General features: G+C 42.2%; 2 protein-coding genes across 2 annotated transcripts; one reads left to right on the plus strand and one right to left on the minus strand.

The window, feature by feature from the left end:
* Window positions 1–24,703: 24,703 nt before the first annotated feature.
* On the plus strand, window positions 24,704–38,923 carry SPDYA (speedy/RINGO cell cycle regulator family member A). The gene is made up of 6 exons (XM_032774850.2): window positions 24,704–25,151; window positions 26,355–26,413; window positions 26,709–26,794; window positions 32,050–32,221; window positions 34,984–35,284; window positions 38,677–38,923. The coding sequence occupies exons 1-6, from the start codon at window positions 24,923–24,925 to the stop codon at window positions 38,763–38,765; spliced, it is 936 nt and encodes a 311-aa protein (XP_032630741.1). The 5' UTR covers window positions 24,704–24,922; the 3' UTR covers window positions 38,766–38,923.
* A 52-nt stretch (window positions 38,924–38,975) lies between these two features.
* Window positions 38,976–49,250, minus strand: TRMT61B (tRNA methyltransferase 61B). Its single transcript, XM_032774847.2, has 7 exons — window positions 48,254–49,250; window positions 47,222–47,324; window positions 43,067–43,257; window positions 41,564–41,655; window positions 40,895–41,133; window positions 39,291–39,374; window positions 38,976–39,097 (listed from the first exon to the last, which is right to left on the minus strand). Exons 1-7 carry the CDS (start codon window positions 49,142–49,144, stop codon window positions 39,030–39,032), a joined length of 1,668 nt encoding a protein of 555 aa, XP_032630738.1. The 5' UTR covers window positions 49,145–49,250; the 3' UTR covers window positions 38,976–39,029.
* Window positions 49,251–51,451: the final 2,201 nt, after the last annotated feature.

Raw genomic sequence — 51,451 nt, forward strand, 5'->3', positions numbered from 1 at the left:
CTGAGCTTATCCCTTCAGCCTCCTCATGTCTTTGCTCCATCATCCACTCGAACCCCCTTCTAAACTCTACCAGAATTTCCACCTGCATCTCCAGTCCTCGGATCTTTTCTTTGATCAGCTTTATCAGGCGGCACTTCATGCAGACAAAACTCTTTTCAGATACCCCCTCCAGGATGATGTACATGCCGCAGCTTCCACATCCAGTCATCCTCATTGTGTCTTGCACTGCTGCCTCTGTATCTGTCGTAGCCTTCCCACTTAAATCCTGTTAGTCCAGGAAACACAAACCCCCAACAGCCACCAGAACACCGGCAGACCACCACCCACTCCCTTCACTAGGCTGTCAGTTCCTCCGCTTAGGTCTCTACATCTCCCCCGCAACCTCCCCCTGTAAACTCCCACTGAAACTCCCCTGTTTACAACTCTGTTTGCTGGCTCCTGTGCCGCTTCAGCTGTCTATATGGTTCATAATGTTACAGAATTGTAACAAGACAGCTATATGATACTTTTCTGAGTTTATCAATGCTGTCTGTATCAGTTCAAGTTTGGAAAGGCTGGATTTCTAATGGCCAAGCACTGGTCTCCAAAATTCCTCCCTCCCCCCTCCAATATCAAGTACAGGCAAGTCTCATCTTACACAGAGGTTCCGTTCTGCAGTTAGCGCATAAAGCGAAAACCGCGTATAGTCAAAATTACATTGAGTTGAATTGCGGGCGGAATTGCCATCACTACAGAAACAGTATTTAAAATTTTTTTTGCTGACCACGTAAAGCTGAAATCGCGCATGTTAAATGTGCGTAAGATGCGACAGACCTGTAGTAAGGTTAATACTTTCAAAATCGAAGCAAAATTTGGAAATGCCTTTTGTATTGTAAAATACCAAGGTCTAGAGTTGGATAGTATAGTACATTATGTGTATAATGCGCTCACTTGTGTTGCAAATGTTTCCTCTGGGTGATCTTCAGAAGAGAATTCAAACGTCTTCAGAGAGGGGCTCTTAATGTGGTTTTTTTTGTTTTTTTTTTTAATTCCTATTTCCTTTTATAATAGAAATTGAGGTAATGTTTCTCCTGGAGAACTAACATCATACACCGGTGATACCATACAAGTGAAATCTGACTGAGAGCAAGTGATTTTTAGACAGGGTAGGGGGATGGACTTAACACCTGTAACTAAAATGCTAGAATAAATTGTCTGTTAGACTGAATATCCCTGCCTCATCCAGGGCTGACAGCTCCTGTTCCACATCTAAAACATTCAGCAAAACAAGGAGAAACCAGTATTGACATTCTTGATACTTTGAGGGCAAACACAAACATAACTTTAAAAGAAGTTAAAACTAATGCCTGTATTCATCAAACAAGGAATTAATATCGTAGTGAATTCTACAATGATGCAGTTATATGCTTAGCAATGTTGAATACTACTTACCAGTCTTTTTTTATCTTGACATGAATGAGAAGTGATGTGTAACAAATGAAATTTATCATAGATGTCCGCCCCCCCCATGCAGAAAGTAATAGTGAAAACAGAACTCTTAACCTTTAACTGCATTGAAGGGCAAAACTAACTGAAGCAAAAGAGCTTTCAGATTTACTCCATACATCAATGGCTTTCATAATTTCACTTGCTTAAAAATGCATCAGGTGGTTTTCAGGTGTGAAGAAGGAGTGGGATCCCAATTTTCTTGGAAGATCTGAAGATATACGGTACCATAAAAGCATTGTCCTGACTTATGGTAAGATTTGAGGGAATTAAAGTTTCTACATTAGGGGGCTTCTAAACATCGCTATAATGAATTAACATTTGCGTTAACCTACTAAATATTGAATTTGAGGAGTTTATTATGGTTGAGACCATAGCTCACTTTGAGATCTGCAAATATACAGATATAAAAAGCATTTTACAAAGGAATGGAAATCTCCATTTTACAGATGAGCAGACTGAGGCACAGAATTCTCAAAATCTAAAAAAAAAAAAAAAATGGAGAAAGTGGAAAGATTTAGTTTTAAATGTCATTGAGAAATAAGTCACTAAAGCAGTGTCCACTACAGAAATTTGGCACACCACCATGGTGGTTCTAGCACATTTCTAATGTATATTTTGTTCTCACAAGTGCTTGTAATGCTATAATAAACTTTTAAGTTAGTCTTGCTTCAAGCAAGACTATTCCACACTGTGGTCCACCATTGTCGGTGTCCACTGATGCAGTGTTGGTATGGACAGATTGCTGGTGTAATTGGCCTATAGTGTGCCATGCAGTGCTTAGGTGGCTAGTCTGGTCTACTTTCCGCATTTCACTTCCCAGGCATCAAGTTAGCAACAGCCTCCAACTATACAAAAAATACTCACTGTGGAGCAAACCTGTGTGAAGCTTGTGCTGGGAAAACTGCAGTGATTAATTTGATTCAGGTCACCTGCATGTCTCCAAAGAGGTGCTCTCAAGCATTTGTTCAGTTGGCCAAAGGCAGACATGTGGACACTGGTAGCTGAAGAGAGGTGATTTAGGGTCAATTGAATTCTGCTCTGCAATATTTTAGTGCAGTGACAGTCAGCTAAAAGGCCAATCATACATTGGGGGAGATACTTTTGGCCTGCTCTGCTCCATTTGTCCCATTCAGGTAATACAGAAGAAGCAGAAACCATCCCCAAATTCTCCTCTGGGATTTCCATCAGTGTGAATGAGGTGTTGGCAGCATATTCAGCACCTTTTATCTTCCTCCCCATAGTCTTTGGTGCAGGGATCACGTTTGGGGCAGGAACGGTGAGTGGCTAATGTGTGCTATCTTCTGGTTATCAACAGCTGGTGTATGGTTCTTGGTAACCATTTCCAGCTGGGCAGAGAATCAGTCAGTCATAACTGTTTTTTTTTGCCTACAGTTTTGTCCCTCTTGAGTGCAGGGAGGAGGGGAAGCTGCCCATTGCTAGGGGCTCCCCTGAACTCAGGCAGAGCCACTCAAGCATCTGCCCTTCTCTCCTGGGCTTCTTACAGCTTTGCAGGTGATGGAGCAGCCAAAACCATCTTCTCCTCCCTCCCCAGCAAAGCAGCAGGAGAGCTGCTGATCAACTGCAGCAAGCAAGAGAGCAGCTTCTCCATCCTCCTTGCTTGCATCTGATAGTGCAGAGAAAGGAGTAAGAGGCAATGTCCCCTCTGTCTCCTTGTGGTCATAGGGCTGATAGACACTTCAACTGAATTACTGGGTGCAATTCCAGAAGCACATTTTTCAATTCATAATAATGACAAATTTTCTTAAGTTATCCTGAAGGGCCACAAGTTTGGAAGCTGCTACTTTGACGCATTGATTCTCAAACTTGTCCAAAGAGAATGTGCTAGTGGCTTGTAGAGAGCTGGCTTATCATATAAAACAGCTAGAAATACTTATTACGTAGGTGGCACGTGGATATTAGCAATTGCGAATGAAGCAAGGTGGTTCGCAAATTAATCTTAAAATACAGCCTACACTAGAAAAGATTTTTAGATGCTCTTTTCATGTATAGATAGGCTCCATTTGGAGTGTCAAGCAGTAAAGCAAGAAGATAGAGATGGGTCTTGTATAGTAAGCCCTGGAACAATAAACTAGTCTGATTTACAGGGGAAAATTCACCCCTTTTGCAAAGAGCTGGCCTGAGTTCTCAGGACTTGCATTTCTATCTAGCCCAAAGTGCTTTTGGATTGTGTTGGTGAGGGACAAGGAGGTTATAGATATGAACAGGAGAGGCAGACCTTCCAGTATCTGCAAGAGGTAGGTGAGATTCCTCCACAGTAAAGACTACACACTCATTCAGGATTGGATTGTGGCCATTTCTGATTTGTTGGTAGATTGCTATATACCACATGCCATCTCTACCATCTTTCTCCTAGTGTGACAAGATGATGGGTGAGGTAATATCTTTTATTGGACTGTCTTCTGTTAGTGAGAGGGAAGCTTTTGAGCTCTAGGACACCAATTCAAGTTCAGCTCCAAGTCAGTAGTGAGTGGAAGTTCTTGCTATCGGATGGCCACCTGATTGTCTTCATGGACTGATTTTATTGGTCTAATTCACTTTCCAGTGGACAGGTGTTTATATCACTTTTAGCTTCGCTGCTGGTAATTTCATTAAGGAGGGTTAAAACTGAAGGCTGGTATACACTAGACCAGGGGTTCTCAAACTTCATTGCACCGTGACCCCCTTCTGACAACAAAAATTGCTACACCACTCCAGGAGGGGGGACTGAAGTCTGAGCCTGCCCAAGCCATGCCACCCTGGACAGGGGAGCCAAAGCCAGAGCCCCACTTCCCCCAGTTGGGGTGGGGGAGGCTATAACCTGAGACCTTCCACCTCGGGCAGTGGGGCTTGGGCTTCAGCTTAGGTCCTTGGCCCCAGCAAGTGTAACGCCAGCCCTGGTGGCCCCATTAAAATGGGGTGATGACCCACTTTGGGGTCTCAACCCACAGTTTCAGAACTGCTGCACTAGAAAACTAGATTGACCCACTGCATTGCTCAAGAGTCATGACAAATCCACAATCCTGAGTAACTTGAAAAGCTGCGACTCCTTAAGTGTAGACCTGCCCTTAGACTAGACTGCTTTTTACCTCCCAGTTTCCTCTCCTCATTTGTCCCAGATTCTCTTTGAGTCTTAATTTTGCACATTTTCACTGTAGTGAGTTAATGTGATAGTTCTGTGCAAGGATCCATTGTCGTCTTGTTTTGTTTTGTTTTGGGTTTGTTCTTCCAGTGAGTTGTAATTTTCAATTAGCATGGGATTGGTTGTACCACTGATCAGGAAGATAAGGTTGCTGAGCCCATGGAGTGATGATATATATGTGAATCATAATTTGTTTGGATTTAGTTTTTGATTTTTCTAGTACTTGCTGTTTAACATATATCATAGTAACACCTAAACACTTCAACCACGGTGGCCCTATTGTGCTAGGTATATAAATGATGGTCTCTGACCTAAAGACTTGCGGTGTTGGGAATGTTTGTGGCTTTGGCTGAGATCCCCTCAGAAGTTGGTCATTTTGTTGATTAGCCAGAGGAATCAGCCTCGTTCTGCTCTTCAGCTGTTGCTGCTTGTGTGTGTCGATGATTTGTTTGCAGTATTGCAGATGCAAGGAATTCTGTTGGGGTTTTATCCCAATAGTGCAGTCAGTTGTTAAATTTTGACCCCAGCTTTCACACTCCTATATTAGAATGGCTTGGACTATGCTGGGTTGAATAGTTCTAGCAGAAGCTTACACAACCCAGTAGGTATCTCTAGTGATTTTATTTTATGGCATCTGGTTATACCCCCCCAAAATGTGGGGACCCGCCTGAAAGACCCCCTAAGATTATCTTATACCAGTTTAGATTAAAACTTTTCCAGGGCACAGTTTTCTGCCTTGGACAGATACTGCTGCCTCTACCAAGTGATTTTTTTCACAAATATTCTGGGAAGGGTCACTTGGAATCCCTATCCCCTCCTCCCTCCCCCAAAATATTCCCCCAGGCTTCTTCACCCTCTTTCCTGGGGAGGCTTGAGAATAAAATATCAACCAGTTGCCTTAGCAATGTGAGCACGGACCAACCCCTTGTCTAAGGACTTTGGAATCAAAGGATTCTTTTAAAAAAAAAAAAAGAAACAAATCTGAAAACTTGGGTTTTAGGGATTAAACACCAAAAATAGCTTTCTTGGGGTTCAGCTTACAGGTTACAAGCAAAACAGAAGCACCTGGGGTTAGCACAGAGGAATCCACAAACCAAAACAACTGAAAAGGTTCCTAATTGCATCTGTCTTAACTTTTCCTTGGTTACTTACATATCTGGGGTTCCAAATGAGGAGTTTCTAGGTATGATGCTGCTGATTTCCCATACCTGGCTTTAAGTTTACAGCTTGTTGCTCCCCTCCCCTTTCTCCGGCCTTAGAGACAAAGACTAAACCCCCAAACCCAGCAATTTTTCCAGTTTGAAAAGGTACAGACTCCTTATTGGTTCCCCTGGTCAGGTGCCAACTCAGGTTAAGCTTCTCTTAACCCTTTACAGTTAAGGCAATTAGGGTACAGCTGCTACGGAGGATTCTATAGCTACTGATTGGCTGTGTGTCCATAAAAAGGAGCTACCCACCCCTCATTTATCACATATGGTGTGGAAATTCTGTAAAAGTTTTGATTTGTAATTGATTTAATAACTGATCTGAAACTCTGTGGTGCATGTTTTGTGAGAACTAGGTGTCTATAATTTTAGGGTGTGTTCAGGCTCCATGTCTTTAATACAATTTTGGTTTGGGTTGTTCTGAGGTTTTCTGATTCTTTCCCCCTTGCCCCTAGTTGACCTTTAAAGTCCACGTACTGCAGTAGGTTTTTGGAAGATGTATATTTCTCTGGAGACCATCCTGCATGGGTGATCATATGCCTGTAATCTGTGTACAGCAGGTGTTTTAATTGAAGTCATTTAGTGGGAGTCCTGGGCTTGAGGATTGCTGCCGTAGGGGTGGTAGTACACTGGCACACAGGTTAAACAAGATCAAGTAGAGATTACCATCCCTTTTTTACACTTTTGTTCTCAAATATTCTTTCTATCCTCTCTTTGCATATGATATTCATTTTTTTAACTTGATAGATTCCAAGTCCAGAAGGGATCATTCTGATCATCTAGTCTGACTTATGGTATGACAAAGGCCATAGAACTTCCCCAAAATAGTTCCTAGAGTATAGCTTTTAGAAAAACATCAAATTTTATTTTAAAAGTTGTTGGTAATGGAGAATCCACCACAGCCCTGGGTAAATTGCTCCAGTGATTGATTACTCCCTTTTTTTAAACAATATGCCTTATTACAAGTCTGAATTTGCCTAGCTTCAACTTCCAGCCTTTGAATTATTATATGTCTCTCTGCTAGATTGAAGAGCCCAGTATTAAATATTTGTTCTCCATGTAGACACTTAGTATGTAATCAAGTCACCTTTTTCTTAAGCTAAATAGACTTAGAGCTCAGTTACTGTTAAGCATGTTTTCCAGTCCTTTTATAATCCTCTTGGCTCTTCTTTGAACCCTCTCCAACTTATCAAGATCCTTTTTGAATGGTGTACACCAGAAATGGACACCGTATTCCAGCAGCGGCCTCACCAGTGCCGAATACAAAGATAAAATAAGCTTTCTACTTCTACTTGAGATTCCCCTATTTATACATCACAGGATCACGTTGACCCTTTTGACTACAGTGCCACACTGGGAGCTCATGTTCAGCTGATTATCCAACACAACCCCCAGATCTTTCTCAGGAGCACTGTATCAGAGGGGCAGCTGTGTTAGTCTGGACCTGTAAAAGCAGCAAACAGTCCTGTGGCACCTTATAAACTAACAGACATGTTGGAGCATGAGCTTTCGTGGGTGAATACCCACTTCGTCTACAGTGGGTACAGGAGTAGTAGTCATCCATCCTGTAAGTATGACCTGCATTTTTTGTTCCTCAATGTATACTTTTATATTTAGCTATATTAAAACACATGGTTTGCTTGGACCCAGTTTACCAAGAAATCCAAATCAATGACTTGTCTTTTGTTGTTTATCACTCTCCCAATATTTGTCATCTGCAGACTTTATCAGTGATGATTTTGTTTTCATGCAGGTCATTGATAAAAATATTAAATGGTGTAGGGGCAAGAACCGATCTCTGTGGAACTCTTCTGGAAACACTCCTGCTCAATGACAATTCCCTGTTTACAATTACATTTGAGCCAGTTTTTAATCCATTTCTTGTCATATTAATTTTATAGAGACAAGGTGGGTGAACTAATATCTTTTAGTCAGTGGATCAACTTCTGTTGGTCAGAGACAAACATTCGAGCTTCCACAGAGTTCTTTGTCAAGACCTGAAGCTCGAAAGCTTGTCTGTCACCAACAGAAGTTGGTCCACTAAAAGATAATACCTCACCCACCTTGTCTCTCTAATATCCTGGGATCAACACAGCTACAGCGACACTACATACATTATTTTATATCATTCTAATTTTTTAGTCAAAACTTACGGTACCAAGTCAAATGCTTTAGAGAAGTCTAAGTATATAACATCAACATTTACTTTTATCAACCAAACCTGTAATCTCATAAAGAAAAAAAGTTGGAATTCATGCAAATCAACATGGATTTATGGAAAATAGTCAAACTAACATTACCCTCCTTTAATTCTTTATTAATCAAGTTCCTGTATCAGCTGCTCCATTAACTTGACTGGGAGTGATGTCATGCTGACAGGCCTATAATTACCAAAGCTTTTATCCAATTTTTGATTGGTTGATGGGTTTATTAAGGTCATAATGTCTTCGGATCAGTTCTATTTAGCAGCAATTTAAGGTTCAAAATGGGTGCCTTTAAAGTCTATGAAGCTGCTCTTCATCTGTTGTGTGTATATAGATGAATCTGTATTCTAGGTTTTGTGTAATCAGGGAATGATTTCATTAACAATGGTAAAAATGGGTAGGCAGGGTTACCCAGAATCAGTGTGATACACTTAATGTCAATATTGAGTTAGGTTTGCAACTTGACCACAGCATGAACATACAGGCAGAAAGCAACTTGGTCATCAGTCAGCTGCCCTTTCCCTCTTGGTACTATTCTACCCTTTATCATCTGCTCACATACCTTGTAGGTTGAGCAAAGCAATGATATTAGTAACTTTTTGCAGAGTTAGGGTCTTTATGTGGTTTAATAGTGCAACTGCTTTAGACTGTCTTCACAGCCTGGGTATCTGCATTATCGCCATGCAAGAATTAAGTCAAGCAGCAACTTCTGTGCTCATGTTCTGAAGTGTAGTAGTAGTTCAAAAAAGGAGACACACAATGATTCAAGACGTCCACTGCTTGTACACATTCCACCATCCAAGAGGCTGAAGTCTGGATAGAGCTGGGGCTCTCAACCTTTTTCTTTGAGGCACACCCCATCCATCCCCCACCACCCTAAACATGCTATAAAAACTCTACAGCCCAGCTGTCGTAACTATTTTTCTCCATATAAAAGCCAGGCCAGCGTTAAGGGGTAGCAAGCAGGGCAATTGCCCAAGGCCCTGCAAAGCTAAGTTGCTCAGGTTTTGGCTTCATCCCTGAGTGTTTGGGGCTTGGGGTCCCGTGCTGCTGTCCTACAGTGTGGGGCTTTGGCTTTCTTCCCTGGGTCATAGTGAGTCTAATAATGCTGGCCATGCTTGGCAGCCTCCTGAAACCTGCTTGCGCCCCCCACTCCCCATGGGTCCCCGGACCCTGGCTGAGAACCACGGGGATAGAGCTTTGCCTCTGAAAGTCCTTTACCCCAAAATACTAATGCAGAAGTTTACACAGAACAAAATGGAGGGAAATGCTGATGATCTTGAAGAACCTGGTTCCTTCAGAACTCCTCCCTCCGGGCACTGACCTCAGATGAAAACATTGGTGTATTCTAAATCAAGTGAAGGCTGAAGTGGCAAAGACTAGTGATAATGTGACCAAATGGAAGCAAAAGAATGACCCCAAATGTGAATGTGTAGAGCCTAGGCAAGCAGTTGCACCGCATCAGGCAGCGTTCCCCTGTCAGTATCTTGTACTCCCACAGAACTGTTCCAGATAAGTGATAACACCAGGTCTTGACTGTGGTTTTGGAGTGCTGCTGCTTATCAGATGCAGAGCTTGCCAAGCCAATTTGTGGCAGCTTAATCAGTGAAGTGTAGAGCCCTCAGATCACCATCAAATCTGGTCTGAGGACAGTTCTCAATGATGTGTGATATCTGTCTTTGGCCACAGCTGCATGTGGAATTCTCTTGTTGGCCCCAGGAATGAAGGCTGACTGCACACTGACTCTGGCCTGTGCAAAATTGGTTCAGAAGGGCCAGTGAGTGGTGTGGCAAATCAAAGCTGGGTCCAACTGATCAGGTCAGTTACAGGAGACTGGTTTCTGACATGAGCTGCAGACCATTCTTCACACCACATTGACATCACAGAGAAATCTGAGCAGGACAAGTGGCACACAACAGGTGCCTTGAGTGCACCTTGGGTGGTCAAAGAGATCTGTGTATAGCGGTAGGCTTGGGTTTGCCCTGATCATCTCAATCATTCTGGATGTAACATCCTCGTGATGGAAGTCTGGAGAAGTGATTCTGATTAACACAGGGAGCCATGGTACTGGTGTGGGTCGAATCATCCCAGTTATGATGCATGTGGTTGAGTGTAGTTGTGTGTTAATCAACTTGACATGAGATTGATCTGGCTCTGTTCAAGCACAGTATTGCTACAAAGTAACTGAGGGCTAAACCAGATTATTTGAGAGTTGGCTCCCTGTGAATATCGGCCAGTTTACGTAAAAGGTTGTTACGTGACTTCACCTTAGCAGCAGTTTTCCTCAAGTGGTTAAGATATGAGAGAGATCTATCTAGGGTTACTCTGAAGTAGACTAGGTAGGATTTGTGTGTTCAAGCAATGACCCTTGAGAAAGATACTGAGTTATTCTGGCCCTGTAAAGATGGAACACACTCAAAACTGGGTCATATTTAGTTCTAAATTCCACCAACTATAGTATTAGCCCATCTTAAACAAGTGAGCGTTTAGGGTGTCCTCAAGTTCTGGGAATGACCGTGCTTGGATGCCTAAGCAAATGTTATCTGAACCTGCAGGAATGGGTAAACAGAAGGTCATTTGTGTATGTACAGGTTGAAAGCATTGGTGCCAGCACAGAACCTTGGATAGATTATGCCATAAGCTATGATGAATGTCAATATTGCACAGTGGTAACATAGTACCCCAATGTCCACTCTTGACAGTCACTGCCTGGCCACCACCCTATGTCCAATAGTCTGCTTCTATGCCTAGTTCACCACTGAGTAGTATCTTTCTCTGCTAACGTAATCCTAGACTGCTGTTTTTGTAGGGTGGGGGACGGAGGGTAGGCAGACAGGGCTGACTTGGGGTAGGAGAAAGAGAATGGGCATATGGGTTCCTTCCACTGTGCATGAATCCCAGTTGTTTAAAGTTCAGTGATCTCTGCCAGTTGGTTAAGTCCCTGGAACATACTAAGAAACATTTGGGCACCTCTCACCCAATCAGTTCCCTGCCACTGCAGGGGCCTCAGACATTGGTGGCAAGTTGGGCTCGTCTGTTCTCTGCCAGTGGCACACAACAATTTATTCCCCATGGAGTTAAAATGTTTTAGTCTAACCTAACTTATTGGGCTCAATACAGGGATAACAGGGTGAAAGTTAATGGCCTGTTATATACAGCTCAGACTAGAAGGGACTGTTGGATCATCCAATTTAAGACTGGAATTCAGATTGCCACGTAAACCTCCACAACAAAATTGACTTTCCTGACCTGAACTGGTGCTCTGCTGACCAACGGTTATCTGGGATAGCTAGGTTCCATAGGGTAATTCATGGAGTGGAACTTTCATTCTGGTGGTGGGATGTTGGGGCTAGCTCACTACAGACTTAGGAAGGAGTTTTTCTGTAACTCTGAAGTTCAGCAGCTGTTGCTGCTCCTCCCAGATCTTAACAATTTTGTTCTACCAATCTGCTCATGGTCCAGACCCAAAAGATGTGCTCTTTCATTCTCAAGTACCAGAAAGACCCAGTTTCTTTGGGGTAAGGGATATACAAGCATTGCAAGAACACCTCCAACTGCTGCTCTGTCTCTGCCTGCCTGCAAGTTCAGGTACAGCTTCCATTGTATTGCTGCAGACACCATGTAACTGCTTTTCTCAAGCTCTGGCAGAAACCTTTCTTTCTTGAACATTCACCTTGACCTCCATTTTGAAAAAAGCCCTAGAGGAAATGTACTGGTGCCCAAGGATTCATAGGAGTTTCTCTCCTTCCATACTTCCGTTGGCTTCCTCAAAAGTTGTCAGAACTCTCTGCTTCTGGAACTCTGGGATAGGTACCCACAGGGCAATGCAACTGCAGTACTATAAGTTTTGCCCACATCCACATATGCATTGAATTAAACATGGACTTGCTGTATTGTTGATGCTCAAGTGTGCTAACCAATCAGTTCAGTTAGCAATGATTCAGTTTTTCACTGTAGACACAGCCTTTTTGAGAAGCAGATAGCACTGTTGTGCTTGCTCTGCTGCAGCAGTGAATGCAACATCATGCTTTTAAGAAGGAAATAGTATTTTTAAAGGACATATACTTAAAATATAGGGCTTTTTCTAAAGAGTATACACCTTTTAGTGGCTCATTTTGTCAATGTGTTCTTAAATTATCTAGATTCATATTGCAAGAGTTTCTGAAAGTCCATCACTTTGTATGATCCGTGTTACATACTTAAGCCTGGCTGTATTAAATATTTTCAGGCATATCGTCTACTTTCCTTGTGCTCTTTCATCAATTTGCTGATCTACTGCATCTTTCTGACCAGACCCCTCTCATGCTTCCTCTGAATGCCTTTCCATTATAGAGAATCATTACAAGCTGCTGTTCCAATGCAACTTTGCCTTTCTTGAATCAAAAATATGCAAAAATGTAAATGTACAGAGTGAAGGGCAGAGAGATTTCCTTGCATAACCAGTGGAAATGTTTGGAAGTGGCCACATTTTCAACTTGTATCTTGGATTAATCTTTAAAAGCACTCAATCCAGATTGCCCTTGGATACTTCAGTGATATGTCTGGGTCTAACTGCAAGGAAATCCTTTAATTAAAAAATTCTAAGCTTATTTTTCAACTCCTTAGAAGTAGCAAACTGCTCCCTAGTGACCTATTTGGATACAAGTGTTTGGTTTAAAATCATCTGGGACTCATTTATTATGGAAAAGTTTACAGATAATACAGAATAGTTCCTGCATAATTTGCCTCCCTTTTTTAGAATGTAAACAAAATAACTGTATTGATGCAACTTGTTTTAATAGAAGCCGAATAGGGATTACATGCAATGCTAAATTCAGTATTTGACATTTAGCAGAAATCTGTGTTTCCTGCTCATGCTTGGTTTAAATTGAAAGTGGTGTGACAGTGCCTCCTGGTGTCTGAGTCAAACACATGGTCAACAAACAAAAAAACTTCCTGAAATGATTTGGACTATTTTTAAATTGTATTTTACAATGTTTAAAGGAACAGTTTCACTGTATTGTGTGCAGGGTGTGTAACTTGATGATGTTTTTGCTACTATGGAGTGACTTGAGTGTAACAGACCTTTGACCTTATAGCTGAGAATGGGAAGAAAAAAAATCCTGTAACATCTTGTTGGAGAACCTCCATCCCCTACCGTGCATAAAAGACAAAAACAGGAGCGGTCCATTTGGGAGAGATGTGGGAACAAGCAACTGCTACTTGTCCTGTACCCCAGCACCCTTAAGTTGATTTTTATAGGAGTGAGCTGTAAATTTGAAGCTGGAAAAAAAAAGTGCCTTAATTTACAAATATCAATATGTATTTATTGACAATTTAAAGAAGAACTGTAAATACTAGAGAGGAATTATGCCTAGTGCATGGATTAAGGTGTGAGATTAGATAAATCACTTAGCCTCTCTGTGCCTGAGTTTCCAAGGGTAGTTTTTTAGGAGTAATTTTTAGCTACCAATGTGTGAGAGGATGAATTAATTGTTTTGTAAAGTGCTTCGAGGTCCTTGGATGAAAGGTGCCATAAGTGCAAAGTATACTGTACATTTTAAATACTTTTTTTGGCCACACAAAGTGCGGGCAGGAACTGATGCAGATTTATTCAACTCTAATACAGGCATGAAGCAGGAAAGAGGTACAAAAAAGCAGATTTCTGCCTGGCTGACTTAGCCTTATACTGCCAGTGTTCCCCATTTCAGCCTCTTCTATACAAATTTATAGCTAGCAATTTGCACACAGACTGACCCATTTGCCCTCTGCCTACAGTATACGTTTGATCTCCAGAAACCCACATGCCCTTTCTCACAATGTGATCACTGTCTCAGTGTAAGTGTCAGTCAAGTGTATTCCAGTTCCTCTGTTTGGTATTTTGTCTTCCCACTTTATTTTCAGAATCCTGTGCAGGCATCTGCTGTTCAATCTGATGTGCCTAGCATACGTAGCCCACATTTCTGAACCATAAAGGAGCGATGACGGCCCGCGAGTCTCATAAATTCGCATCGTCACCTTAGTCGATGGTTTGCTGTTATTCCAGGCACGTTTCTGTAATAGGCCAAAATTCTTAGCTGCTTTTCCAGTTCTGTTTGTCAATTAAATCTGAAGGGCAAGATTCCCGCTGCGTAGAACCCAAGTAACAAAAGAGTTACCTTGCAGAGGGATGTCGGGCATTGGTTATTCCACCTCTTGGTACATGATCACAATCTTCTTGAAACTAATTCTCAACCCAAAGTTTCTGTGTGATGCAGAAAACCTATCCAAGGGATTTTGCAGGGAAGATTCACAGTGGGCGACCATGGCCGTGTCATTCACAAACAGGAAATCTCTCAGAAGCTGCTCTTTCACCTTCTTTTTCGCTCGAACACTTGCGATGTTAAACAAGCTTCCATCTAGTCCAGTTTGAAGATAACTGCCATCACCGTTGCCCTTAAATGCATGAAGAAGCAAGAATGAAAAGTAGGTGTTAAAAAGCACAGGGGCTAAAACATACCTGTTTCACCCCATTGTTGATATCAAAGACATTTGACTCTATATTCTCATGCACTATAGTTGCCCTCATACCTTGATGTAATGAACAAATAATGTTCAACAATTTTTGGGGTGGGGGGCAACCCAGTTTCTTCAGAATAAAAAGGCCTTGTCTGTTGACTGTATCAAAGGCCTTCCTCAGAGAGATAAAGGCTATGTCCAGTGGTATTTGTTTTTCTCTACACTTGTCTTGCAGCTGCTTCACTTAAAATATCTATTAAAGTATTAATAAGACATGGGGAGAAATGGAAAAAACGTCTTCCTTGTTGCCATAAGAAATGATGTCCCTGAAGGCATGCCTGACACCACTGCTGCTTCTATTGGTCTGTATAGTGAAAACAATGATGCTGAGTGTTTCTTTCCATCCTGCAGTAAATCTTTAGTTCTGCTATAAAACAGACAAGACCAGAATTTAAACCAAGATTTTATTGCTCACTATTTCTTGTGGGATTTAATCTGTGAAGAAAAAAATTGATAAAGCTGAATCTCACTAGTTCAGGGATTCTCAAACTCTTGTATAGTGTGGACCAAAACTCAATGGAGTGTCTTATGGATGTTCTTCCCTCTCATTTGCAATCAATATTTTTTGGGGCAACTAAGGTAATTGCGTGCATGGAATGGTAACATGAGGATATTATTTATATATTTTAACTCTGATTTTTTTAAAGTGAACAGTGATTGATTTTTTTTTCTTCATTTCACCTCCCTCTCCCATCTATTATGTTTCTCCTTGAAGGAGCCATGCTTAAAGTCTTTGCCCTGTCTACACTGCAGCTTCTGTTAGGATTGGTGGAATTTGCACCACTATAGAAAAAATACACATTTTCCGAGTATAGACACCCCTCCCCCCCCCAATGGCTAGCCACTCCAGTTCCACTGGACCACCCCATTGTCAATACTGTCAACCCCAAGTGTTCAAAAGACATGAATTGGGCCCCCCAAAAAATCATTAGATTGGCTTAAAACTAGTGAAATTTTAAAAATTCAGGGTTCTTTTATTTTCCTTCTAGGTTTGGGTTTTCAAGCTTTTCCCTGCAACCCTGATAGCTAGAGACTTGGGGGGAAATAAAAACTGCTGAGTGTCTCATGTAATATCACAACACCAGGAGCTTGGACTTTTTAAAAAAAACCAACCAAATATTGTGAAACTTACTATAAAATTGGAGTTTAAAATTGTTTTTACAGTGGGAACACACGAGCACAAAGTAAGATGTCAGTGGAACTCAAGTCTCCTGACTCCCCATTGTGTAGACTCCGTTATTCTTCGAGTTACAGTCCCAATGTCTAAGTAAGGTGTGTGCACTCCTGTCCACCTTTGATCAGAGATGTTTTCATCAGAAGTGTCTAAGAGGCCATGTCTACACCCTACACACCCTTTTGCTCTGAACCGAGGATATAGAGAGGGGAGACCTGCTGCTGCTCTAGTTCATCTCAGCTGGCTGTGGCTAGAGATGGAGCATTGCTGCATCCATAAGCAAAGCTATTTGACAGTTTACATTTCTACTTAATGTTCTTTATTTTCACTTTATTTCTTTTCCTGGCAGTTTCAGGCCATGGGGTCCCCATGCCTCAATCCTTGGTTTGCTACAGCTAACTAGGGCATCTGTCATGTTAGCCTCTGTAGCCTTTCTTCTGCCCAAAATTCCAGGCTTCAAACCCTGCCAGACCTGTCACAGATCCTCCTTCCTCCCTTAAGATCTGTGGAGCATTATTGAGGATCCAGGTCAATGGCTAGAGGGAAGGAGCAAAATTCATCCCGCAAACACACTGCTTCTCCTCCTTGCAGTTACGTGAGCTTCATGTATAGACTGGGCTAAAGGCATCCTTATTGAGAAATAGGGGATAAATTCTGCGTACACAATTGGTCAGCAGCATGCTCTGTGTTGGGATTAACTTGCTAGTGCAGTCATGAGAGGGTTTTTTTAAATATTTGTAATGGGATATTGAGTTAATACTGTTAGTCAATGGAAAAGAATCTCAGTAGCTAGTCTGAATTTTATGTGTGTTTGACATGGTACTAAGCAGGCTGAGGTCTCTCTCTATCAAACCCTGGACCTGGTTTAACACTGTTTAATATTGGACAGTGACTGGATTATGTTAATACCTTTGGCCTGTGTATTATATCTAAACTAATACAACAACTCACAGGGTTTGTGTTGGGATCCCATTTTCATGTCCACCTCCCTCAAAGATCATCACGACAAATGCATCCTTGCTGGGTTGGGGAGCTCACCTTACGGACTCCATAGTATGAGGTAAATGGATCCCTCTAAGACAGGGGTTGGCAACCTTTCAGAAGTAGTGTGCCAAGTCTTCATTTATTCACTCTAATTTAAGGTTTCGCATGCCAGCAATACTTTGCAATGTTTTTAGAAGGTCTCTTCCTATAAGTCTATAATATATAACTAAACTATTGTTGTATATAAAGTAAATAAAGTTTTTAAAATGTTTAAGAAGCTTCATTTAAAACTAAATTAAAATGCAGAGCCCCCTGGACTGGTGGTCAGGACACAGGCAGTGTTAGTGCCACTGAAAATGAGCTTGCGTGCTGCCTTCGGCATGTGTGCCACAGGTTTCCTACCCCTGCACTAAGAGTTGCTGCTCCACATCAACATTCTTGCCCTCATTTTCTGCCCAGGATCAAGAGTCACAACTGACAGCAGCACAATGATGTACTAGATCAACTGCCAAGGAGGAGCAAGATCTCAGTCTTCGTGCACAGAAGCGATGAATCTCTGGAATTGGTGTCTAACTCACCAAATCAGTAGCTGCCTACCTATTGGGTCTGAAGACCACCTTGGCAGACACTCTGGACAGGCATTTTTGCCAGGATCACAAGTGGGAGCTGGGAAATCCTAACTCTTGCAAGATCTGGGCCTCCTCACAGATAGAAACCTTTGACATCATCCAACATGAAATGCCAGCACTCCCCCTCAAGGGAAGAACTCAGATGCAATTCTCTGGGGAGATGCCTTCCTCACACCTTGACTTTGGATTCTGTTATATGCCTGTGTTCCAACACCACTGCTCCTCAGAGTCTTGAAGACACTGAAACAGGAGAAAAGTGGTTAACCTCAGAGCCCCATCATAACTGAGACAGGTTGGGTTCCTGGACCTGATTTCTCTAAGTCAAAGGCCACCTCTTCTTTCTTTGGTCACAGAGCTCCTGACCCAGGAGTCTGGCCATGTAACTCATCCCAATCTCTCCTCGTTATACCTACATGCTTGGCTTTCAGGCCTACAGCAGGATTGTTCTCTTGAGGTGCAGTCCATGCTGCTGAAGAGTAGAAAACCCACCACAAGGAAAACCTACCTGCCAAAGTGGAAGCGTTTCCAGCTTTGACGTGCACAGCAGTCGTTATCTCCATGTGAAGCTCACCTCTCTGTCATACTTGGCTACATGTTAAACTTAAAAACCCTTGGGTTATCATTCAGCTCCATCAAAGTCCACCTAGCTGCCATTTCAGCCTTTCACCAACCAGTTGAAAGGTTTTCTGTTTTTGTGCATCCTACTACAAGATTCCTGAAGAGACTGATCAACCTCTTTCCTCACCTAGGACAGCCCGCTTCATCTTTGGGTCTTTATTTAGTTCTCAATGTTAAGAGAGCCTCCACCCACCTTGAACCCTTGGGGAGTTGTTTGGTTCTGCACTTATCCTACAAAACCATGTTCTTTGTAGCCATTATTTCAGCCAGAAGGATAAGTGAATTGGGAGCTAATGATGGGGGTGTGGTACTGCAATCTTTTCCCTGCTACTGGCACCTCCTGTAGGTTACCAGTCTTGCTAGGTGGGTCTTCGGTGGCTCAGCCCTCTGGCCAAGAGACACAGTCAAGAATAGACACCTTCAAGGATAGCAAAGAGCTCACCTGTCTGCCCTCACCAGGACCTTGAGCACCATCTCTGGGCCCTTTAAATCCAGTCCTTTGCTCGGGTTTGTAAAGAAGCCTTATCCTCTTCTCTGGGCTTAGGCCACTTTGCCAGTGTGGGGAACCCGGACCTACTCACTACTCCAGCAGGCGTGTACTGCTTCCATCAATTGGTTGCTGCTGTGATCCCTAGGCCTCTTCCTACCTGGTCCGTTTGCCTTTGCCCATTACCTGGGTTATAGTTCTCAGGTGCTTTCTCTCCCCCAGATCCAGAGTGTGCAGTCAGTTAAGCTCCTTTGGCCACGGAGCAGAACCCTTCCTAGCCCCTCTGCTCCCAGCCAGGAACTGCCTTGTAAAGAGCCTGCAGCTTTTTATCTGAGCCTGTGGGCTCTGATTGGCTGCTTCCATCAGACCTCTCTAGGCAGGCCTGGAGACCCCACCTCTGCTGCTCCCTCCTGGGGCAGGGTTTAGCAGGACTGCAGGGCCTCTGGCAAGGGACGCTGTCACGGGGCTTTTGTAGCTGATCCACTGGACACAGTTTTCTATCAAGACAGGGTTACTCTTAATCCTCATCCTCATTTTCTATCCAAAATGATGTGAAAAATGAACCAGAATCAGGACATTCATCTACCGTTTTTTTACCCCAGAACCTCATACTTCAATGGAAGAAGCCAATCTACTTACTCTAGGTGTGAGAAGACCACTTGCTTTCAATCTCAACAGGACCAAATCCTTCAGATCCTTTCCTAGGCTCTTTGTCTCCATTGCAGAGAGAATGGAGTGTCTCTTTCCACACAAAGATTGTCTAAATGGGTCTTTAGGATGCATCTTAGTCTGTTACAAAGCTTCTGAGGTGCACCTTCCACCTAGGATGACAGCTCATTTCATCAGAGCTCAATCCATTTCTGTAGCCCTGCTTATAAACATGCCCATTATAGACATTTGCAAACCTGCCATCTGGTCATCTATACACACCTTTTCCCAACATTATGCTGTCATTCATGCCTCCAGATCAGATGTGACCTTTGCTGAGGCCATTCTCCAAACTATTCTAAACTCAATTTCTCAGCACTCTCCTCCATAACTGAGATACTGCTCGGGAGTCATCTAACATGGAGCACTTACAGGGACAATAGCTCGAAGGAGACTACTTATATGGACACTGGAGTTCTTGGAGATGTTTTCTCCCTATGGGTGCTCCACTAACGGCCCTTCTTTCTCCTCTGCTTTGGAGTTCTCTTCTTCAGACTGTGTTTAAGAAGTAACTGGAGCAGTGGTGGTTCCACCCTTCCTATATATCCTCATTCTGGAGCATGAGGGTGTGTATGACAGGGACCCGTGGACTCTGCTGATGAAAAAAATCTCTGATTGAAGGCTAAAACTTGTGAACATCTAATGTGGACCAACCAGAGGGATAAAACATCTTGAAGAACTCCAGTTACTGTACAAGTACCTGCTCCTTTTTTATCCTGGGCTCTCTCCTCTGTTTCTTTCTTTCGTAAGTGTAGTTGTCTTTTTCATCATCTTTTTCTGGAGTCTGTTATCCTTCTGATTTAATTTGTAATTTTTTTTTACACCCTACCTTCCTCTAAATGTTTCCTTCATCCCTCTAATAGAGTGGATTGCCATTAAAGGCTAGAGATCTAGGATCAGTGAACCCTGATTTCCAAGTTGGCACACCTGAGCAGGAATCAAGTGATTTCCCCTATAAGATCAAGAGGAAGTTGCAGAGAAAGGGTTGGGGTGTTGCATAGGAAGACTGGGAAGTGAGACTACAGGCAGAAAAGGCATGGGAGTGCATCAATAAGAGGATAAGCAGATGTACCTTGAGTTTTATTTTGTTTAATTTGTGAATAAACCGAGACCCCAAGAAGCAGTGTTGTGAATAGACAAAACAGGTATGTGAAGTTTGTTTGAGGAACCAAGAGGAGAAACTGAGGTAAGAGTCCACTTACAGATCTAATCTGAGGCCACTAGGGGGTGTTTGGGAGGATTCTATTCAGTGACAATCTCTCTCTGCCTGCCTGGCTCCAACCCCCTGTCAAATTTGTGCACCTCCCCACTTTGGATCTCCTGTCCCTCAGATCTCTTGTCCTCTCCATTCTCCTAGATCAGTGGTTTTCAATCTTTAGTCCACGGACCCCTGGGGTTCTGCAGACTATGCCTAAGATTTCCTAAGGGGTCCACCCCTCCATTTGAAATTTTTTAGGCGTCTGCAAATGAAAAAATATTGAAAATTGCTGTCCTAGATGCTCTTTACCCTTTTTTGCTTTTCCCTGAATGCTCTCTCTCTTCTTGGGACTCTATCTTTTCAGTGGGCTCCTTCTTCTAACCTTGCTCTACACAGATTTCCATTCTTGGCTCTCTTTCCTTTCCCCCACATAACAAGAAATCTCACCCTCTCACCCCTCCTAGTAAGTTCCCACACATCCTTAGTGTTTTCCCCACCAGGGCCGGCTCCAGGCACCAGTGAAGGAAGGAGGTGCCTGGGGCGACCAATAGAAAGAGGCGGCACTCTGTCCATTATTGGGGCGGCACGTCCGAGTCTTCGGTGGCAATTTCACAGCGGATCCTTCAGTCCCTCTCTTCTTCTTTGGTAGCACTTCGGCAGCAGCTCAATCGGGTTTTTCTTTTCTTTTCTTTTTTCTTTTTCTTCACTGCTTGAGGCGGCAAAAAAGCTGGAGCCAGCCCTGTTCCCCACACTGCAGTCCCCTTCTTTATTCCATTTGGACTCTCAACCTCACTGAAATCTCAATAGTGCCCTGCTCCCCTTTGCATCAAATCCTCTATCCCAGCACCCTCCACCCCCATTGCACAGCAGCTTCTGCTCCTTGTATCCCAGCCTCTAACTGACCCCTTCACTGACACTTAGTCACTTTCCTGTTCTGCCCTACAGTGCTGCACCATCTCTGTCTTAGTTCTTAACACCCAGCTGCCAGCCTATTCTGTCTCCAGCACCTCCTCATTTCCCCCTTGCACCTCTAACTAGTGGCACCCCAGTAACCCAGACTTGATGATCTAATGATCCCTTCTGGCCTTAAACTCTATGAACCCCCATCTTAGCAGCCCCTAAGCACCAGTCACCTCTTCCCCAAAGGTTGATAAGTGTTACACACCCTCTACTTTCCATCCCCCTGCTCTGCCCCCAGCCTCCCATCTGCTTATCCTCTGCTATCACCCAACCTCCCCACACAGGATCCTCATGGCTGGCCCATTCTCCCCTGAGCCACCTTGGGCTGAAGAGGCTGGGCAGGGGCAGAGCAGCAGGAAAAGGACTGTCATGGGGCCCCCTGCCTGCTAGGAGGAGGGCGGCAGGGAGTTGTCCAGAAGCCCCTGGGGCAGGAACTCCGGGGTAGGGGTCCCTAACTCTGTCTACAGCCTGGGCCTGAGAGACTGGCAAGGTGGGGCGGGACTTGACTGTGGCCTTTCCATCTGCTATCTTGCCTAGCAACAGGGCTCTCCCTTTTTTGATTGGGTGATATTAGCCTCCCCCCCCTCCCCACAAGGAAAGGGTCTGAGAGGAAACCAAAACCACCTAGCGCCTCAGGATGGCAAGAGGCAGAGTCCCTCGTGTTCTGATTGGCCGAGGCTGCTCTATCCTTGCCCTGATTGGCTATACAAGGGGTGGGCTGGGCGGTCTTCAGCCAGAACAGTCTTGTGCTGGTCTCTGCAGTGAAGGTAGGAGGGAGGCTGGGAGGCAGCCAGCTTCTCTCCCCCCGCCCCCCTCACCTGGGGTGCCCAGCCTGAGGTAACTGTTCCAGCAATCTCCGCCCTGCCGCCACTCGGAACAACGGCCCCACCCCACAGTGCCCTGTGTGTGGGGAGGAGGGTTGCTCTCCACTGGACAGTGCCCCCCTCACCTCCTGCATCTCCAGCAGGCAAACTCGGCGCCGGAGTCAGGCGGTTTGGGGCCCCAGGCACAGCACACGGCTAGTCCCTCGGCTCGCCCTGCACAGGGTCCTGGGGCTCTTGCAGGCCCCCTTTCTCCCCAAAGTGGCAGGGACATGGGGCTCCTTTAGTGAGTAAATTGGTGAGGGCAGCTGCGCTGGGCCTGCCGTGCTTTTCTCCTCCTGCTGCTGCTGCTGAAGTGGCTTTGGCAAGGCCCGGCAGAGCACTGGGTCTTGCCGGTTACGCCCCAGTGAGCTGCACAGGGACATTTGCACCCTTCAGAGCTACTCTCTCAGGCTCTCTACAGACTCAGATATACGTCACCGCACCAATGAGACCTGGGCCACAGGCTCCAACTTAATTTCACAATCACCAGGCTAGAAATTTACTTAAAAACAAAAACCTCAGATTCTGATGCAATCCCATGACTCTAGGAGCTGAGGCCCTTGACGTGGGCCTCTAGTGTCTATGTTTTATTTTGGCCCTGCACAAACTGCTCTTTTAAGAAATCTCTGTATTTTGTGCTTGGATAACTCTGAGAAGAGAGGATTATGTTGGGGGTAAGGGAGAGATGGATTAATTTTCCCTGGGTATTAACACCCTCTCTAAAAAATACTTCCCTCCCCTTGTGTTTGCTACCAAAGATTGCTCGTTTCTTTTCCTAGAGATTAGCAATCCCTTCTTCCTCCTATTGTGGTGATTAACAGACCATTTCATCTCTCCCACCCCCAATTATTTTCCTTCACCAGGGGATTACACTTCTCTTCTCTTCCCACTCTCCACCCAAGAATATTCTGCTCACCCTCACTCTGGTATCTTCTTGAAGCTGAAATTGTATGCAACCTCACTTTATCTAAAAGCTTGACTTCCTTGACGATCTGTTTAAGGGGGAGTTTTCTCTGTCCAAGCTATACTTGCAACACTTCAGAAACAAATGTTATAAAAATAGTTCAGGACCTTACTGTTACTGTAACATTATGTTCTGCTTGAATTTAACAATAGTTTGTTAAAATTGCCAATAATTTAATTCCATTGGTATTATTTATGAGCACACAGTTAAGATAAGGAACAACGTTGGGAAAAGGACAAATGGGTATAAACTGGCAGTGAATAGATTTAGGCTGGAAATTAGAAGAACATTTTTAACAATCAGAGGAGTGAGGTTCAGGAACAGTCTTCCAATAGGAATTGTGGGAGTAAACAATTTAACTAGATTTAAATGGAGCTTCATACATTTATGATTGGGATTATATAAATTGGTTGCCTACAATAGCAGGAGACTGGACTCTGATTCAGGAGGTCCCTTCCAGTCCTATGTCACTAATTGCAAATAAGGTAAAAATAAAGATGCCTTTGATTACTATAGTTTTTAATGAAAAAATGGGAGCATGTAAGTCTGATGATGCAACCTTTTTAATAAGGGATATTTCACTGGAAATTCTGAATGAGAAAAGAATGATGAGGTCTTTCTCTATGGGAAAGTTTTACCTCAGGTAAGGCCCCTGTCTTCAATTCACATTGATATAAGATAGGGCCTTAGTCTTAAGTAATTATCACAGTCCTTATCTCAGAAGATATAAAGTTCTTTGAGATGCTGGGATGAAAGGTACTATAGAAATTCAAAGTACTAGGGTTATAGCATGGGTGTTTGGGTGGCTTATGAGGAGTCATACCATTTTTGGGATTATAATGTTCTGATAGTTTTGTTTTATTATTATTATTATTATTATTTATTATTAATACAAGGTGCTAGATGGCTCAGAAGGTTAGTAATGGGTTATGTTAGAATTTCACCCCTACATCATTAATTTGAATTGGTACAGGTAGGTAGCATCCAGCTGAAATTGTTTGTTAGTCTATAAAAGTTAAATTGCTGATTTCAGTCCAAATTCTAGTTGCAAAATGTATTGACAAATCTGTATACAAGTTAATAGATCTCTAGCATTCATGAGCACATATTTATAATTGCACTTAAAAAATCAAGTTTCCAATTCCAATCTTTAATACACACAATACTTATCTAGTAAAATCTCATATTGCACAATTTAATACAGATGTATTAATAACAGATATTTATCATAAAACTTCATATAATGTAGAGAGAATCTTTGACTATGGGCACTTTAATGCCAACTATTATTTTATTTTCACAAGATGACCATGCAATCTGAGTGGTACAAAAAAGCAAAAATAAAATGTGCATTATATTGCTCATTATAACACATCGTGGCCCCAATCATGCGAATACTTATACCCCAGTAACTTTATACATGTGAATTGCCACACTGAGTTCAGTGGGACTACTCATATGTAAAGTTGTTTACATTAGTGTTTGCAGGATTGGGACTTATGTTAGTACAATACAATTGTTCTGCATTTCATCTTCCATACAAACTATACATGAAAATGCTTAAGCTAAATAATACAGTTACAGAGAGGGAGTCTGCAAAGCAACTGTGTATGAATTTTTTGTTATATCAGTGGTTTCTCTTGACACCAAAATGGATATAGAAAAAAGATTTATTGGTGCCTTTTATTTTGCAACTTATCTATATAATCATCTCTATTGTTAATATTGTCTTTTTTTATTTTAACAGGAATCTTCAATACAAAAATGAGACATCATCTGGTCTGTCAGACACCTCGCACTGTCACTGTTCATATAAAGTCAAGTGCATCTACATCACACCAGCAAAATAAATCTATTAGTCTAAAACGTCCTATTTTTAAAGACAGTCAGGAAAATTGTGAAAAAGATGTGCACAGTAATAAGTCTAAACGTCCAAAAGGTGCATGTCTGGTTATTCAGCGTCAGGAAATGACTGCTTTCTTTAAACTATTTGGTAGGTTAACAATTATACATTTGGAGTAAAATGTGTTGATTGAACACTAAAATACTTTTTATAAGCAACTATGTTTTCTAAATATAACTTGAGAGTGCTTCTCATGCATACGTTAACAGCCATATCTTGCGCTGAAGTGGCTGAATATTATTCCTCAGTTAACTGAAAACACTCCCATTCCTCCACCACAGCTGTTATATTTCAGTATATAAATATTTACATTTTAAATAAAAATAACTACAAAAGGGCTGTCAAACTGCTGAAAAATACATTGCTTAAAGATAAAACAAAAATCATTTGACCCTTCCTACACATATCATTTCCTTTCTCTCCCTTTTATTTCTTCCTTCATTCCGATCCCACCCTAGATGTCAGCAAGGCTCTCTTTGCCAGTATACATTTGTTTTACATTATGTTTCAGAACAGATTTGAAAGAGGCTAAATTTCCCACCAATGTAAGCAAATACATTATTGTGGGAAGAAAAGCCTTCTAGTGATGTATGGCGGAAAGTGAAATGAATGTAGATGGAAGAAAGGTGTTTGGAGAAATTAGTATTCTTCTCCCTTCCATATAATTTTTGTTTTTTTCTGCTTCAGCTGAAAAGAGTGAGAAATAGAGGAAAGCTGTTTTAATGCTAACTTGAAAATATTGAGTCAATCAGAGTAGAGAATTTATAGTAGCCAATTACAGTAAATTTTCATATCTGCAGAATGGTTATTAAAAGTGGTACATTGATTAGCCAAGCCATCAAATTTGTTTTGCTTACTAATGGTTGTCAGACAGACTTTCTACACTCTCAAAACTGTGTGGTTAATCAGAAATAATCATAAATTATAATGTAAATTATATACAACCCGTTAAGAGTGCAGGGAATAAAATAAACAGAAAAACACCATACAGTGACTTTCAGTTGAGTTGCACTCACTAATGTTAACAGAGAATTTGGTTCTTTGTGTTCTCCATTTTGCCTTTGTTATGGCTTCTCTTTTTGCTTTTGTTTAGATTTTTTTCTAAGCCTAACATATCTCTTCTGTCAGCCGCTCTGCTCCCTACTGATCAGTCCAGCCAATCTTTTTTTCTTTGGCTTGATAAAATGCCATCTGTATCTATATCTGTAGAAACAAATGCTTCCTCCCTCCCCCACTCAATTAAAAAAAAATCATTTTTTTAATTGAAATATCACCACTGTTTTTTTGTTGCAGATGATGATCTAATTCAAGATTTCCTGTGGATGGACTGCTGCTGTAAAATTGCAGATAAGGTAAATTTGGTATCGTTTTGGTTAATAGGCCACTTTTTGCGCCTTTTACTTTTAATCACTTGATATTGCAATATGAAAATAAACCATATTCTGCTTTCTAATGTATTCACACAGCTTCTGGCAAAGTAACATAGGAAACAATTTACACTTTTCTGAGTGTGGGAAATTAATAAAATATAATCTTGTGGTGATGTCAGAAACAGATTTAAAAGATGTTACGTCCTTTTAGGAAATTTTATATACAAAACAAAAAAATACTAATGTTGTATTTTAATATTTTATGTTTTTCTAACAGTATCTTTTGGCAATGACTTTTGTTTATTTCAAGAGGGCTAGCTTCAGTGTAAATGAGCACACCAGACTTAATTTCTTTGTTGCTCTGTAAGTATTCTTTAAATATTTGGTTGAATTATAACATGTTTTTCATTGATTTAGTTCTGTGTTTATTCCATTCATAATTTTGATTTATAAATTAGGATTCTTATGGGGAGAGGTTTCACATCACAACCCTTCCCCATCTGAGCAGGCTAGAGAAAAGTCCATTAATTTGCCCAGGTTAAAAACTACTTGAGATCTTTTCTTTGAATAGTGCCCCCAGACTTTGAAGCAGGGACTTGAAATTTGGCAGGGGGATTGCCTTTGTATTAAGGGAGTGCCTTTTGCCATTCCTGTGAAAATCTGCCCAAATATGACCAAATTATAAGCCTTTAAAAACTGCAGTTCATACATGTTGTTCAGTAGACACTTCAATGTTAGCAGCTGTAATCTCCAAAAATTCTGCCCTCATGAAGCAAGCTCAAGATTTTCACAGCTCCTAGCTGACAAGACTGCACCTACACCATTCGCACAGAGCAACTGAGCATGGTGCAGAGTCTCAGAACAACTTTTCCTATAATGGCTCCTCCTGGCTTGGGGGCAGGAATGGGCATTGGAATTGAGAGGAAGGGAGTCTGTCTCTTCTGTGTTCTTACTGTGCTTTTCCCCACCACTGCGTCTTTATCACAATTGGGACCCAGGCAGCATGGAGAAAGATGTCTGATTCAAATGCAGAGTAGACAAACCAGACCTGGGAGAGGGAAAGGAGTAGGTTGGGACAAGGAGTCTCATGAGACTGGAATTGGAGCAGGGAGAGAAACTGTGGCTGAGAGTTGAAGGTGTGAGACGAGGACTGGCTGGGCAAGGAGATTGGGAACCAAAGAGAACGAGCTAGGATGTGGAAGGAGAAAAGAAAACGGGAAAAGTAATCAGGGACAGGTGGAGAGGGAGACTGAGATTAGATGAGGATCCTTGGGAGGGAGACTGTAACTTGGATACACTGGGGAGGAGGGAGAGACTGGTTCAGGAGCTGTAAGGGGGAACTTGGGCCTGGTCCACACTACGCCGTTAAATCGATTTTAACAGCGTTAAATCGATTTAACGCTGTAACCGTCCACACTACAGTGCTCTTTAAATCGATTTAAGGGGCTGTTTAAATCGATTTCTGTACTCCTACAAAACGAGAGGAGTAACGCTAAAATCGATAGTATTTCTTCGGAATACTGTTAGTGTGGACGGAAATCGACATTATTGGCCTCTGGGAGGTATCCCACAGTGCACCACTGACCGCTCTGGACAGCAATCTGAACTCGGACACAGTGGGCAGGTAAACAGGAAAAGGCCCGCGAACTTTTGAATTATATTTCCTGTTTGCCCAGCATGGAGTTCTGATCAGCACGGGTGGCGATGCAGTCCCAAATCCAAAAAGAGCTCCAGCATGGACAGTACGGGAGATAGTGGATCTGATCACTGTATGGGGAGACAAATCTGTTCTATCAGAGCTTCATTAGGGAAGACGAAATGCCAAAGCATTTGAAAAAAAAATCTCCAGTCTACACAGTGCTGCGTGACAAGCGTAACGGGAAGCCAGAGACTCAAATGGACGCTCATGGAGGGACAGAGGGAGGGGGTAGTGAGGACTCCAGCTATCCTACAGTCCACAGCAATCTCCAAAAAGTATTTGCGTTCTTGACTGAGCTCCCAATGACTATAGGGTCAAACACATTGTCCGGCGTGGTTCAGGGAATAGCTCGTCAATTTATTCTCCCCCCTGCCCCGCACATGAAAGAAAAGGGAAATAGTTTCTTGACTTCTTTCAATGTCACCCTATGTCTACTGAATGCTGTAGGTAGACGCGATGCTGCAGCAGTGAAGAGCAGTATCCGGTTCTTCTCCCCTCCCCGGTGGCAGACGGTGCAATATGACTGATATCCATCATCACCATCAGCCCGTGAGTGCTCCTGGCTGGCCTCAGGTGAGGCTGGCCGGGGGCGGAGATGAGGCCAGCCCGGGGGGGCGCCTGGCTAAAACAGAACAGGAATGATTCCTGGTCACTCCCAGTAGATGTTACAGAACGGCTGGTAACCGTCTTCATCATAACAACTGGGGGCTGAGCTTCAATCAGCCCCCTCCCTTTCCTGTGTAAAGAAAAGATTCTGTACTGCCTGGACTATCATAGCAGTGGCATGCTGGGCTCCTCTCCCCCACACTGCACCATTAATGTCCTGCCTGGACTATCATAGCACCGGGAGGCTGCCTCCCCCTCATTTTATGTCACTAAAACTCTTTCCCTGCATTCTTTATTACTAACTTCATGACACAAATGGGCGGGACACTGCCACGGTAGCCCAGGAAGGTTGGGGGAGGAGGGAAGCAACGGGTGGGGTTTGTTGCAGGGGCACCCCCTGTGAATACTGACACGGAGCAGCTGTGCTCTCTGATACACTGGTTCTCTAGTACACTTGCCCCATATTCTAGGCAGGACTGACTCTATTTTTAGAAACCATAAAGGAGGGATTGACTCGGGGAGTCATTCCCAGTTTTGCTTTTGTGCCCCCCGGCCGATCTCAGCCAGGGGCACTCATGATAGCAGTAGACAGTACAAAGGGGAGAGATAACCATCATCTCATTGCCAGTTTACTCCAGCAGTAGACGGTACAGAACAACTGGTAACCATCTCTGCTATCATGCAAAAGCAAATGAATGCTGCTGTGTAGCGCTGGAGTATATCGCCTCTGTTCGCGGCATCCAGTACACATCTGGTGACTGTAAAATAAAAAAGCTGAACGGCTCCATGGTTGCCGTGCTATGGCGTCTGCCAGGGCAATCCAGGAAAAAGGCGCGAAAGGATTGTCTGCTGTTGTTTTCCCGGAGAAGGAAATGACTGACGACATTTACCCAGAACCACCCGCGACAATGATTCAACCCAGAATTCCAAGGGGCGGGGGAGACTGCGGGAACTATGGGATAGCTATGGAATAGCTACCCACAATGCAACGCTCCAGAAATCAACGCTAGCCTCGGACCATGGACGCACACCGCCGAATTACTGTGCCTAGTGTGGCTGCGTGAAATCGAATTTATAATATGTTTTATAAAACCGGTTTAATGTAATTCGGAATTATCCTGTAATGCAGATGTAACCTGAGATTGCTGGGCCATGGGGACTGGGGACAAGGAGTTGGGGCCGGATGGGGGACAGCCAGGGCCACCCAGAGGATTCAGGGAGCCTGGGGCAGGGCCAGGTCTTCGGCGGCAATTCAGCGGCGGGTCCCTCTCGGAGGGAAGGACCGGCTGCCGAATTGCCACCGAAGAATGAAGCGGCAGCGGTAGAGCAGCCTAAGTGCCACCGATCGCTGCTTTTTTTTTTCTGCCCCTTGCAGTGCTTGTACTCACCAGGCGGCACTCTGAGGCTTCAGCAGCACTTCAGCGATGGGTCCTTCACTCGCTCCAAGTCTTCGGCTGCACTGAAGGACTCGCCGCCAAAGACCCAGAGTAAGTGAAGGGCCCACTGCGGAAGGGCTGCCGAAAACCCGGAGCGGCTCGCGAGGCCCCTGCGGGGCCTGGGGCAAATTGCCCTACTTGCTCCCCGCCTCTGGGCGGCCCTGGGGACAGCTGGGACTGTCTGGGTAAGGAGATTAGGATAAGAAGCCTGAGGAGTGGAGACTGGATTGGATAGACAGGGTGAATGGCACTGCCACAAGGATCCAGTGGTGGGGAGGAGACAGACAGGACAGAAGGGATCAAATTTCAGGGAAAGGGGCAGAACAGTCTGTGCCTGAATCTAGAGCACACTCCCTTCCAGAGCCTGGAATTCAACCCATTTTTCCTGTGTCTCTCCATATCTCTGCTGTCAGCAAATGTGTGTGAAACCAAGTGATAAAGATGGCAACAGTTATTGGAGCAGGAGGACTCAATTCTGGGTCTCCCAAATTAGTGGCTTATCGTCCAGGCTATAGAATCATTCTCACTCTCTTTCTGGCCTGACGACTATTTAAAATTTATCCAAAATGGACAGCTGCAACAGAAGAAACTGAATATCAGAATATCCCCTAGGCCAGTGGCTAAGACACGCCTTTGGGGGATGGGAAATTCCTATTTAAATCCTTTCATCTGATCAGGCAGAGGGGAGAATGCAATCCAAGTCTCCCATATCCCGAGTGTTATAATCCCACTAGGCTGAAAGGAGGTGCTGCCATCTCTGCTGCCTCCTCAGTTTGTATGGGCCCCAACCCAATAGGCATGCTTTGATGACATCTGCCAGATTGGCCACTGAAGGTGAGATAGGCAGAGGAACACTTATCTTTACCTGGTTAGAGGATCTCACCGGAGCTTAGGCATTAGACAGGTGTCTGGACACCTAGAGTGAGGCTGCAGCGCGCATGCCCAGAGGCAGTAATGTAGGCACGTAGAGGACTTTTACAGTGAAAATTTAGATGCTGAGTGAATTTAGATGCTTATTGGGTTAAGCAGCTGCTGAACCAGGGGTTTTGAGGACCTCACTGATGCCTAAATTTTTCACTTAAGAATCTAAAGTGGGGAGTTAAGTGCCTTGTTCCTTTTGTGAACCTGGACTTTTGTGTTTAGGCTGCTAAACTTTCATGACCCTTTAGCAAGCTGTACTAATAGCTGATTGTGGTGGTTTGTGGCTCTAGATAGGAGGTAACGATATTTGCCTGTGGTCGGGGGGAGGGGGGCGGGAGGAGGTAGGAAGGACAAAACCAAGGAACAAGAAATATTTTCTGAAAGAACGGAGAGATGTGGATGTTAAAAAAGTGAGTTCCCCTTAAAAATGGTGTTGTACCTATTGTATGTTTTTATTTATTTTGCTGCTTTATTAATGTTGAATATTTTTTGCTTCCTAGTTTTTAAACCGACTTGGTTTAGGAAGTACAATTTTCACATGTAGACAAGGCCTGTAAGGCCTTAGTTTTGAAGCAGATCTATCACTGACATTTTCTTTAAACTTTTAAACCTCAGATAATGTATTTGTGCCTCATATCCCAAGGAGTCAATCAAAAACTATTCATTTTAATGTGAGGATGCCCTGTTGATTTGGCAAAGTAGTGAAACTGGATTATATTTAATGTATGTGCCCATCCAGTGAACTTTAGCACAAAGCCAATTCATATTTCATATATGTTTGTATTAATGGATTGAAGTAAACCAGAAAATTCCTTTCATCCTGGGAGAAGTCTAAAATTTGGTAGCAAATTTTCCCAAACTAGTGGAAGTAAGGAATGTATTTTAAAGGTGTGTGAAGTTAAAATCATGTGATGTGGTGACTCAAGGTTGGAGATCCTTAATATATATTTTTGTAGGTATCTCGCAAATACAGTTGAAGAAGATGATGAAGAATCAAAGTATGAAATTTTTCCATGGGCTTTGGGAAAAACCTGGCGGAAGCTTTTCCCTAACTTCTTAAAGTTAAGAGACCAGCTCTGGGGTAGAATTGACTACAGGGCTATTGTAAGCAGACGGTGCTGTGAAGAGGTAGGCAGGCTTTTCATGCATTCAATTCTTGAGCTATTTACACCAGTTGAGGATCTGGTCTGATATATATTAGATATATTGTCTTTAACAGAAATGTATTGATAAACCAGGGATTAAGGGGAAAAAAGCACCTGAAATTTAATGATTTGCCTATTCTGTTTTGAAATGGATTATTTTCCTTTGCATTTAATATGCATTCTTAGGAACTCGGGCCTGGATTCAGGAAGGGATTTAGGCTTGCAACTATGAGCACTGTGGCACCTAACTTCTAGGTGCCTATAAAACCACAGAAATACCACCATAATCCACAAAGCCTAAATTAGGTGCCTAGGGTCCCTATATAATGAATGGGAAGAGTTAGGTGCCTTAAATACGATCTACAAAAGCCAGCATATTAGGTGGGGAGCTGCCTATGTGAGCCAATAAGAGGGGTATGCAAAATGGTGTCATGGCACTAAGGGGGGCAGGGATAGTTTGGTGGTTTGAGCATTGGCCTACTAAACCCAGAGTTGTGAGTTCAGCCCTTGAGGGGGCCATTTAGGGATCTGGGGCAAAAACCCATCAGGGACAGTACTTGGTCCAGCTAGTGAAGGCAGGGGACTGGACTTAATGACCTTTCAAGGTCCCTTCCAGTTCTATGAGATAGGTATAGCTCCATATATATTTATATAAGTGCCTAAATCTAGGCCTCAGGGACACACTTATCTCTTCCTAGCAATCCACATATAGGAACCTGTCTCCTAGAGCCACATGTCTTATGTACCTAAATAGTTTTTTGCAGGAATGTTAGGCACCTGCCTCACTCTACACAGAACAGCCAGAGGAGAAGGAGAGAGTACCACTCATCTTCTAATGTTTATTGCAGTGGTTATAGCACTCACTTGGGCTGTAGGAAACCCAGGTTCAATTCCCCTTTCTGCTAGAAGGGAAGACAGGATTTAAACAGGGCTCTCCAACCTCTTTTCTCCCACTCTGGCAGAGGGAAGAATTGAACTTGAGACTCCCACTGGGTGCTCTTACCACTGAGATAAATGTTATAAGCCAGGCACCACCACCACCTCTTCTGAACAGATTTTGAATGGGACCTGATTTGGTAGGTGGCCTATGAGCACACCTTCTGGATTGGGCCCCTCAGATGATTTAGGGGGATGAATGCATATCATCCCCGAGCTTGTGAATTGCTCTGGCACTTAGGTGGGAGACAGGTGCCTGGATACCTAGAGTGAGGTAGCAGTGTGCATGCCCAGAGGCAGAAACTTAGACACCTTGGGAACTTTTACCCTGAAAACTTAGACGCTGAGTGAGTTTAGGCTCCTACAGGGCTTGGTGGGAGTTTTGTGGATTGCAGTAGAGCCAAAAACTGAGACTGAAGCCATTGGGTGCCTAAGTCTGGGGTTTCGTGCCTAGCTACCTTTGTGGATCTAGGCCTCTGTTTTTAGGGTAAACTCAATAAAACCCTGTTTCAAACTCCATATCCAAATTTTTTAAAAATTGCCCACATAGCCAGTCTACCTTGCACTTGGAAAGTTTTACATTGTGCCACTGAGCATTCACTACCAAAGTTGCTACATGAGTTTTTGCTGACCAGAGTCCAAGTGAGCTGTAGTTCACAAAAGCTTATGCTGAAATAAATTTGTTAGTCTCTAAGGTGCCACAAGTACTCTTGTTCTTTTTGTGTCTTATACAGATACCCTATTTACTGTTGGTCCTGAATGAAGGAATTTGCAGCAAAGAGGAAACTGTTTATGCAAGTCACTTCATTTAGTTTAGAATTATTTCATTTTTCAAACTACTTAGAAAATTGTCAATTTCAATTTTTAGATAAAAGTCCAATACTTTGGATGAAATCCTGGCCCAAGTGAACTCAATAGCAAAACTCCATTTGACTTCAGTAAGGCCAGGATTTTACCCTTTATTTCTAAAAATTAAAGGTGTTTTAACAAGCCATTAATTGCTTTTGCATTATTTCATCCTGTTTTTCAAACCTGAGCTTAACAGAAAAGGAAAAAAAAGTCAACCTGATAAATACTATTCCTCAATGTTCTCTGGTTGGATTTATTCCTACTGCCAGGAAGGGCCCTGTTGTGACATGTGGGATTGAACTGCAGAAAGTAGTGAAATATATTTTCTGTTTGGATTTGGAAAAGATGGGAGCTTATCTATTTCCATTAAATACTGTGACACTGCACAGTTACAGCCTAGCACAGTGAGAACTGATAACAGAAAAAATTGTTTGAGGAAACAAAAAAATTCCCCAAACAATCTTAAATCTGGTAGGAGGTTCCATATTGAAACTATGGCATCATCAGTTGTTGGAAAGCATGATACAGTTCACACTGGGGGTTTACACTGGATAAGTGGAACGGCACAAGACTTTGTCAAACTGTAAAGTTAAGGAAATTTTAATTAAGTCATCCAGAGTGGTTCAGCCAGCAAAGAGCACTTCTAAGTTCCGTACCACTCTAAACCAATGATGTGTATTTCTCAGACACAGATATGATGGAAACTGAATGTGGCTTTTCTTCCTTGAATCCCTACATCAATTAGAAATTAAAGTGATTATTGCATCACCAAATAATTTTTGCACAGAGGAGGTATTTTGAAACTTGTTCTTTCCACCGTAACATTCAGTTTCATACAGAGGTACCATCTTCCAGGACAAACATATACTTAAAAATAGAAATAGGTTTCTGTTCATTTCAGTTGTCCAGTATTTGCTTATTGTTTTTCTTACACTGGTTCTAAAGATTTTTCTAATCTAGGTAATGGCTATTGCTCCATCACATTATATATGGCAGCGAGAACGTTCCATGCATCACAGTGGGGCTGTCAGAAATTACAGCAAAGATGAAGTGCAGCTGCCCCGCGGACCAAGTGCCACACCAGCAGATTGTTCACTTTGTGGTAAGAAAGGAAGATTTGTAGGACTGGGATTATCATCCTCATCTTCTTCATCCACTGGGACTTTAGAGATCATGGAGCAACATGTATCTCAGGAATTGAAGGACACTTTCCCAGTTGAAAAAATGCTAGTTGATCCTTCTCCTTGCTGTTATTCCCAAGGTACAGTTTAGTATTGTAAGTCGCTTTCATTTACTTAGTTTAGGTATATATTTATTAACCTGGAATCTGCTGTATCTGTACAGCACAGGGGGTCTCAGACTGGGGGTTGGGACCCCTCAGGTGGTCATGAGGTTATTACATGGGGGCAGGACGTCGCGAGCTGTCAGCCTCGACCCCAAATTCCCTTTGCCTCCTGCATTTATAATGGTGTTAAATATATTTAAAAATGTTTTTAATTTAGAAGGGGGGGTCGCACTCAGAGGCTTTCTATGTGAAAGGGGTCACCACTACAAAAGTTTGAGAACCACCTGTCTTGCACATCTAATATATCAGCATTTCTAAAGCACACACCTCTGCTGCAGGACTGAGCTCTGCTTTACCCTTGCTCTGTATGTAAGAAGTCTCTCACTTAACCAAAAGCTTGACATAAAGTGAGAAACAAGCCCCTTCCTATTCCACTTGCATGTTAGTTTTGGAAAGAATGAATGTAGTGCTTGTGAAAGACTAGAATCTCCATTGCTTTATTTATCTACAGAATTGGGATACCACAAATAGCAGCAATAAAAGCTCTTTTAGCTGCCCTGACAAGGTTGCTTATCTCTAACCTGGAGAAACACTGGCAGAGCAGTGTGGTGAAGCTTTTCTAGTAATAAGACCACAGAGTAGTCTTCATGCCTATTAAATCCTTGGACACTCTACTAAGACTCAGATTTATGGGAATGGGGGCCATATAGGCACCTAGACAGAGACTACCAACAAATGTGCTAATTAATGCCAAGCATGTTTTAGTTTTGAATTGTGAACATTTATTAAATCAATTTTCTTGACCTCCAAGGATTTAGCAGTGTTGTAAAGCCAGTTAACAATCCCATTTGTAACCAGAACTCTATCCAGATTGTGTGCTATTCTTGGTAAAATAAATGAGTATATTTTGAGTAAACCCTTAGGAGACAAGTCTCAAATGTTTCAGTATCAGAAAGTGCATCTGTCTGTTTGAGCAGCTAATGTTTTATCTTAAGGCATCTTTTGCAAAACTATTCTGAGTTCCCTCCAGGGTTCTTTACATACTTGTAGAATCATACGGTTGGAAGGGACCACAGGAGGTCATTTAGTCCAACCCCCTGCTCAAAGTAGGACCAACCCCCAGACAGATTTTTACCCCAGTTCCGTAAGTGGCTCCCTCAAGGATTGGGCTCACAACCCTGGGTTTATGAAGCCAATGCTCAAACCACTGAGCTATCCCTCCCCCTACAGTATGTTTTGTTTCACCAAACTATTCTGAAGTCTTGTTAGACGAAATTTACTATCACAATAACAGATTATTTTTATGACTTTTGTTGTAAATTACCCTTTCTTGTTAGTACTAATCTAAACACTCTGTGACTGAATGAACTAAAAATGTTCTAGGTCTGTGGAAATTATCCTTGTCTCTTTAACTGTTCTCAATTCTAACTCTTCTGGGAGTTGACAAATCCTGTTAACTTTTATTCATAGCTACTCACTGACTTCAGTGGACTGTTGATGAATATATACTACTATGAGCAAGAAGTTGTCCACTATTAAGTTCTCAGATTAATTCTGAAAATTCCTTTCTAACATTTCCTGTTTGTTAGAAGCAACAATAAGAATAAATTATGTTTATCTGAGTTTTAAGATTACTGTTGTGAGCAACACAAGCTCAGGGTTTAAAAAAACAAACAAGAACCAGTGCAGCTATCATATATATTCTGAACTTGATCACTCATTAAATCAATTGTTTTTTTCTAACCCACCTCCCACTCTAAAATCTTAGATAGCTTTTATTGTATCTGAGAAGTCTCCACCATATAAAGGAGGTGTTTGTTCATTTTTAATTTAAGTATTAAGACTGGATCATGCTTTAGATGATTATCTTTTGGTAGATTCATTTTATAAACCAAAATTTAAACATGCTTAACCACTGGGCACGACTCAGTGTGAAACATTAAATACATGCATACATCTTTGAAGGAGTGGGATTAATTTATCTAAATAAAAATTGGAAACATAATAAATTATCTTTAATATCCATTTTTCCATTAGTGCAAATGGGATTGAAATGTTGGCATTAGGAATCCTACAGAGTGTTATACTTATTGTTTTGATATTTTCCGTAAACTGTTCCAATTCTAAGGGGCTTTTTAAACGTTGAAAATTTTTCAATTGTGTGATATTTATAACAGAAAAGGAATTAGGCAGATGAGTCCAGCAGAACATATCACAGGTTCAGCTCATTATTAAAATACTTTGCACTTACACAGAGACTCCAATTTGAGACTACAATCACACTTCTGTCCCAATTTTTTTAAACTTACTACTGTTACAGATAAGAGTTAAGATTACTATATATGAAAGAGATTAGGAAAAAAATTAGTTAATTTACTTCATGCATTTGAAAGAGAAACTGCTGAGCTTCAGTTCATCTGCAAATTTGACACCATCAGCTCTGGACTAAACAAAGACTGTGAATGGCTTGCCATTTACAGAACCAGTTTCTCTTCCCTTGGTTTTCACACCTCTACTGCTAGAACAGGTTCTCATCCTCCCTGATTGAACTAACCTCGTTATCTCTAGCTTGCTTGCTAGCATATATATACCTACCCCTGGAAATTTCCACTACCTGCGTCAGACGAAGTGGGTATTCCCCCACGAAAGCTCACGCTCCAAAATGTCTGTTAGTCTATAAGGTGCCACAGGATTCTCTGCTGCTTTTACAGATCCAGACGAACACGGCTACCCCTCTGATACTTCATGCATTTGATAGCACTTTGTATATAGTCAGGTTCACGGTGTCCCTGTGGATGGTTTCTCTTTCAATCTCAGAATAGCCCATAGGGTAGAGAAGTTTTAGCATATCGATTTTAAATAGGGAGAAACTCAGGCACAGATTTTTCCAAAACTACTAAGTGTGTTACAGGGATGGAATTAAAACTAGAACTCCTGACTCTTCAGTCCTATGCTTTGTCCACAGTACCATGCCTCCTCTTCTCCCTCTAACAAAATAGTAGACATGCTTTCTGTAATGATGTTGAAAATGATCTGACCACTATCAGCCAAACAATCTTCAGCCCTGATTGACAGAGGTATAGCAAGAAAAATCTTGTCAGTAACTGGTCTTTTTCTTTGTGTAAACAGTGCCTTGTAGTAAATAAATATAGATAATAGGGCCAAAATTCCATGAATTGCATTTCCTATTGACTCGATGTAGAATTATGCAAACATATTTTGCTCCTAACAAAGGTGATCAATATTGATTGGTACATAACAATGCAAACAGGAATTGCATCTGTAGCAGAATTCAGTTTGGTCTATTGTACTCTTACCTTATGTAAACAAATTCTTTTTTTTCTTTCTTTCTTTTTAATTTCTGGTAGATTGCAACAGTCTATTCACCAAAGAGAGAAAGATTAGCTGCATGAATCAGGACAAATCCATGGACTGGTTTACAGGAAATGAAGAATGAAATGTTTGACCAGAGTTATTAGATATAGCTCAGAATACCAAACTCATTGCAAGATCAATTATAAAATGTTAGAAACAAACAGAATTGCATAGCTGTACCATAGTGAACTATTTCATTAGCGTCCCTTCTTTAGATTGTACATGGAATATAAAAATGTACATTCAGTACAAATCAAAGTAGTAATTTTAAACAATTCACAAGTCTACAAAATTAAACAGCCATTTACAACATTTAATTTTATTCTGGCAAAGTACAGTACTCAAATTAGCAGCTGCCACCTGGAGCAGTGTCTGGATATGCCACTTTATATTTCCTCAGCTTGATGAGAAATGCTAGTTAGAGGGAAAAAAAAATATGATTGCTACAGGAACCTCAGTGTGCATTTAACAGACAACTACTATAAGTTATATCAATTCATTATGTCAATGATAAAATACTAGTTTAGAAAGAGCAAATGTTTGCAAAATACACAATACTATTTAACAAATCTTAAGATTATAAAAACATTTCCCAAACATTTCTTACCTGTGTGACCAGTTTGCCAAGGGTAAGGTCTAGCAATGTAAGGCAGTGAACCATATGGTCTGACATAATCAGAAAGTGATTCTGCTGAATTAAAATAAAAAAATATTTATTTCCTGGCAGGTGGAAAAAAAAGGAGAGTGTTTTATGTCTAAATACTAATCTCTAACATCTTGCCTTCCTCTTTTGTTAATCCACTCCTAGCAGGCTGCTCTGCAGCCATCCATCAGTATAGACAGCCTCTTTTGCTATATTCACAAACCTATAGCTAGAATGAGTGTACTGTCTGAATTTGCCAGAGCTGCAGCTTGCAGACAAAGCATCCTGTTTTTGGTTAAAGTCTGCCACATGCAGTCCCAAAAACACACCATAATCATAACAGACCATAAAGCAGCAACAGTCTGAATATGGGAGCTACCCTAAGACAACAGTTCCTGAATTCAAGTTTAAAAAGTTTCACTCAGCAGCATGATTGAGCTGCCAATTAGAATTTATTTACTTAATTTGCAACTGGATTTATTAAAAGACCATCTCATTTACATTTATATTTACCATTAATATAGCTGCCAATCAAAATATAGGAAAGGGCTTCCCAAAAAATATTGATTGTAGCCAGAAAAAGTTCATTTGTAGGAAAGGACTTGGGTGCTAAACCTGTTCTCCACAACCCAGACTTTCAGCTTCACTACTCCTAGTATTTTTCAAAGGAAGTAATACAAGAGCTAGGGGTGAGTAGATCAGGTGTCTGAAAAACAGAAAATGGTATTTTACGTGATTACATTTTTAGCTCTCAAAAAAACCCTCAGCCTCAATTTTTTATGATAAAAGTAACAAAAAAAATTTGTTTATATTTCATGCTTAGAGACCCAGATTTGCAGCTTTCAGACTACAGAAAAAAGTTATGCTTCAAGCCAACACCACCACCACCAAGTCTCTGTCTGGTAAGCATGGGCTAATATTTTGCATCATGCAAGAGCAATGCTTTTTGAAAAGGAGTTGGAAAACCAGCAGATGCCAGTATGAACCAATGGAGCTTGCATACATCACAAGCTGATAACTTTGGCTCATAGATGTGGAGGATATATGTACATCTAAAGTGATATAAGCAGATTACTTTGGAGAGAAAGTGTGTGTGAAATGGTGGCAGACTTCTCCGAATTACATCTAGTTCAAAACAGATGTGGTGAGGGAGAATCTCTCTTAAAGGGGGGAAAATTTACATTAGCGTTCTAGTCCAGTGTTTCCCAAACTTGGGACGCCACTTGTGTAAGGAAAGCCCCTGACGGGCCGGGCTGGCTTGTTTACCTGCTGCGTTCACAGGTCTGGCCGATTGCGGCTCCCACTGGCTGCGGTTCGCCGCTCCAAGACAATAGGAGCTGCTGGAAGTGGCGCGGGCCCAGGGATGTGCTGGCCACCACTTTCAACAGCTCCCATTGGCCTGGAGCAGTGAACTGCGGCCAGTGGGAGCCGCGATCGGCCAGACTGCAGAAGCGGCAGGTAAACAAACCAGCCCGGCCCGCCAGGGGGTTTCACTACACAAGCGGTGACCCCAGTTTGAGAAACACTGTCCTAGTCCAATATATATCTAATTCAGGGTAGCTCCTTACCAACATCGTCACTTTCTCCAACTACTGATTGATCCCGAATAGGAAGCTCTTCACCTTCTTTCGTTTGAAGTTCCTCATCTACAATTTGTTGAGGTTCCACTCTTGAGACTAACCTACCATCCTTCTGCTTAGCAGGGAGTACCAACCAATCTTTGTGAGTCACCTCAACAATCCTTTCACATAAAAGAGAGAGATGGCAGGTCCGTATTCCTTCCAACAGATCAATAACCTGTGTGATACTTTCAGAGAAATGGAAGAGATATGGTGTTACATTTTTCTATCTTGAGATCCTTTTATACAACTGCTAGTCCTGGACCTGTGCACTGCACTCTGCTCTTCACTTCTTGGTGAACACAAAGCCATCAGTTTTAGTATAAACCAACGACAAATCTGAATATGGCACAGAAGAACATGGGCGATTATCCTGCAGACATTATTCAGGTAAAACTCCCCCTGACCCCAATGGGAATTTTGCCTAAGTAAGGACTGCAGGACTTATACTGAGAGCAGCTCATAAAGTATTACAGGAACAACAAATATAGAAAACTGTTACAAAAAATAATCATTTTGTATTTAAAATCTATTATGCATAAAGACATGCTTAACAAAACTACAGTTATTTGATGTCTGAATCAAACAAGTTTATAAATGCCAGGTTTTAATACTTACTTTGCTAAGTATACAGCACATACACCACCCTGCTTAAGATTTGGATACACAACAGGCAAAGTAATCTGAGGGTTAAGCATATCCAAAGCTACCTATAGAAGAACAAGATAATTATTATGCAGACTGAATAGACATAAATCAGTTTCTCCAAGTCAACAAAAGCAGAAAACAATGAGTTTGTTTATGGAAAATTAATGCATAGATCTACAATATATATTTGCAAAAAGATAATTTTATTCCAGTCTTTGAACAGATTATGCAGGCCTAAGATCTATGTGTTTTTGTTAGACCTCTCAGTGTTACTGCATTCCAAATGAAGTGTTGATGAGATCTGATAGTTTTACTAAATGAACAATTCATATTTAACCAACATACAGTAGTCTTGGGTTAATGTCAAACTGTCCAGCAACTAAATTGTATCATGCTGGCAAAATAAAGAAACTAATGCCTGAAACAGATTGCATGTAATTGATTTTTGCATATCTGCTTTAAAAAAAGTTAAGAAATGTTCAAACTATATTTTGCAATGAAATAATCACATCATACTATTAAATATTAAAATTCAGATGTTTAACGCATGAGACTTCTATCTCAGCAAACTCTGACAATTGCTTTTCAAGAAACTATTTAAACTGCAAACAAAGAATGGAGTATGTAAGAATACCTGTTCTGTGGAATAATAAACTGTTATATCCAAGATTCTGAGTCAGTGATTATATTTTTAGGTTGCTGGCCATTTTGTATCTGTGCGCATAAACTCGTCAACTAAATTTCATTTATTTGCTAAATCTAAAGATTTATGTTGATCCAATAAGACTGGAAATAATAAATTTCTGCATTAACTAGCTTCCCACTGTTTATGTTGGAAAAATATGGGTTCAAACAATTCTTGTAAAACATCAATTTAAAAGAAAAAGGATATAAAAACCAAAAGTGTATTTTGTTTACATATCTTGCATGAAAATGTTAATATTAAAAGTTACAGCATGAAGACAGAGGAATTGACAATACCCTTCATTACTTCAGTTTAGACATTCTATTCAGGAGCACAGGTGATATAAAAGTTTTTTTGTTTTTTTTTTAAATAATACAGTTATAGTACAAATAAGTCTGCAATTTTTCTTGAACTTAAATATATACAAAGTATATGCCTAGTTCATCAGTGGAAAAATCTATTTCCCCTCACAACTGTACTACTGCAAATGGAGACGGACAAAGTATGCTTTTCCCTATAAGACAGAAAGGAATAAATGGATGGACATATCAGTGTTTCTTTCGAGGATGATGCACCATCAGACCTTCAAAGACACTTGCTGACAATGGGAGATGGGATTTGTCCATCCCCGCTAACAGAGGCTTGGTTGTTTCTTTATAGTTTATGCTTAGGCTAGAGGTGGGAAACCCACAATGGAGAAGATAAGAAAATTGCTTTTCATTTAATCAGAAAAAAAAAAATCAGATGCCAATCTCTTTAAGGTAGGGAGTTTTCTACTAAAGACTTACTGCATCAAATGTTATAGATTTCATATCCTCAGCAGCTGTTAAGATATCTTTATTAATGAAATCCACATTATCTGGCCACTCTTCTGCATGTCCTATTCCCCATGCATCACGCCAGCGCCTGTAATTCTTCTTGGCTACAGCATGGTGATCTTTTCTGATTTCATAACTTATAACACGTCCTCGAGGCCCAACTTAAAGCAAATGAAACACACTAAATTTACTATTTTTTTTTCCTGATTCAAGTTAACAGGTTAAAAACATCTAAGTAAATAACAGAACGGGTTAGTCTAAATTGTCTCCCCTTTCTCACCCTAACAAGTTATTATATAAAAGATAATCAACTACAATTTATTTTTGTTCAAATTTAAGTGATCCTTTGCAGGTAAAAAATGCCAGATTAACATTTTGGAGGCTGAAATTTGTCTACTCTATGAATAGATACAGCAGAGGCTGGCAGAACCATTTGTCTCAACCCTCACCTGGAGAGAGCACCTCTAGCAATAAGAGAAGAATTCAATATCTATGGTCCTTTCAGTCTCTGATCTCTCTGCTAATGCTGCCAACAATGGTATGGACTCGTCTACACGGCTGCAATAAAGTTATGCACTGTATCTCTCCAGGGCAGATGCTGCAGGCACAAACCAAAAGGTTTCCAATACACATTAATGTAGTCCTCTTCAGATAGGATTACATTAATGAGAACTAGGAACCTTTTAGTTTATGCCCGCAGCATCCACATGCAGGAGTTACAGTACAGCAACTGCAGGACATATCCCAATGTTAGGCATAACTGAGGCTGAGATTAAAGCAGTGGCCAAAGAGAGACTACAGTGAAACCCAATACACTTATTTTCACTTGTGACCCACATCAGGGTGCAGGTCTCCAGGAGTGAAACAGCAGCCTCAACCAGCACCCTGTCCTTCAGTTAACTCGCTCTGTAGCAGATACAGGAGTTTGGGAAAGATAAATACGGACACACACTCATTTCTAGTGCCTAAATCAGAAGTGGTTTTACATTCACAGTAACAGAGGCCTGGCTCACTTGCTGAAATTCACCTCTGTGCAGAGGGCCAACACAAGGTGTCTATGGACCACTTAAGCTTTTGTGCCAACATTACACAACTCTGATCCCCTTCTCTCCCCATTCCCCTGCACAGCTCTGACATCCCCTTTTCCATAGGAGCAGCAGCAATTGTGGGGGAAGGGGAGCCTGTGGAGTCCCTTTTCTACTACTGGAAGCAGCACAGGGGAGGTGGGGAGTTCTGGGTTTCTTCTCCAAGTGAGGGAAGAGGAGCAAAGGAGCTCCTTCTCTCAGCCTGGTGGAGCAGCCATAGAGAAGCATTTGGGAGGAATGTGGGGATATTGGTAGGGAAGGGGCGAAGGAATCAAAGGTTCCACTTTCTGGCCATTACCAGGTATGGCACTGGATGGGAAGGTGCCCAACGTTCCCCCCATTATGGTTCTGTTCCGTCAGTACATGAGTTCCTAGAGAGCAAAGACCACTTTGAGGATGATTCGTTATTTATTGAGAAACTGTAGAAAAAAAACAACATGCTCCTGGTAAATTTTGAGGACAGAAGGCTGTGAGGAATGCATACAGAAATGGGAGAAGAATGGAGGTCCAGAATCCTTACGTCAAATCTGGATCTAGTGTATGGGGAAGATGGAAATGTAGAACCCCTTCCCTATATACTAGATCCAGATTTGAGGTAGGGATTCTGGACCTCAGAGGAAGCTCAGGGAGGTGTGCAGTAGCCCATTCATCTCAAAGAAATGTTCTGAGCTGAATGAGAACACCCCATGATGGAGACGATACAGCCTGAAACCATGGTGTTATAAGCATAAGTCCCAATTCTGAACCTTAGCGTCCAAAATGTGGGTGCCTAGCATAAATTCCTCTAAGCTTAATTACCAGCTTAGATTTGATAGCGCCGCCACCAGCCAGATTTCCAGTCTCTGGCGCACTCTGGTCTCCCCAAACCTTCCTTGGGGGACCCCAAGACTCAGATGCCCTGAGTCTACAACAAAGGGAAATAACCCACTTCCCTGCCCCCTCTCTATCTCCTCCCAGAACTTCCCGCCCTGGGTACACTAGGAGATACCGTTTTTCAAGTCCTTGAAATGCAAACACAGAGAGATCAAGTTTCTTTCACCCTCAGTCAGAGTCCCTGCAAAGGTAGCTTTGCAACTCTGACACAAAGAGATTTTCCCTTCCCCCCTGTTTCCTTCCTCCCCACCAATTCCCTGGTGAGTTCTAACTAGGAAAAAATCCAACAGGTCTTAAAAAGAAAGCTTTATATAAAAAGAAAGAAAAAGACATAAAAATGATCTCTGTATCAAGTTGACAATATACAGGGTATTTGGCTTAAAGAAAAATGAATAAACAGCCTTATCCAAAAAGAAATACAATTTAAAACATTCCAGCAAACTACACACATGTAAATACAAAAACAATATAAAAACCTATTGTCTTCTACCTTTGTACTTACACTTGGAAACAGAAGATTAGAAACCTTGGAGAGAGACAGTTCACTCTCAGAGCCGAGAGCAACAGAGAGACAAAGACCCACACCCAGAAGTTCCCTCCCTTGAGATTTGAAAAATCTTGTTTCCTGATTGGTCCTCTGGTCAGGTGTTTGGTTACCCCTTTGCAGGTGAAATAGACATTAACCCTTAGCTTTCTGTTTATGACACATGGGTGTTTATTGTTCCATTCCTCTCAAAGCATGTTCTCATCCTGCCCTCCTTATCTGTCAGCTCTTGTGGGCCTATGTCAAGCTTGCTGGTTCTCAGCACTGTAAGTGCCAAGCACTCCTGTTCTCAGCTCCCCAATACAGTCTCTGCGTTGTATACTGGGCCGTGCACTGACTATGCCTCACCCCTGATCTCAGCAGTGAGCTTCTGTGCCACACAGACCTGTTCTCAGTGCCTGGTGCAGACTTGGTTTATCATTCCTAATGCAGGAGACTTCATCAAGCCTATCCCAGAAAATAAAGTATCTGTTGTAGCTAGGACTCTGCAAATGGCATGAGAGCCAGCACAAAAGTGGCAACTAGTTCCTCCCATATCATCCTGGCTCCACCACTGCCATTTCATCTTCATATTCCTGCCCTGTGACACATAGGTTGGTCAACCTAACCCCCACTGTAGATGCAGGAAGGTTGACGGAAGAATTCTTCCATCAGCCTAGCTAGTGCCTCTCACAGAGGTAGATTAACTACATCAATGAAAAAAGCCCTTCCCATCAATGTAGGAAGCATCTACCCTACAGCACTGTAGTGCATGGTGTCAAGTATCGGGGTAGCTGTGTTAGTCTGTGTTCACAAAAACAACGAGTTCAATGGCACCTTAAATTTAAGTTAAGGTGCCACTGGACTCTGTGTTGTTACTGTAGTGTAGACATGGCATAAGCAAGGCTCAACCTTAATAGCAGAGCTGCTCCTCCACTATGATCATGACTTCAGCGATGCAGTCTACTTACCTACACACAAACAGGGGTGAGGAAAGAGTAACCCATGAATAGCAAGAAAGAGGCTAGAAAGGCAATACAAGAATACCAATGATAAAAATTTGGAGTGAAATTCAACCCCATACAGAGCATCAGCACAAGGCCTGTACACCTGATGACATCAAAATGCAGCCTAAATGGCTTACAGGCTACGTGCTGGCTCTCTGCACAGTGCTAAATTCCACCCTAAGTAAACAGATAAGCCAATCTTTGTTGACCTAACAATGTCAGAAAGCAAAGAGGAGGTAAGAAGTAGTTTGAACTTGTACATTTTTGGTTTCAAGTTTTCAGTGCTGATTTCTTCTTAATGGGAGGAGGGACAGCTCAGTGATTTGAGCATTGGCCTGCTGAACCCAGGGTTTTGAGTTCAATCCTAGAGGGGGCCATTTGGGGAACTGGGGTAAAAATCTGGGGATTGGTCCTGCTTTGAGCAGGGGGTTGGACTAGATGACCTCCTGAGGTCCCTTCCAACCCTAATATTCTGTGACTCTAAAACAGCATATATAAATCTGAAAAGCCACAGCAAATCCTGAAAGTGGACATAGAGAGTTTTTTTGATTAATGGAAAAGTAGCACTTGTTATACTAATATTTCTGTGTTGCTTCTGAAATAAACTCCTCTATTTGCTAAATCTAGAGTCTTTTACCTGCTCTTGATAGAAACAAGCTCATCCCACCGGACCCAGTACCAGTTTCCACCACAGTGTCTCCTTGGTTGATATCCATCATCATCAGCATTGCATTAATATCCTAAGGGTTAAAAGAGAAATAAAATACCAATACTTCTATACTGTGTATTCAAACAGTAATATGTTAGAATATCGCTTAAAGCAGCAGCCTGATTTTCAGTAGTGCTGAGTACTTTTAGGTTCCATAGAAATCAATAGGAACTGTGAGTATGCTACATCTCCGAAAATCACTATGCAATTGCATAACCCACCTGAAGCTGCTGCAGCTATTCAGATCAACAAAGCAAATATTAATAGAAAGAAATAATTTACTAATACAGGAATGATAGGACTCCTTAATATAGTAAAACACGAGTGGCAAATTATGATTGCAATGTAAAAGCTAAAACATCCCACTGTAAAACACGGACTGTTTAGTAGGAAGGAAGCTGTCTAAAAGTAAGTTGTATTGCTGTTTCCCTAAACTGAAAATGCTTGGATATGCAAATTAACAACAAAAGACTCAGACTGCATCTCTAAAAGGGTTTTAAATTAGGACTACCCAAACTTTTATATGTGAAGGGCTGTTTAATAGAAATCCAAAGCATCTCCCAGAGCCTAGAGACTGGAACTGTACATCTCCTCAAAGTTCCTGGTTTGAGCATTGGCCTGCTAAACCCAGGGTTGTGAGTTCAATCCTCCCTGGCCACCTAGGGATCTGAGGCAAAAATCTGTCTGGGGATTGGTCCTGCTTTGATCAGGGGGTTGGACTAGATGACCTCCTGAGGTCCTGTCCAACCCTGATAGTCTGTGATTCCCTCATCAGACCCTTCACCACCCTTAACCCAATGTTCTGGTACCCATCTTGTACCTGGGTGAACTGGGGTGGTCCTGCCATTTTAAAACCAATAATCATCAACAGCTTCTATTTAAACCAGTTTTTAAGTTAAAGTTGATCAGTTGTGGAAACATCCATTGCAACAACTGACAACCCACGCAACGTTGCCTCACCTTTGGATATGAAATAGTAGGTCCTCTTTTCATCAAAAGCACATAATCTTCTAAGGCTGGTCTCCTTATCAGGAACTGAAACCCACTAGAAGTCCTAAACATTTGGCCCGGTAGCTTGCCTATTATCTCCAGGTGGCTAATAGCTCCCCAGTTGCTATTCAATTTCCCGACAGCTGTCAGGTTACGCATATGTTTAAACTCCATGTAGGTTTTTCTGCGAAACTCTGCTAAAATCAAGTCCCCGGCTTGGAAAGGCACATCTTTAGCCGATGTGTTATGGGTGTCAACGGGCGTCTTGTCTTCATCCCTCTGCAGCTGTGCGGGGGGAGACCTACTGGCAGCAGGCAGCTGGAGGTGAGAGTCGCTGTTTTCACTGCTGTCCTCCTGCCTTGTTTCCCCCAGGTCTGCGCGCCGTATGTCCCTGATCTCTTCCGAGAGCAACTCCTCGGGTATCAGTCGGCTCACTCTTTCCAAAGGCGACAGAGCCCTTTCCCAGGCTCGTCTCCTCCGGCTCCTCAGCAGTTGACGCGGGTCCGCCTGCGATGCAGCCGCCGGGGGGGAGTCGGCTACAGGCGATGCAGCTGCAGTGACCTGCTCTTCCGACTCGGCCCCACCTCCATCCCGGGGCGAGCCGGAACACAGCGCTCGGACCGCCCGGAGGCGATAGGCTGAAGGCAGGGGAGGCGCACCCTGCTCCCGGGTGCGTAGGGCCCCTAAGCTATCGGTAGCCTCAAACGCTCCCCTGCCCAGCAGCGCCCGGCACCAGCTCGCCCGCCTCCTCCCGCACTGCGGCACCAACCTGGGCTTCCCCGGCCCCTCTCGCGCGGGCAGCGCCCGACTCTCCCTTCCCAGCACTTGCAGGCTCAGCCGCCGCCTGGCACACTGCAGCATGGCTGCGCCGGCCGGGGAAGCTGCACACAAAGCTGCCGTGGCCAGGAGAGCCCGGGCGCCGCTTGCCGGTCTGGCCTGTGCTGCTGGCTGGGCCCCCTGGGCTGGACTAAGCACTTGCTCACGCGCAGGCGGACTCGCCTTTGCCTTCCCCCTTCAGGAACCACGAGGGCCAACACAGCGACGCACACTTCTGTAGTAAGCCTGCGACCGTCGGGATGCACGTGTTTGCCCACATGGCCCAGGCAGCCCCGATGAGATTGGCGTCCAGGAGCTGCTGTTCCTTTCACAGACAGCCTTGTGTTCCTTTGACTCCCTCACCCTAATAGCGTGAGAGTTTGAAAATGACCCATGAAAACCCTTCATCATATAGGGGGAAAGATTTTTAAACTGCTTTCAATTGAATACAGACTGCGAAGATGGTTCCTTCCAAGTAGGAACAAGGGGGCGACAAGGAGCGGATCACCGATTATCTGTTTTGTTCATTCCCTATGGGACACCTGGTATTGGCCGCTGTCTGAAGACAGGATAGTGGGGTAGATGGACCTTTGGTCTGACCCAGTATATCCGTTCTTAAGTAAGTGAGATTTGAAATACAATCCCATAAACATTCCCATCTATAAAAACGGAGAAGTTATTCTGAAATCTGTCCTGAAGATTACAAACATTAATCAAAATCCAGTTAAAGTATTTTGAACAAAAAAAAATGCTATAAGAATGCTAAGATTATTTATTATACCCTCTCATAGTTGTTGCCACACACCCTTCCCCCCCAAAACAAGAAAACAAAAAACATACCTTGGAAGTAACAACTAATATGAACGAATGTAGTTTAAATCTGGCTTCTTGTTCAGCCAGACAAAAACACAAAGCATCATATTTTGATTTAAATGAATCATACTATAATTTAAGTTTATTTGAGCAAAACAGTTCGGCACAAAAGACAAAACATAGGTAAGGCAGATATGCTGCTGCAATTTAATGTTTTTTAAAAACAAATACAATCAAAAGAAAATTACAATATGTTGTAAATTTGAATAGAACTTTGTTCGAAGCTTGTCTAGAGGTTTGTTTTCATTTACAATGCAAAATGGTGGAGAAAAAACTGCAAAATCACTAGGCTGGAGGTCAAGGATTGACTACATTTTCTGAAGATTTAAGGTTTTTGTCTATGTTGCAACATGGTCTGCGCAATTTCTTTGCATCTTTATTTTTCAGAATGAATTATAAGGCCCCCATTTGCAATGAGCTCAGTGTGGATGGACCCTGGGACCACAGGGAGCTCACTGCAGGACTAGAGCCTAAAAGAGGAAAGACAATGGGGATCCACTGATGGCATGTGCCTATTTCAAAAAACAATAGCTGAAAACCTAAAACTAAGACAAACCCATTTAACAATCCACCCTCCCTCCTACTCCCATCCTTTAAATCCTTCCGTAACATTCATTTCTGCTTTGTTGTTTACAAGTGTTACACTTCACTGGGAAAAAAATGCAAAACTTCATTATTTGCATCAGAACCACAAGATATACTCAGGCCAACAGTGAATTCTTACATTGTTACTGTAAACTATTATGTACCGTCTCATCCCTTGCCATCATCCCTATGGGACACAGACCTTGAGTAAAATTTTCAAAAGCGCTTATGCGACTTATGAGCCCAAGTCCTGTTTTTAAAAGCACTTTTGAAAATGTTTTTGGTTGTCTTTTCTCATGTTTCTGTAAAATGACTATCTGATTTACAGCACCCGTAAATATGGTAATCATGTTAATAGCTCTCGAAGATCTGGCTGTGAGATGTGCATGGTTTTAATGGTGAACATAAGTCATTATACATTTATACTTGCAGTCTATATACTACAATCAGAACAGGTTTCTGGGCTTTCCTACCCCCCTCTTCTAGGGAAAACTATTTATGATAGAGACACATTAGTCATTAGCAATATTTTCATTGATTTTGTTCCATCATATATAATTTTCCCCATGTTAAAGAAAGTAGACAGGGATTATTAAATGAGAGGGTATGAAAAAAATTACATTTGCAAGGAAGTATTTATTTTATGCTTCTTCTGACTAGATGTGCCTCAAGGGAATATAGAAGATATGTAATGGGTACAGTACAGAAAGGACTATGCATATATTTAACATGCATCCTGAAAAGCTGGTGATGCATCTGAAACGTACTTTTAAAAAATAATTGTTTACAGTGTACTGAATTATTATCATACATGAACATTAATCCAGGTTTACATTTGGAAAGCTTAACTATACTAGCAAAACACTCCTAGAGTGCTACCGTGATTGCAGCTTG

This window comes from Chelonoidis abingdonii, chromosome 3 (assembly GCF_003597395.2).
Source record: "Chelonoidis abingdonii isolate Lonesome George chromosome 3, CheloAbing_2.0, whole genome shotgun sequence".
NCBI classification, from domain to species: domain Eukaryota; kingdom Metazoa; phylum Chordata; order Testudines; family Testudinidae; genus Chelonoidis; species Chelonoidis abingdonii.

Bases quoted from the DNA above. Each gene is read 5' to 3' on its own strand.
- SPDYA (XM_032774850.2), top strand. From the start codon at position 24,923: ATGAGACATCATCTGGTCTGTCAGACACCTCGCACTGTCACTGTTCAT. The intron at 25,152-26,354 runs GTAGGTTAACAA...TTTTTGTTGCAG, and splicing joins TGCTTTCTTTAAACTATTTG to ATGATGATCTAATTCAAGAT. The intron at 26,414-26,708 runs GTAAATTTGGTA...TTTTTCTAACAG, and splicing joins GCTGTAAAATTGCAGATAAG to TATCTTTTGGCAATGACTTT.
- TRMT61B (XM_032774847.2), bottom strand. From the start codon at position 49,144: ATGCTGCAGTGTGCCAGGCGGCGGCTGAGCCTGCAAGTGCTGGGAAGG. The intron at 47,325-48,253 runs GTGAGGCAACGT...TTTAACCCTTAG, and splicing joins CTACTATTTCATATCCAAAG to GATATTAATGCAATGCTGAT. The intron at 43,258-47,221 runs GTAAAAGACTCT...ATTTGCTTTAAG, and splicing joins CTTGTTTCTATCAAGAGCAG to TTGGGCCTCGAGGACGTGTT.